Source organism: Mytilus edulis, chromosome 8 (genome assembly GCF_963676685.1).
Source record: "Mytilus edulis chromosome 8, xbMytEdul2.2, whole genome shotgun sequence".
Classification (NCBI taxonomy): domain Eukaryota; kingdom Metazoa; phylum Mollusca; class Bivalvia; order Mytilida; family Mytilidae; genus Mytilus; species Mytilus edulis.
In genome coordinates, this window is record NC_092351.1 from 24,293,975 (window position 1) to 24,354,922 (window position 60,948).

A 60,948-nucleotide genomic window follows, 5' to 3' on the forward strand; every position below is an offset into this window, starting at 1 on the left:
CACAGGCGTGTGTGCATACCTTAATTATAAATAACGAGAACATTGCTAATAAACACAGGGTTTCGCCAAAAACGAAATCAGTTGGAAAAAGTGAAATGGCCAAATCAATTATGACATGATAAAGCATCAGAAACCAAAAGTTCTAATAAAAGACAACTAAACCCAGATTTATGTAAATTGAATAAAACAAAAACATTCAAGTATAATTAGAGTTTATATACTATTTTTTTTTCTTCATTTTACGGTTAATTTAGGAATACACACACAGGCACTGGTCTCAGAATTTATTATATAAAGGTATAAGACGAGTGCCTGTGAATACACATATCCGTTTTTGTGAGAAAATACAAAACTGGAAGAAGGTTTGAAACGGGACACAAATTAAAACTATAATTGCTCCTCAGTGAATAAACCAAATAAAACAGCTAGCAAATAACCCTAACCCTAACCCTAAACCAAATAAAACAGCTAAACAAAGAAAGAAACATACAACATGACATATTTAAGATGGGCAAAAATCTGGGGTTGATATTGCCTATAAATATTCAATATTGTGTTGATGAAAAAACCCAATACATTAAGGAGCTTGGTGGTGAAAAACCCAATTTGATATTAACTTGAGGGGTGAATTGGAATTGATAATGCAATTAAAAAACTTTATCACTCAATTATATAAGAAAATGGTGGGTAAAAACCCCAATTTGTGAATTCTTATCTGGAGCTCTGGTTGCACGATAAGCATTGTTTACATACACTCTACATTTACATGTAATCATGTTATATACACTCTACATTTACATGTAATCATGTTATAGGCGCTTTTTGATTGGATGCAGTGAGTTTCTACTGCAACCAATGAAAATCATTAGCTTGTGTTTCCAAAATTCTATCTCAATCCGCCAAGCGTGGAGAGGAGGGAAGTGGACCCTAACCCTTGGCTAGGGAAGATGAGAAAATTTATAATGAGCACACATGTACATGAAGGTTATCTATTTTATATGAAAAAATAGAGACTGGTCATTTCTTTGGGAAAGCAAATAAACTTGCAAAGCCAGAATCACAACAGATATAGACAACAACAAACAACAAAATTTAAACTAAAACAATCATGTTTTCCAGTGCAATGTATCAGTGTACATTGCTTTCAATTTAGTTCTGCTGTGACTTATTTCTGATAAATATGTTTTATTATGCAAACATAAAACTGTTTGATTTAAAATCATTATTGAAAGTTTTTTTTTTTGATAAATCAATGTTTATCTGATTCTTATTTACCTGTTATGTTGGTGCAAATGAATATGTTTTGTGGCGCAAATGACAGATTTTTTTAGGGCAAATGAAATGTCAATTGGCGCAAAAGCAAAGGACCTTTAAGTGTAAATATAAAACATGAACTTGTAAAAAGAAAATGTATAATTTTACAAATTGATACATTTGTATTTTTCTTCTATTTTGACAGAAAATACAAGCAGCAAATGAATGTATATGCAAGAGAAAACTAATGGGAATACTATGTCGGTCTTGTGGAGGTGTTTTCAGAGGGAGAGTTCGACAAATCTGTGTATATCATCCTACCAGTAGATACTTAATGGACTATGAGGTCTGTCCATCCTGTAAAGCAACACAGTTGACTGAATTCGAAGAGACGATTCCCAGTTCTGATATGGAGTGTGAAAAGGAAAGAAACGCTTGAATTCCATGTTAATCTTTTAAAATTGTGATAAAAACACCCAGTGCCAAAGAAATTGGAAGTGATTGTATACATTGTTTGCTGCGCTGAAGAGATGTTTATGCTTTGACCAGGGGATGTCAACTGAGATATCGATTATTCCATGTATATATTTGATGTTGTTTTTTTATACTAAACTTGATCTTAAAATGCCACTTTTAACCTTTTTATGTTATAAGTAGCTTTCCCAAGTAATTAGCATTGTGAATATACATGTACATTATATATTTTTAAAGGCATACAATACAGTTACAGGGTAGGTTAAATTTTTGATGAAATACATGTACTTATTAATTACTAGATTTCTGTTCATAGGGAAATAACTCATTTTTCAAAAGATTTTTAAAAGACAAATGTATAAGGTTACAAGAGCGCAATTATTCGTAATGCATTTTCCATAGGGTACCACTAGTGTTCCGTTTTTTTTTTCTCGAAGACTACACGAACTAGCGAAAAACAGGTGGCAGTTCCTGTTACTAGAAATGCCAGTGTTGCATTACAACCAAAAAAAAAATGTAGGGTCATGCGGCTCAAATTGCCTTAAAATGCAGTTGAAAAAAATTGTCTACTTTTTCGCTTAATGAAAAAGGCATATTTTTAATGGCTCCGAAGTGCAGAAATTGAAGATATTTTCTATACTTCGAAAAATGTGAATATGATTTTCGGCAATTTTTAAACCTAATTGGATAAGCTTTCGATTAAATGTAATTCCAATCCTGTATCAACCAATCAGAAGCTGTATAGGATTCTATTCTGAGTACCATCTTGGGGTAAAAAACTTGCCGGTTAAATGTAAACAAGTAATTGCGCTCTTGTAACCATAAATGATAAATGACATTTTGGATTTGTTTCATTTTCTTTGGTAAATTGTTTGAAGAATTAATTTGTTAATCTGTAGAAACATGATTTATAAACTAATTTTCTGAATATTATATATTTAAATTTTTGTTGTACTAGTGTTCAAACTCTTATATTTATAGATAATAATTTATTTTTGATAAAGCCATTAAAGGATATATTTCATTTAGAAATAATTCATGGAAGCAATAGATTTGTTGGAAATAAACACATGGCCTGGGCCTAAACGCTAGCAAGGGGAAAAAAATTATGAATATCACAGTCGAGGTCATTTGTAAATTCACTAAAATAATCAGTTTCCACAACTTTTTGTCATTCTTGAAGATATTGATTTGATACTTATTAAATAGTTTTATCATGACAAGTTATAGATAGAGTTAGAATTTTTCGTTTCTGTTCTCTTTAGTTGGCCTCAACCAAATGATATGAAACTTATACAAAATGCTAATTACATGTATCACAAAACACAGATCAAATTTGCATTTTGGTAGCATCACTTTAACCATTTAGACATTTACTTAAAATTTTGGTTTCTTGCACATTTCTATCCTTTGGACAGACATACTGAACTTTTTTGTTTCAAAAGTAAAAAACATGCAGATTTTTGGCAATTGATTTGTAATTTTTGCTTAACAAAAGAATTATCTTAATTTGTGTAACCATTCTTTGAAAATAATTCATTATTATTAAAATTTCATGATATTAGTAAAAAACAGCATTTTTTGCTGCATATTTAAATAATTTTGAGAAAAAAAATTGGAACAAATAATCTCAATACAGTATCAATCCATTTGTAATTTTAAGAAGAGAGAGGGTTGATGTACTTGTTGCAATCTAATGACTAAAATACCTCAAGAAATGCTTTCTCTATTAGTTTGAGGTTGCCAAAAATGATATATCACAATGTAAGCAACGTCATTCCCCCCTCCCCCCTCTAACTGTTTTGTATGCCCTTAAGAGGACCTAATCTTTAATGTTGTTTTAGTTTAATTAGCAAACTCCCATGAAACTGGAACACACTATTGTAATGTATGCTGCACCCAGGGTAGCACTTTTTTAGATAAGAAAAGTGTAGTGTACATGTAGTATTATCCTGATGACAACATTTAAAAGCATGAGCTATTTTATTGTACATTGTTTGTAAATAATTGTCAATATGTCTTTGTAGAGTAGTCTTTGTATAGGATATTTTTGTCAACTTTTAACGCAAGATATTCCTTTGTTAAAAGTTATTTATGAAATGTGCAAAATATGTTGATCAATCAATGTACAGAATAATTGTGTGGTCAAGAAAAATGCCATGTCTGTTTAGGGTTTCCCCAACTTCATATCCCTATTTTAGTGCTAACCTGATATTTTTTATTGGATTTTATGTTTCAGTTAGAATTGTTAAATTCTAAATTGATTTCTTATACAGTTTGTAAAAAATCAATGAAAACAATTTACCTTCCTAATTTTTCTCCATTTTGTTACTCTAAACAGACACATTTTTTTCTTGGCCTGATTATTACATTTGAGTTTGTAGTTCAGTTGGTGCTAAAATCTTAAGATAAGGCTTGTTTAATTATTTTTTTTGTACATGTAGATGTAATTTCAGTAAAATAATTGTTAACAAGTGTTGGGAAATTTTATAAAAGTACTTTATATAGGGTACCAAAGCCTTGATTTTAAATGATAACATATATAGCTACCAGGCTTGCATCTAGGACTTGTGAATGTCAAAATGACCAACACTCCTGGAATTTATGAATTGAACAATTTATTTCAATATTTTATGGTCATTAACAGTTTCAACGGTCATGACAATGGCAGATCTAGTTATTTTCATAAGTGGGGGCTCATGGCCACATACTGTCTAAGGTGAGGGCTGCTCTGGTCATGAGTCTTTAAACTCGCCTTCGAAAATCCTTAGTGAGAACCCTAAACTGTCTGACTACCATTATTCCTGAAGTATGATAGATGGACATGGGAGGTTAATGATCAATTTATCTTTGAATAAACTCTTCTACTTTTGATTTATGAAATAGAGACGGAATTTGCAAGTACATTTTTTTTTTTAGATTTTATCTCGGATATAGTTCTTAAATGATACTCTAGCTTTCCTGGCGGTTAGAATATACCATTCCTCCAAGAACACATGAAGAAATAATCAAATTTGATATCATATTGAATTTTCCTAAAACCATCAAGAAAAATATATGGTAAGGTTTTAAACATAATATTTAATATTAAGATTCCTAAAAAAATTATTAATCGGGTTTGAGGCTACAAACCGGCTAGCATAAAAGTGTATATAGATACAGATACCAAAAAATAGATATGAATTGCTTTCAATTTTATATTCTGTCAGATTAAAGTATTGAGGACCATTGATTGAGATTGGTAAAAGTTTGATACTTGTAATCCCTCTTTATTTTTGTCAGTAAAAACCTATTTGGCCAAATTCTTAGATGCAACCTTAAGCTTTTTACATTATATTACAATTGTATGCATTTATCTTATGCAATTAAATGAGTTATGTTTTGGGGACTACAATAGTTATTTTACTCTGCCATGTCTATAGTTTTACAATCATGATATGGTCAACTCTCGTGGCATTGCTGTATGAAAGTATGACTTCAATGAATCTAACAGAATTTGAGTGTTTGTTTGTAAGCTGGTTTAAAGATAATCGGATGCTAGATTCAAACTTTAGCTTCCCTTGTTTGAATGGTATGAAACTTTAAAAGATGAAAGGGAATGGGGACAATGCATTTTGATTTCACGTTAAGGCGATGGTTAATATATGGAAAAAGTTTTAAAATGGTTTCCAGATGGTTAGCTGAGCTTTCCCATGCTTGATTAGGGGTACATTTATACATATAGTTGATATAGGAAATGAAAAAAAACCTTTGATTTTGGGGATCTGCTGGATAGTTGTTCCATTGACAATCATACAAGATCTCTCCAATTTTGAATTCAACTTGTCTCCCCCCCTTATATCTAACATCTGGATAAGTTTAATTTTAGCTCTCGGGTTCAGACACTGCTGGGAAGAAGTTTGTTCTTGTGTGCTTCAGGCTAGGAAAGTCCTTGAATATGTAAAATTTTGCAAACTTGAACGGAAGTGGAAAAATTCAATTCAGGTGGAGAAGAGCTTACACTACAGTATATCTCTTAGATTTTCTCTACAACATTTGGAAAAGCTGTTCCACTTTTAGACATATTTGTAACAAGTTCAATAACCATACTTGTTAAAAAATCCATGATGGCTCATTTTTTTCAAGCCTGCTACTTTTGTCGCAGAAAGCTCGACATAGGGATAGTGTTCCGGCAGCGGCGGCTTTAGCTTTCTTCTTAAAAGCCTTATATTTTAGAAGGTGGAAGACCTGGATGCTTCATACTTTGTATATAGAGGCCTCATTTTACGAAGTTTCCATCAGTCACATGTCCAATGTCCTTGACCTCATTTTTATGGTTCAGTGACTACTTGAAAAAAAAGTAAAGATTTTTTGTAATGTTAAATTCTCTTTATTATAGAATTTATTATAAGTAATAAGACAACTATATTTGGTATGTGTGTAGCTTACAAGGTCCTCGTGCCCTTCAGACAGTTTTCACTTGACCTCATTTCATCGATCAGTGAACAAGGTTAAGTTTTGATGGTCAAATCCACATATTATACACTATTAGCAATAGGTCTAGTATATAAGGTGTACATGTCCAACTGGCAGGTGTAATCTGACCTTGGCCTCATTTTCATGGTGAAGTTGTTATGGTTAAGTTTTTATACGACCGCAAAAATTTTAATTTTTCGTCGTATATTGCTATCACGTTGGCGTCGTCGTCGTCCGAATACTTTTAGTTTTCGCACTCTAACTTTTGTAAAAGTGAATAGAAATCTATGAAATTTTAACACAAGGTTTATTACCACAAAAGGAAGGTTGGGATTGATTTTGGGGGGCTAGGATGAAAAGTGCTGTAATCTCTGTCCTACCTTTTTAGCTCACCTGGCCCGAAGGGCCAAGTGAGCTTTTCTCACCACTTGGCGTCCGTCGTCCGTCGTCGTCGTCCGTCGTCGTCCGTCGTCGTCGTCGTCGTTAACAATTTACATTTTGAACTTCTTCTAGAGAACCACAGAATGGAATGGAACCAAACATGGCATGAATGTTCCTTATGAGGTGCTGACCAAGTGTTGTTACTTTGTAGCCGATCCATCATCCAAGATGGCCGCCAGCGGGGGACTTAGTTTTAACATAGGACCCTATGGGAAATGCATACAAATGACTTCTTCTAGAGAACCACTGAATGGAATGAAACCAAACATGGCATGAATGTTCCTTATGAGGTACTGACCAAGTGTTGTTACTTTGTTGCCGATCCATCATCCAAGATGGCTGCTAGCCGGGGACTTAGTTTAACATAGGACCCTATGGGAAATGCATACAAATGACTTCTTTTAGAGAACCACTGAATGGAATAAAACCAAACATAGCATGAATGTTCCTTATGGGGTGCTGACCAAGTGTTGTTACTTTGTAGCCGATCCATCATCCAAGATGGCCGCCAGCAGGGGACTTAGTTTAACATAGGACCCTATGGGAAATGCATACAAATGACTTCTTTTAGAGAACCACTGAATTGAATGAAACCAAACATGGCATGAATGTTCCTTATGAGGTGCTGACCAAGTGTTGTTACTTTGTTGCCGATCCATCATCCAAGATGGCCGCCAGCAGGGGACTTAGTTTAACATAGGACCCTATGGGAAATGCATACAAATGACTTCCTCTAGAGAACAACTGAATGGAATGAAACCAAACATGGCATGAATGTTCCTTATGAGGTGCTGACCAAGTGTTGTTACTTTGTTGCCGATCCATCATCCAAGATGGCCGCCAGCCGGGAACTTAGTTTAACATAGGACCCTATGGGAAATGCATACAAATGACTTCTTTTAGAGAACCACTGAATGGAATAAAACCAAACATAGCATGAATGTTCCTTATGGGGTGCTGACCAAGTGTTGTTACTTTGTAGCCGATCCATCATCCAAGATGGCCGCCAGCGGGGGACTTAGTTTAATAAAATTAACGGTACCAATTTTCTTGCACCAGATGCGCATTTCGACAATACATGTCTCTTCAGTGATGCTCGTGGCCAAAATATTTGAAATCCAAAGCTTATATAAAAGATGAAGAGCTATAATTCAAAAGGGGACTTAGTTTAACATAGGACCCTATGGGAAATGCATACAAATGACTTCTTCTAGAGAACCACTAAATGGAATGAAACCAAACATAGCATGAATGTTCCTTATGGAGTGCTGACCAAGTGTTATTACTTTGTAGCCAATCCATCATCCAAGATGGCCGCCAGCGGGGGACTTAGTTTAACATAGGACCCTATGGGAAATGCATACAAATGACTTCTTTTAGAGAACCACTGAATGGAATGAAATCAAACATGGCATGAATGTTCCTAATGTGGTGCTGACCAAGTGTTGTTACTTTGTAGCCGATCCATTATCCAAGATGGACGCCAGCGGGGGACTTAGTTTAACATAGGACCCTATGGGAAATGCATACAAATGACTTCTTTTAGAGAACAACTGAATGGAATGAAACCAAACATTGCATGAATGTTCCTTATGCCGTGCTGACCATGTGTTGTTTCTTTGTAGCCCATCCATCATCCAAGATGGCCGCCAGCATGGGACTTAGTTTAACATAGGACCCTATGGGAAATGCATACAAATGACTTCTTTTAGAGAACCACTGAATGGAATGAAATCAAACATGGCATGAATGTTCCTAATGTGGTGCTGACCAAGTGTTGTTACTTTGTTGCCGATCCATCATCCAAGATGGCCGCCAGCTGGGAACTTAGTTTAACATAGGACCCTATGGGAAATGCATACAAATGACTTCTTTTAGAGAACCACTGAATGGAATAAAACCAAACATAGCATGAATGTTCCTTATGGGGTGCTGACCAAGTGTTGTTACTTTGTAGCCGATCCATCATCCAAGATGGCCGCCAGCGGGGGACTTAGTTTAACATAGGACCCTATGGGAAATGCATACAAATGACTTCTTCTAGAGAACCACTAAATGGAATGAAACCAAACATAGCATGAATGTTCCTTATGGAGTGCTGACCAAGTGTTATTACTTTGTAGCCAATCCATCATCCAAGATGGCCGCCAGCGGGGGACTTAGTTTAACATAGGACCCTATGGGAAATGCATACAAATGACTTCTTTTAGAGAACCACTGAATGGAATGAAATCAAACATGGCATGAATGTTCCTAATGTGGTGCTGACCAAGTGTTGTTACTTTGTAGCCGATCCATTATCCAAGATGGACGCCAGCGGGGGACTTAGTTTAACATAGGACCCTATGGGAAATGCATACAAATGACTTCTTCTAGAGAACCACTAAATGGAATGAAACCAAACATAGCATGAATGTTCCTTATGGAGTGCTGACCAAGTGTTGTTACTTTGTAGCCGATCCATCATCCAAGATGGCCGCCAGCGGGGGACTTAGTTTAACATAGGACCCTATGGGAAATGCATACAAATGACTTCTTCTAGAGAACCACTAAATGGAATGAAATCAAACATGGCATGAATGTTCCTAATGTGGTGCTGACCAAGTGTTGTTACTTTGTAGCAGATCCATCATCCAAGATGGCCACCAGCAGGGGACTTAGTTTAACATAGGACCCTATGGGAAATGCATACAAATGACTTCTTTTAGAGAACCACTGAATGGAATAAAACCAAACATGGCATGAATGTTCCTTATGAGATGCTGACCAAGTGTAGCCGATCCGCCATCCAAGATGGCCGCCAGTGGGGGACTTTTGAATGAAATTAAACATGTTCCTTTCCTTATCAATGAGGTTGTGTTGTCACTTTTAGCCAAATTTTATATTTTTTCATATGATTTCAAAAACCCAAGTAGAATCAGGTGAGCGATACAGGCTCTTGAGAGCCTCTAGTTATTTTTCACTCTGTTCGGTCCTGCCTTTTTTTTTTTAGTTTATCCTGACTTTTTTTAACCTAAATTGTCGACCAGACTTTATTTTTTGCAAGCGTCTCATCCTGACTTTTTTGTTTACTTAAAACTCCTGTCCTGCCTATTTTTTCAACAAATTTCATTGTTTTAAGTAAACAAAAAAGTCAGGATGAGACGCTTGCAAAAAATAAAGTCTGGTCGACAATTTAGGTTAAAAAAAGTCAGGATAAACTAAAAAAAAAAAGGCAGGACCGAACAGAGTGAAAAATAAAAAGGTAGGACAGAGATTACAGCACTTTTCATCCTAGCCCCCCATCCCCCCCCCCCCCATAAAAATAAAATGGTAGCTCCCTTATCTTCTAGAGCTGAAATAACGAACGGGAGTATAGTATAGAATAGATGATCGCTTCGTATTCCAATTCATAGATACATGTATATCTTTATGCCCGGTCGATATTACAAGCGCTCTTGTGCAAGTATTACCCTCCTTTTTAGGTCGCCTGTCCCGCAGAGCCAATTGAGCTTTTCTCATCACTTCGCGTCCTCCGTCGTCGTTAACCTTTTACATTTTGAACTTCTTCTAGAGAACCATGGAATGGAACTAGACATGGCATTAATGTTCCTTATTAAGTGCTGACCAAGTGTTGTTACTTTGTAGCCGATACATCATGCAAGATGGCTGCCAGTAGAGGACTTAGTTTAACATACATACAATGGGAAATACATACAAATGTCTGCTTTTATAGAACCTCGAATGGAATGAAAGCAAACAAAAAATAGATGTTCCTTATGAGGTGCTGACTAAGTGTTGTTACGTTGAAGCCGATCCATTATCCAATATGGCCGCCAACGTGGCACTTAGATTAATATAGGACCCTATGGGAAATACATACAAATGTCTTCTTTGAGAGAACCACTGAATGGTCATTGGAATTAAACCAAACATAGCGTTAATGTTTCTTATGAGGTGCAAACCTTGAGTGGTGTTACTTTGTAGCCGATCTATCCCACAAGATGGTTGCACGCGGGGGACTTAGTTTAAAATATGACCCCAAGGGAAATACATACAAATGTCTTCTCTTAGGGAACTACTAAATGGAATGAAACCAAACATAGCATTAATGTTCCTTGTCGGGTGCTGACCAAGTGTTGTTACTTTGTAGCTGATCCATCATCCAAGACGGCCGCCAGAGTTGGACTTAGTTTCACGTAGGATCATAAGGAAAATACATGCATATGTCTTCTTTTAGACAACAACTGAATGTAATGAAACCAAACATAGCGTTAATGTTCCTTGTCAGGTGCTGACCAAGTGTTGTTGCTTTGTAGCTGATCCATCACCCAAGACGGCCGCCAACGGGGAATTTAGTTTAACGTAGGATCCTAAGGAAAATACATACAAATGTCTTCTTTAAAAGAACAACTGAATATAATGAAATCAAACATACCAGACTGTTCTTTATGAGGTGCTGACCAAGTGTTCTTACTTTGTAGCTGATCCATTATCCATGCTGGCCGCTAGCCGGGACTTAGTTTAACATAGGACCCTACGGGAAATACATACAAATGTCTTCTTTTAGAGAACCATTGATTGGAATAAAACCAAACATAGCATTAATGTTCCTTATGAGGTGTTGCTGATTTACTGTTCAAGATGGCCACCGGGATTAATGATTAAATTACAGGGTCAATATTAAACCAAATTAGGCCTCAAACATGATTTAAGTATCTGTTAAGATTTTTATCTTTTTTATATGATTTCAAAACACCAAGCAGAGTCAGATGAGCGACACAGGCTCATGACAGCCTCTAGTTATTTTGTCAAATTGGGTGTTTCGAAAAATAACATTTCCAACCGCCACCCCCCAAAAAAAGAGGATAGTTTTTTTTAGCTGCTGTCAGACTTTTGAAGTATACAACATATGCCTGAATTCCGAATGGACGTGCCTGTTTTATTCAACAACCCAACAATAGAAAACCAGCGGACATATACGAATATGTTTTAGTTCAGTAGCCATATAGGAATGTTAGTTCAGTAACTAAAACAAAAAAAGTCATTGCAAAAAAAGTAAACATCTGACTAACAATTATCTTTTATTTTGATAAACAATATCAAAAAACAGCTTTATCACAGTTAGTGTAAATTATAAATAATAATACTAAATTTGATATGTCACCACAAATAAATATCCTTATATTAAAAAGCAATAAATAAATATAGATTTTAAAGATTGAACACCTATAAGTGTCGGTATTGTAATTAAAAAATTAACATCTTTCATTACATTGTTAATACAACCTTCACAGTAAATTAAAAGAAACTACTATAGCTTTATCACCAATTGTCAATATAAGTGAGATTGAAATTAGAAATAATATACAATCTAATTAAAATATTGATCTCTGATTATGTTATACTTCATATGTAGTATATAACGTAATCAGAGATCGATATTTTAATTAGATTGAAATAATATATGGTTTTGATATAATATTTATATAAAGATGTTTGTTTCAATGTTTAAGTAAATCAAGATGAACATCAGCCGACCTCCCAGTTTCATTATCTTTTCCTTCCACGATTAATTCTGTATCACCAAATGTCAAAGAGACTATGACTTGTCGATCCATTCCTTTAGACGTATCTGGCATTTCTACTCTAATTTTCCCTATTTCTTCACAACCTTTATCAGTAGTATATGTCGGATTTCTCTCGTTTGTTTGGTAAAGATTGAGAGTCATTTCTGTCATGTTTGGGCGAAGTGGGAAGACATCGTGGGTAACTGTCTCACCCAGCATGAATTCCGACCCAGCTTCACAAAGAATGTGGAAAATATCTTTACAGTAGGGAACTCCACCTTCCATCATTTTCTTTTCTTCAGGGTCAGTCTCTTTCATGAAGTATCTTAGGTTTCGTAACCCAATTGTCTTACTAGCAACTCGACAAGAAACGATTCTCGGATGGTGTCCGTAAAGAACAGCACCTTTTAAAACAACTAATCCGGCTTCAGGTGGAATGACAATGTTTTTGGTTGGAAAAGCTTTTTTCACGCATAATTGCATAATCGTTGATTCAGCAAAACCGCCAACCATGATGATATCTTGCACCATATTAGCACCAGCAAGTTCTAGAACTGTTCTACAATGTTCAGTTATACTTTGAATGCACGCAGAGAAGAAATTACCCATCACTTCTTTTGGAAACTTAAGCTTATCTTTCTTCATTTCTGTATTGGTATTCGCGAATAAACTGATGTTAGCTTCTGAAGCTGTCTTTTTCATTGCTTTGGTGTAGCGGTCTCGGAGGTCCATTGGTATACCTAACGTAAAACGGCCATGTCCATCGGTACCAAGTTTACGTTTGACCATTTCGATGCTTCTTTCAAGGTCAAGATAGTCGGAGGTAGACTCGGCTTTAAATTCACCAAGGATTTTCGGAGTGAATATTTTCTCTAGGAATTTGTATATCTCTTCGTTGACATATAATCCTCCCCATGCCCCACCACTAGCCTTTGTAACTTCTTTTAATGTTCTGTCTGGCATTACTTCTCTGACGGTAACATCGACAGTTCCTCCTGCAATAGATATCCATTCACAAGTTACGTTTCGAATAGTGCTAAAATTGCGAATGAAAATGGGGGAATGTGTGCATAATTTAGTAAATAAGGTGTACATTGATATAAGAAAATATGATATGATTGCCAATGAGACAACTCTCCGTCCTAGTCACAATTTGTAAAAGTTATAACCATGATAAGTCAAAGTACGGTCTTTAACATGGCTTACACCGAACAGCAAGCTATACTGAACATCAGATTCCTGACTATGGCAGGTGCAAACAAATGCAGCGGGTTTAAACGTTAATTTAAAATAGGTACCAACCTTTATACATGATCATACATATTGTCTAATTGTCTGTATTATTTGGCTATTTACACTAGTCAGGCGCATTGAATTCTTCGGATGTTCTTAATAAATACAAGTACACACCCGTGATATCGCGGGTCCGTGACTGACTTAAAGTATATAACTATGCCTAAGCCTTATTTTAGTAATTGGTATTGTCATCTGATAAAGTCATGTCGATTATAAGATACACAGTTTTGTTTTTTTTGCTTTCAAATCTTTCTGTTTGAACCCGTCGACCTGGAACTTATCAATTATTGGTAATATTAATTATTTGGAAAACAAAAGGTCCTGGCTATCCAGGAATGGAGTATTTTTTAATCAACAGCATTGTCCTATATTAGTTATCTTAGAAAGTTTTGCTGATTGCTGAATAAAACTACAATAGGGAACAATTTGACAATAATAGAATTTAGTAGTGTCAGCCCTTTGATTATGACCCGTGTATATAGCAAAATCCTAAATGCACCGTTTGGTGGTGCGCCTGTCAAATGCGGAACGTACAGATAAGGTAATAGCTAACAGATGAATATACTATTGGTATCGGTATCGGATTTGACCCGGAACTTGTTAATTATTGGCTATATTAATTATGTGGAAAACAAAAGGGTCTGGAGTGGTGTAATTTTTAATCTACACCATTGTCCTATATTAGTTCTATATAGAGTTAAATTCTTTGATTTGTCGTTTTTACCCGATGACGGCTGACAAATTGGACCTCGTAATTTTAGTATTATAGATGAATGTTTAATGACCTTTTTGGACGAGCACACTATGTAACTAATAATAAATATTAAGGTAGTTCATTGGTTTAAAAAAAAATAATTACAGAATTTTCTTATACTTTGCCAAAATTAAGATTTTTCTATGTTAAAAAGTATGGATCACAGCGCTATTTTGCAAGGTACGAGTCGGTTTAAAATTGCCAAAATTTGTTTAGATTGTTCATGGAAAAACACATTTTTGTGCATTCAAAGAAATCTATGAAACAGAATTTTGAAAAAAAAATATAAGAAGATAGGTTTTATAATATATTTAAAGAAAATAAAAAGAAAAAATAGTGTCACCGTCCGAACTTGTTTTCTAGCTACAAGTAAAAAATGAAAATGTCAGTATAAAGTTGTACTTAAAGAGTTATTTCCCCTTAAATGGCTTATTTGAAAAAAATAACTCTATAAGCACAAATATTTGGTATTTGTTAATTTTCTTTTCGATATTGCAATAAATATCTGAGTTTTCTTTATATAAATAAACAGTGTATCCAATACATTGCAAATCTGTCTCCAAATTTGCAGATTTGGGCAAAGATCTAGACCGATTATTTACTGTGCAATTAAAGATGGCGGTATACCCCTACACTACCTTAAAATATATGTGTGGGCTTTATGCAATTGCATGCAGCATATTTCTAAGCAAATGGATATCAAAACTTTTACTTCTTATTAAAGTGTGGGATGAAGAGTTTTTTACAATTTGTAAAATAAAGATACGAGTTCCTATCATGGGATAAAAAATAAGGCGACGTGATATGATTTTCGATGAGACAGGGGTTATCATATTTGAATCAAAGAAGAAAAGTCTATTAGATTTGGAGCTATTTACTTCTCTTTTCAGAATTGATTTTGTTAATTGACACCATTTAAAAAAAACCACATGTAATTTTGCAATGTTGTTTCAAAATTTCTTAGTATTCACAGAAATTATAATAGAACATGCAGAAGAACATTTTTATTTAATGGAATAATAAAAAAAAAAATAAGTATAGATATGTTTTTTAAGTTCATCATGTAAAAATTTAAACGTTTCAAAACTTTTCGAATTTTGACCCTCTCAGTAAAATGAATTCAAAAATTAATTATAAATTTATTGTTTGGTGTTTGCTTTACGTCGTGAATTCAACGAAAACAAGCCCAACCTCCCTCTAAATGATGTTAATTGTTGTACCTCCTAAGTCAAGCACCATGTATCTTGTCCCTGGGTCATATGGTGACAGGGTAGGACCTTCATCTTGGGCTCGTTGAACATTTACATTCATATGTTTAATGAACACTGAAGCAGCCTCTGGTTCTAAAGCTAAAGTTAGCTGTTCGGTTGGTATTCCTGCCTGAAATGAAATTTTCTATAACAGTCAATTGTACATTCTAAATATATTGTGACAGTTTTTTAGCTCACCTGGCCCATAGGGCTAAGTGAGCTTTTCTCATCACTCGGCGTCCGTCGTCGTCCTGCGTCGTCGTCCGTCGTCGTTAACTTTTACAAAAATCTTCTCCTCTGAAACTACTGGGCCAAATTTTACTAAACTTGGCCACAATCATCATTAGGGTATCTAGTTTAAAAAATGTGTCCGGTGACCCGTCCAACAAACCAAGATCGCCGCCATGGCTAAAAATAGAACAAATGTAGTTTTTGGCTTATAACTCAAAAACCAAAGCATTTAGAGCAAATCGGACATGGGGGTAAAATTGTTTATCAGGTCAAGATCTATCAGCCCTGAAATTTTCAGATGAATCGGACAACCTGTTGTTGGGTTGCTGCCCCTGAATTGGTAATTTTAAGGAAATTTTGCCGTTTTCTGTTATTATCTTGAATATTATTTTAGATAGAGATAAACTGTAAACAGCAATAATGTACAGCAAAATAAGACCTAAAAATAAGTCAACATGACCAAAATGGTCAATTGACACCCTAAGGAGTTATTGTCCTTTATAGTCAATTTTTAACAATTTTCATAAAATTTGTAAATTTTTACTAACATTTTTTACTGAAACTACTGGGCCAAGTTTATTATAGGTAGAGATAATTGTAAGCAGTAAGAATGTTCAGTAAAGTAAGATGTACAAACACATCATCATCACCAAAACACAATTTTGTCATGAATCCATCTTCTTCCTTTGTTTAATATTCACATAGACCAAGGTGAGCGACACAGGCTCTTTAGAGCCTCTAGTTTAAAGATGAATTTTGTCCTTAATCAGGACATTTATGTAAGCATGTATACTAATCTTAGATTCATGATGTTTTATATTAGTTGTTATTGGCTTTGAACTAGCTGTCAGTAACTGCGACTATTCTAAGATCTGCACTTAGTGTCTTTTTGTTGTTGGGATTTACAAGTACCCGGCCACGTCCACATGTTTTTGTGATATGTATTTCTATTTGTAACCCTCTGATGAGTTAGACTTTTCAACTGCTTTTTATAGTTCGTTCTTATGTCTTACTGTTAAACCACTGTCCTAGGTTATGGATAAGGTTGGGATTCCGCTTACATGTTTAATCCCTACACATTCTATATGTATGTTTCTGTCCCAAGTTAGGAACTTGTAATTCAGTGGTTGTCGTTTGATGCTGTGTTACAAATCTGTTTTTAATAATTTTTTATACATTTATTAGGCCGTTAGTTTTCTCGTTTGAATGTTAAACAAGTATGATTTTGGGTACTTTTATAGCTGACTATGCTAAAGGTTGAAGACCGTACGGTGTATCGTTAATTTCTATGTCATTTGGTCTCTTGTTGAGAGTTGTCTCATTTGCAATCATACCACATCTTCTTCTTTTTTTTATAAGTATCTGCTATGATTTGCAGTTTTTCAGGTATTGACGACACTGGAGAGAATACATTGCAGACATATCAGACTGGAAAGCACAAATAATTCAATTCAAGCAACAAACTAACCATCTGATAACTTTATGTTATCAAAAACAATGTTTTATACGTCGCTATAATCATTTGAAAACTATTATCAATATCCTTAGTTTTCACACATTGATCAATATGTATGATATGTGATGTTCAGTTGTTGTCGTTTGTTGGTGTGGTTCATAATTGTTTCTCATTTCTCTCTTTTTTTTAATATAGATTAGACCGTTGGTTTTCCTGTTTGAGTGCTTTTTACACAAGTCATATGGAGCCCATTATAGCTTGCTTTTCGGTGCTAGCCTTGGTAACGTGTTGAAGGCCGTATTTTGACCTATACTGTTTTACTTTTTTACAAATTGCGACTCGGATGAGGGTGTCCCATTTGCACACTCATACCACATCTTCTTATATCTATATAGCTATAATTTGAAATTTCCAATATACAAAATAGGAAGTATTCTGTAGTATATCCAGAGATCGTCCGTGACTTATGTATTCTATCAACTTACAAGTTTAGCTGCTTCCCTCATAAATTGTTTGGCAGTGAAATCCCATATTGCTGGTACAGTCAATACCCAACCAAGTTCCTTTTCCATGACCGCTGTTTCCAATACTCCTCTATTCCGAAGTTCATCAAGTACTAGTCCTTTGATGTACGATATCGAGTGCTTGAAAACTTCCAGTGCTGGGAGCTCAAGTCCCTGGTCGGTTCGTAATGATATGGTGCGATTAATTTTCTGTAAAATAAGATGTTTTGGTAGTATCATAATATTTCGTTCGTGTCGGTGTCAAAGAAAAAAGTCGCACATATCTGTGGAAAATGTGACATTGATTGAAATTCAAAGTTGCTTATATTTTTGAATCCATGATGATGTTTGAAACACATCATGTTTACCTTAATAATTTGATTTGTTCGTATTTGTGTTTCTGTTCTTTTATATTTAAAACAATTAAAAAAATTATTGAGCTATTTAGGTTCCAACTCCCTCTGGAAGAACTGACCTTATGGATTTTGGCATAATCTTTTTCTTTTTTTAATCCATTTTGTCGTGTAGTTTTTAAAGCATTTTTCTATTAACGTATTCATACAAATTTGACCTTCACATTTGTGGGTTTGAGCACTCCTAATAAAGTTTACTCCAGAAAAGAGGTTCTAAACTATATAAACTAACGTGCACGAACATTCTTGATAGATCCACACTTTTAACCTAGCTCTTATGGTTTTCGAGATAAGTAAACCTAGCCATGCTAACATTATCTTTTTATTATCAATTCTAAATTTCAGCCTTGCTCCTAAAGTTTTCTACCAAAGAACTGCCAAAAGAATATAATATCAATATTCAGGGGCAATCAGTCGACAAAGATTTGTAAGATTTGTCTGTTTTGTTTTAACGTGTTTTGTTTTAAGGTAGTTCTTGTCATGTTGACTATTTCAATCATTTAATTGGCAGGTTTTTCTTTCATTGCTATAGTTTAAGAGATACTAGCCCAAAACTGCAGTTCTACCCCATGTTCTATTTTTAATCATGATAGTTGGTATTACTTTTTAGTAATCTAGTTGATCTAAACAAAAATTACAGACTCAGTTTCAAGTAGACTCATATATATATATATATATATATACAACTCGTCTAAACATCAACCCAACAATGTTAGATCTGTAAATTTGCTTTCGCAAATTTTTGGTTCTTCCCTACATATATATATATATGTTAGCGGCAATAAGTGAAATTAGGCATTAAGCTTAAATCCTAGGCAATAAGCTAACGCCTAGGCATTAAGTTGTTGCCTGAAATTTTCAGGCATTAAGTTTATTACCTGAAATCTTATGATGATTATTCATCCTATTGCCGAACATTATTTTAGGCAATAAGTGAAATCTGGAATTAATTCATATTTGGTGATTTATTCTTGATATAAAGGAGTTACTTAATTTATTTCTAATATAACATGTGTAAATATACATTCATTTGACAGATCTTCAAATTTAGAAAGTTTATTTAATAATTTTAGCAGTTAAAAATCAAAATTTACACATACTTTTTTCATATTTTTGTGATATTACAAAACATTAAAAAGATTTTAAAAAGTGATTGTTATAATCCAATTAAACAAGGGGGAAATTCTATAAAATAATTTTAATATTTATTTGAAATTTTTTTCACTTCACTATAGTCGAGCTGATTTAAACTGGTCAAAAGTAGACAAAATTAAAATGTGATTTTTTTTGCTCACACCATTTTTCAATTATTTTTATAGGATAAGTAAGTTTTCTTTATTAACAGTTTCACAACTTGTGATAACAAAATTATTTGAACACAAATTTTAATAAAGTTTTCATATTTTTAGATTATTATTTTAATATAGATAACATATCTTATTAGTGATTTTATTTCCAGTCTCTTGTGGAGTGTTGTGACACTTCCATTTCAGCTCCCTCAAAGCATGATTTTACTGATTATATGTAAACTATTTGCAGTTAGTTTGTTCAATTCTAATATAAAACGTAGTTATATTTTTTACTTATGTTTTGTTTCATATAGTTTACAATGTACAAATTATTATAATTTAAAACTAATATTTATTTTCTAATAATTAGTCGGTTTTTAAATTAAAGTTGTTGGTAAAATTTGATACAATATTATTTTTTTTCAATTGCTATTTTTTACGTCAATACGCGGTTAGGACATCCTAGCTAAGATAATCCTCAGATAGCTTCAATGTGCATGCTGAGACATGTCGTAAGTCGGTCCTAATTTTATCATAATTTCTGTCCTAGGAATATCTTATAGGATCGATCTTAGGACAGTTTCGATAAACAGGCCCCAGTTCTCATAATGTCATTATTTTACAAATATATTGTTATTTAAATGAATAAATGTCTTTTATTTACTCGCATTTATGTTTTAGGCATTAAGCTTAATGCCTGCACATATTTTTCAGGATTTAAGCTTAAATCCTAGGATTTAAGACTAATGCCTAACATCATTTAGGCAATAGACTTACTGCCTAGGCGTTAGCTTATTGCCTAGGATTTAAGCTTAATGCCTAATTTCACTTATTGCCGTTAACATATATATATATATACAGAAGCAGACACAATTTGATTACGCGTTTAAAATATCAAAATAGATTATTTGTAAAAAAAATCTTACGAGTAAAAAGAAGGGTAAAAAGTCGCCAAGTACATAAAAGGAGAAATGTGACGGAATGATTATTGATTAATTAAAAATAGAAGGTTGCTAGAATAATTTGGCCAAATCTAAGGTCAATCTGGTTTTAGAATGTAATTATAAATAATATAGCTGATGTGAAAATGATTTCAAATTGTTATTATTTTTATACCTCATGATAGAGTGTCATCTTGAAATGTTTGAAGTAATACCATCCAATATGTTCATCTTCTTGAGCAAGGTCACTGTATTTATCCTCGGCATCATAACCAAAACTGTGAAATGTTTTATCTGGATTCAGAAGGAGGACGGTTGGTGTCTTCTCCGAAACTAAAGCTGGACCCCCACCAGAAGAACCCCAATGTTTAGTCCATATTCTCAACGGCTCTGACTTATAAGTATCTCGCATAGAATACCCAAATCCTGTGTATGTTGTACCGAAATCAATGGCCGCTACCATCAACTTACTAGGAATCTGTTTGTCATGGGCAGCTGCCATTTCCCCTAGTTTTTCCTAAAATTTAGTGTCCGTTACTTCACTGCTCCAGCCATTCTGAAACATTTCAAGAACATCGATTCAGACTTAAGATTTATATAAGGTGATTTGTTGACGTTTTTTCGATATTCTTTTTTTTTTGCATTAGCGTTGTCAGTTTATCTTCGATTTATTAGTTTTGACTGCACGTTGTCGTAAATTGTGTTCTGAGAAAATCAGATTCGTGCATTTTCAATATTTTTCATTAACAAACACTGTAACTGTATATCATATGACGCATGTGATATTCGGACTGTTTTAATCTAATGTTTAAAGTATAACAATCAATAAAGGAAGCAGAGCATTTTACTGAACACTGCTTTCCAAAAACAAACTTGAAACGTCAAGTATACACTTATGAATAACATTTTCAGTCTATAACCATGAACGCTTACTCCTTTATTTAAAATTAGATTGTTTCCCATATTAACACAAACGAAAACAGGGATCTCCGGATATTCACAAAAATATATCTAATCTTTAAGTATGGCTTAATTATTATACATTCTGACAACAACATCTGCTACTTATAATATGTAAAATATGCGTTTTTCTTTCTGTAATTTTTATGCAGGTTTCACAAAACACAAATAACAATCGCCGAATTTGTTCATGAATGCGTTATATGGTATTCCAATGAAATTATATGTTTAAAGGGGTAAGATTATAGGCTAAACCGGATTCTTTGATTTAGCTTATCATGCTCATGGATGTCTAATATAGAATTTACTTACTTTTCTAATCATATAAAATTTTACTTATTTTTCTAATCATCTAATCATTGTTTAACTGCTATTTGTTTTTGGGAAGCTTAAATAATGTTTTTTTCTGTTGCAATTGCCCTACCATTGTCAAATTTGAAATATTATACCAACTTGGATCGGTAAGGGCATTTTTTTTATGCACGCAGTTGTTGTAACATCTTAACTGTCATCACCTTTGGAATTTTAGAGTTGTGCCAGTTCATATCACAAATAATTATTTTCATTTTGGCATATATTTGCAGTCTATGCGCCGTGTTTGGAAATTTTTAAAATTTCACCAGCGTCTCAGTCTGATGTTCGTTTTATCTGAGATTGTGATAGTGTGATAATTAGAATAGATTGAAATGATTCATTTTACATCGTGGTATTACTGTAGAAGGATATATGTTATCCGAAATATCTAACATTTGTTCATTTTATTGTTATTTTGTGTTGTACCCTTTTTGAATAGTTATATATACTAGTATATAGCTATATATTCCGATCCATTGACGTGGTTCGACAGCAACTTGATTATTATTTAGATGGATTTAATCAATTTTTCATTTGTAACTAATGGATAGATATCGGATTGATTCATTGGATTCCAACTGAAAATATCAAAGTATACACATTAGCAGTAGGAATGATATTATATCAATCTTTTTGCGTGTCAAATTGATTTCACGAATTGCATGGCATTCGTAGCGTATATATTATTGTCGATTTTTTTTCTTCATATACTGGTTTTTGATGGCACACTTCCTTTTTATTCGTGTTATTATGACTTATTCTACATGTTCTATCATGTAATTATAGGAATGGTAATAAAATATATAATTGTAAATGACTGATACTTACAACTTCGCCATCGTTACAATTACCTTCCTTATTGTGAACTAGGGGAGATAACCAAAACAGTGTTTACTGATTAAACTATCAGTTTATAATAAACATTGATCAATATGTTTTTATAGTTAGGCACAGTTTTATTCATTGTAGACAATCCAAGAGAAGATATTTTAGTTCTACAAGTGGAGTCAGAAGTGTGCCCTTTTTATGCCTCATTTATCTGGACTGTACGTCCGTTCGTCCGTCCGTTCTTCCGTCTGTTCCGCTTCAGGTTAAATGTTGGTCAAGGTAGTATTTATTGAAGTTGAAGTCCAATCAACGTGAAACTGAGTACACATGTTCCCTATGATATGATCTGTCTAATTTTAATGCCAAATTAGTGTTTTGACCCCAATTTCCCAGTCCGCTGAACATAGAAAATGATAGCCTACGGTGCTTGTGGAGCATCCTATGGACACATTTTGGTTTTATTATATTTTTAATCTTAATTCATTCCGTTATATATTTACTACCCCCCCCCCCCCCAACCCACCCACCCACCCCAAAAAAAAAGCTTAAAGAAAGAAAGAAAAACAAACCAAATAACAATATGAGATACTCGATGAGATAATTTTATTTTATCATTGTATCATATTTATTTTGTTCAGTACAATGGACTACTATATATCTGATTAGAGTAATTTATCATGTTTTATTCATGTATAGTAGTCATTGTCTGATAACTATATACACTTTTTTTTTTATAACATTACGCCAACCTTTGCCTATTTAAAGGCTCATCTTATCCAGTAAATAATATGGATACATGTAAAAGTGTCCCCTAAATCGTCCAACAAGCAGTCGAAATATATTGTATTGCTCAAAAATAAGAATTTGTAACCATACCAAACGGTAAATATTTTGAGTGAGGACATAATAAGTTCAAACTGAAGGTAACTTACTTGACTGTCTAGTAACTAATTTTTGTGACAGTACGCGTGTTCAGTAAAGTTGGTAATTTGTGTGACAGTACTTTTGTTCTTTCTATGGAGTAATTTGTGTGGAGTAACTTGTGGTCTATGTAGTGAGTAATTTGTGTAACTGTACTTGTGTTCTGTATCGTCAGTAATATTAGTGACAGTCTTTGTGTTCTGTCTAGTAAGTAATTTGTGTGACAGTCTTTGTGTTCTGTCGAGTATGTAGTTTGTGTGACAGTGTTTGTGTTCTGTCGAGTATGTAGTTTGTGTGACAGTGTTTGTGTTCTGTCGAGTATGTAGTTTGTGTGACGGTCATCGTGTTATGTTTAGTGAATAATTTGTGTGACATTGCTCGTGTTCTATCTAATTAGTGATTTGTGTGACATTGGTCGTGTTCTATCTAATTAGTGATTTGTGTGACATTGCTCGTTTTCTTTCTAGTGGGTAATTTTTGTGATCGTACTTGTATTCTGTAGAGTAAATAATTCACGTTACATGTAGTACTCGTTCTCGTGTTCTGTCTTTTTTTTCTAGTGGACATGAAGATTATGTGAAGTAATGAATACACCATAAATAGGTGATGCAAGTATATTGCTTCAAAAATATTCTCTGTTTAAAAAAAGAAATCATAACGTCTAAAAATAGTTTTGTATTGGAAATTATTTGTTGTTAGATGTAATTTTATTTGCGAGTAATTTTTTAAAGTAGAAATTAAAAAAAAAACAGCTTTGAAATCGAACAAAGATATTAAAAAAAGGATCTCGTTCATTATTTTGCTTCCATTTCAAATCTGTCTAAATGTATGAAAAAAAATAAAATGCATTAATGCAATAAACGCTGAAATTGGCAGTTGAACATTTCTAAGATAAATTTCAGTTTGATTTGTGATGCGCATATCGTAGTACCGTGGATTTTACAATGATCTGCTTACCCTTCCTCCTCCACTTGAGATCACCTCCAGTTTTTGGTGGGGTTCTTGTTGCTTAGTCTTTATGCTGTGTCTTGTGTACTATTATTTGTCTGTGTGTCTTTTTCATTTCTAGCCATGGCGTTGTCAATTTGTTTTCGATCTATAAGTTTGACTGTCCTTCTGGTATCGTTCGCCCCTCTTCTTGAACTTTGGAAGGAAAATCAAAGCATACACACAGTCGTATGCAAAACACATTATGCCTTATTTTTCAAATACTTTTCTTTAAAAAGCTAATATAGCAATCTATTAAAAATTAAATACTTTGACAGAAAATCTCCCGATGATTATAATCGGTGTCGTTTTTTTTTTTAAACGACAAAACTTTTCAACTATATATAATACATATTGTATAAGCTATAATGCCGAATTTAAATTATTAAACTGAAGTTATCTCCCCTATCACATGTATCATAACAAGGAAGTATTATACGTATTTTGAGACACCGAAACTGTGCTATTTATTCATTATTTAACAGGAAAAATGAGTAAGTACAGTTCAGAGATACAATTTTCTTATTATAAAATGAAACAAATTATACATATTTGCATGGATTTGTCAGTTTAATCCACTCAGAAATTTGTGTGCTCTATATCGACCTATATAATCACATTTAAGAATATTAACTTTATTTGAATTGTAGGGCAGGCCCTATGTTCACTGATTCAAAATTCAGGGAATGTTTCAAACCGAAAGTTACTGTTCAATACAAACTATTATTTGAATGCCTATGAGGATCATAGATCACCAAGTTTAAATGATTTCGACTATTTGGGTCGACTTTACCTGATGAATTAAATCCCACTCGCTGCTCCCAAGATTGTTAATAACACAGCAGCATAATAAACAATTTATTCATTTTATTATGAACATACATCAACATTTTCAATGCAAAACTTTATTTTATATATTTAAAATGTTCTCGAAGTATTTAAATAAAGATTTGTGATAATTTAAAATTCAAAAATATCTCTTCTTTTTTTGGTATAATGATGAGCATCTTAATTGGGTTATACTTGTTTTAAGTTTCCTCAGTCCATATAAATAATAATAATAATAATAAGAACATTTATTATTCAAATCAAATATTGGTGGGCAGCATGATACAATACGTCATGATTTGTAACAGAAAACATTTTTTTTATAACATTGAAATGAAACATTGAAAGTTAAAAATCTTTATTCTATATAAATCACATACATTTAATTCCAGGCAGGACCAGAACAATAAAATCATTATAATTATCATTGTTATTACATATATTTATTTACATTTCGTCTAACATCTAGACATTGAATAATATAGTTCCCTAAATATTTAAGTACAGACAAATTTGCATTAGTAATTAACCAAACAATTGTTGCCTCATTTGAGAGATATGAAAAATTATGACAAATACTGCTTATCTAAAAACATCTCCCTATCATCTTTGTATGCTAGAAAACTAGGAATAAAATGTAGTTCATCTTCAACCAGAAGGAGAGTTCATTTATTACAACACCTTTGGTCTCTTTCTATATAAAAAGTTTAATACTTGTCTCTCCATTTTGAGATCACTGATTCTGATTTACATATGGCACTTCTCAATTGAAAATTGTTTAAAGATAGATACATTTCTTTTGAAAAAAAAGCCAAGTTTTAATCAGGGCCGCAACTGGGTCTCCAATACAGAGGATGCAGGGGTCTGGGCCGCCGACTGAGGCACCCAGGTAGTAGAGAAACAGGGAGGCGAAGCCCCCGGCCGAAAATTAATTGTAATATTTAGGTTCGAAATATGTCTTGTAACCCCAATTTTGTATCTTATTGATAATTTTTGTTTCATATTTACTCTATGAAGAAATACATTAGGCAACAAGAGTGGGCTGATAAATAATTGCCTCGAATTTGATTCCATCAAAACATGAATCCATTTGCAGAAGGCAGGGGCGTAGCTAGGTAATTTTGATGTGTACGCAATGCCGGAGAAGGTAGTCATACGGCCGGGGGTATGGGGGCCGCTGAAGGCTCCCAGATGCTCTGGGGTAAATGGTGCAAAATCCTGCATTCTCGCAATTTCCGAGGACTTAAAATGTCCTCACAGAAATCTTACTTTCAGGAGAAACAAGTCCACTTTGGAAATAAATAATCAGAGAAAAACAAAGAAACCCGTACTGTTGGGCTTAACAATTTGTTTTTTTCTTTTCTTATGTGTAGTGGGTTAAAATGGCTTGATTAGGTATATTTTATTTGTTACCTAATCATGCTGAACCCACTTTACATTAGAAAACAAACTAATTTCTAAGCCAACACTGTGCAACTTAAATGGTATTTTTCTTATTGAGATAATACATAAATAAAAATTCGAATTAGACACATATCTTTATGTTTTATTTTAGGAGTGAACAAGCAGTGTTTTTCAGCTTTTTTTTTTCTCTCAAAGTTAATTATGAAAAATCAATGCCCATTTCCTTTCTTTTTTCTACTAAAGATGTCCAAAACCGTGTCTGTTTTAATTTTATTTTCTTAGTATATGTTCAAAAGACCAAGTCCAGATAAACGATTCGTTTTCATTGTATTTCTCAACTAGGTCTTCACCGTTTTGCCCGCGTTGCCGTCGAGACCGGCATACATGCAAATACATTAAGTATCTGAAAGATTCCCGGGTATCCTTGGTTTATAACATTTAACGTTTCCTGCAGCTTGTTATGAATGTTATAAAAATATCCAGTCCATTTTGTTAACCATCTCCGAATTTCGATCTTGAAATTCGTCTTTTGTAACATGGTCATCATCTGCATTTCATTAAAGATTATGTCCTCAACAGCTAAAGTAAGTTGGTCAATGTTTTTTGGGATTAACTTTTGTGCGACATAATGTGGCTCTGCTGTCAGAAGTCTTGTATTCAACTCTGCTATCAAATGATCGACGAAAGGTAGATACATGTTCAGTTTCATTAGAATGAATTGATGTCCATGGTCTCTTAAGAATGTCATATTTTATTCCATCAGTTATTTTGGAATCTTCAGAAAAGATGTCAGGGTAAGGAGGCATAGAAGACGTGACAATTGTATTTTGACACCCGGATGACTAAGCTATTTTAAATTGTTTGTATCAGCAACAGAATCACGATGCTGATTTCGTAAATGAAAAGGGAAGACTAGTATTCGGAACGGAATATAGCTACAAAGTGATCATTAACATATATATATTTTTTTTTTATTAACTTCATTACTTTAGTTAAATTCTTACTAGATTTACCATATTTTTATTTTTGTGAGATTTTCGATGTGTACGCAACTGCGTTTTTGCGTACGGGTTGCTACGCGCCTGGAAGGGCATGTTTAAAAGTAGAAAAAGCGGAACAAGTGTAAGCGGTTAACGCTGCAATAAAAACAACACAGCATTCAATATTATTAACGGGTCGATCCCGTTTTAATTGACTACTAGCATTTTGGTTTAAAAGTATGTATTTTGTGCTCTGTTTTAATGTAAATGCACAAAGAATTATATTGATACAGAGGTATGTTTTTCCATAGAAATGTAGAAGTATCGATGTCAGATGAGAACCCAAAGACAACACCAGCCAGAGGTGTATCACAAATATCTGATGGTAAGTAGACTTTTAAGACATGATACACAACAACATGTGGGGGTTTCTATTGCTTTGTTTTAAAAGTATAAGCAGATACATTGTAGGCAACACATATATTGATATTTTCCTTTTCTTTAAAAAGAATCTATTGATATTATATAAATGTCACGCTTTACATACACACGAATTTTGCATTGTAATAATCACGAGGTATTCTTTAAAAGAAATTGGCAGTTGTATTCATGTTAAATGAACCATTACTTTTTACATTTAAATATGTGTTAAATTACTTTGTTTACGTTTAATCTATATGTATTTATTTACGGTTATTTGTTTGGTTGATTAAAGTTTATAATATACATGATATATATATAAATATATGTCTTCCATAAGTCTTCATTTTCTAAATGTTCATGTGGCACATGTGTAAGAGATAAATTTGTCCTGGTAAAATATGTCTGGGCGGACACATAGAACTAGTAGAAAAAGTCTATGGTTACAAAATTTACTAGTATTTTTTGTCCGATGTTAGTAATTTATGTCCTCAGACTAATTTTCCTAGGAATTCTAGTCCATGTCATTAATATTCCTAGGTAAAAATGTCCATGTCCTCTTTATAGGAAAAGTATTAATGAATCAAATCATTTACCTTTAAACAATGGAAACTTATGAGTTTTGTATTTATATTTTTAATAAAATGTATGTCCCAGACTAATTTTCCTAGGAAATCATGTCCATGTCATTAATTTTCCTAGGTAAAAATGTCCATGCTCTTTATTTTGAAAGGTAAATAAAAATGTTATGTTTTGATATTGTTATAAAGGGCTGTGTATCAATTCTTTTAATAAAGTTTATGTTCCCATACTAATTCTCCTAGGTAAATTTATACATGTCCTGTATTTTAAAAGGAACGTTTTAATGAAACAAATTATTTACATGGAAATGCAATTTTTATGTTTTAAAATATTGTTCTGTTCAAGAGCTCGGGGATTAAAAATTCAATGAAATGAATGTCCCTAGACTAATTTTCCTAGGAAATCATGTCCATGTCAATAATATTGCTAGGTAAAATGCCAGATCTTTATTTTGAAAGATAATTATAAATGTTATGTTTCAATATTCAGTTTTAGAGTTGTGTTATATTATTTTAATACAATTGATGTCCTCAGACTAATTTTCCTAGGAAAATTATGTCCATGTCAATAATATTCCTAGGTAAAATCGTCCATGAACTTTATTTTAAAAGATCAATATGAATTTTATGTTTCAATTTTCGGTTATACAGTTTTGTATTAATATTTTATTAAAATCTATGTCCCCAGAATTATTTTCCTAGGTCATCATGTCCATGTCATTAACATTCCTAGGTTATAACGTCACTTTCCTTTATTTTAAAAATTTTTAAAAAATAATGAAACTTTCAAATCTAAACTTAAAATATGATTCTGTTTTTATTTTCAATAATTGTTAAAATATGATAAAATTATTAGTATGTAACGTCTTAGGACAATTTTTTCTAGGAAAATAAGTGCCAGACATATTTTGCTACCTATGGACTTATTTTCCTATTTTCCTTATTATAGAAATTTGTAGAAATGAGATGAGGTGGTGTAGAAAAATCGTAAAAACGTAAGCAACGAGGAAAACTTTCAAATAATATATTTAAGCAAATGGATTAAGAAAAAGAGTAAAATAACAAAAAATACCGAACTCCGGGGAATTTTTAATACAGAAAGTCTGTAATCAAAATGCAAAATCAAAAGCCCAAACACATTAAACGAATGCAGATAACAACTGTCCTGTCAGACTTGGTACAGACGTTTTTTTAAGAAGAAAATGGTGGGTCAAACCTGTTTTAAAGCTAGCTAAACCTCTCACTTGTATGACAGTCGCATGAAACTCCATTATATTGACAACGATGTGTAAACAAATAGGTAAACTTGTCAAAAATAGGGGTACAGTAGTCAACATTGTGTTATAACTTTAATTAATATGAAATTAAAAAAAAATATGTAACAAATAACCTCAAAAAGGCATACATACAAAGCACATTAGTAAAAATGAGAGACAAAAGTACACAAATTCACAAATTCACAATAACACATGACGGTATGTATAAGTACAGAGACACATCATATGTAACAAAGAAACACAAAAAGGCATATAGACAAAGCCCATAACATAAATGAAAAACAAAACTCATTTACCGGTACATATAAATATATATGTTAAGTCGTTGTTTTTATGTCATTCCAATGGAAAAGGATGCAACCATCTATCTTAAAGAGGGCCGAAAGATACCAGAGGAACAGCCAAACTCATAAATCGAAAATAAACTGACAACACCATGGCTAAAGATGAAAAAGACAAACAGAAAAAAACAATAGTAAACATGATACAACATAGAAAACTAAAGAATAAACAACACGAACCCCACCAAAAACTAGGGATGATCTCAGGTGATCCGGAAGGGTAAGCAGATCCTGCTCCACACGTGACACCCATCGTGTTGCTTATCTGATAACAAATCCGGTAAATGGTCTAATTTGGTAGGTCACATTCATGAAAGGGAAGGGGATTGTAGTTACGACGTAAGAAACATATCCGATATCATTTGTGAAACGGTTATTCCATAACGGTCAACCAACTCGTGATGGCGTCCGTAAAATTTACGAAGTGATGATTTCAACTTCACCATTTGGAACTCTTGATTTAATAGCTTCCTTGTGAGCAACAACCCTCTATCAAGAAAATCATGATAGGCAACGCAAGCACGGGAATATCGTATCAATTGGGAGATATATACACCGTATGCAGATGCTGCTGCAATGTTGCTACTTAGAAATTTAAAAGTTATAATTGGAAAGCTGAAATCATCTCTTTTGTCGTTAAGTTTTGTTTTCAACCGACCCTCATTGTCAATTTCTAGATGTAAGTCAAGATATGAGGCAGACTTAACTGTATCTGTTGAATCCTTTATCTCTAGTTCGATGGGATAGATGCGTTCTACATAGTCACCAAATTTTGAATTGTTTAGTGAAAGAACATCATCTATATGGCGGAAAGTAGAGTTTAAAGGATATTGCTAACTTCTTATCGTTCTTCCTAAGAAGTTCCTGTATGAAGTCAGCCTCATATTAATAAAGAAACAAGTCGGCAAGTAGAGGGACACAATTTGTTCCCATTGGAATACCGACAGTCTGTTGAAAAACACGTCCTCCGAACGTAACAACTATGTTGTCAATCAAGAAATCAAGAATCTTGTTAATGACATACCAAAGTAACTCATATAGCAAAATGTTAGCCTCCCAGCCGATAAGTGAAACAAATCAAGATGCACGAAACAGTGCTATAATCTATGGTCATCTTACACACTTAACCAGGTAATATTGAACACTTTGTTTCATAAGACAATAGTCCTTTTCCCCATCGCGTCGATGGTCTCGTGGAAGCGTGCGGCCTTCGTTGTGTGGTCTATCGCCATTCGGGAATAACCTGTCTTTATAAAATTGTCATTGGCTATTTATCCCCTTAAAACCAAAACTAGTATTAAGAAATGAGGAAAAGACGGATAGGCCTTGAGACAGAATATTGTCTTTTGGTGGACTGTTGAAGTAGCGTGTCAAAAAATCTGGTTCGGCGTATCGGTGTAATATAAATCAGTGTTCATCAGTGATTCATATCAAAATACAATATCCTCTTCCTAATTATTTGAATTTGACACTTGAAGTTAAACCGCCATTTATCCCAATCATCATCTTCATGTTTTCCCGAAAGATTATGCTAACTCGTTTTTAAATATGGGGGTCTGGTATGACTATAAAAAAGAAAACTATTCATCAAAGATCAAATGATAATTCGAAACCGACAGGTATAGGTCCCGAAATGCTTTATACAACTGGCAACAGAAGCATAATTGAAGAGAAAGATCTAAAACATACATAAAAAATGATGACAAGGCAGTTCATTTTTCTCTCTCTTAAAAACAAGTGTAAACACATTTATAAAAAGAAAGCAATGGTTATTCGTCCGGCTAGCGGGAAAAATAGAAAAAAAATGTCTATTGGTCTGACCATCCGGAAGAGTATCTGCTATCTCGTATTATGCTATTAATCCGGCAAAACATGACCAATAACAATGAATATATGTTTGGTTAAGTGGTTATTGTAGCATTCAATGGAGAATTAAGTGGGAAATAATTTCCTTAAATGCAAAAAATTAAAATAACACGTTTGATGATTTCTTGCGTCCGAAGCGCTTTTCTGGATTTACCTTCATCAGGAACGCTCAAAGCCAAACATTTGAAACATTTCGAAGATGTATAAGTACCGAAACCGTTGAAGAGCTATATGTCACAAATACCTAAAATAAATAGCCAAATTCGTCTAAAGCCAACTTTGCCTGAGGGAGGTGAAACCTTAGTTTCTTAATAATTTCAAAATTTATAAACGGAAAATTTAAGTAAAGTTTTTTAAATCCTGTCAGTACCAAAGTACTGACTACTGAGTTGATGATACCATCGGGGACTGATAGTCCACTAGCAGAGGTATGGACCCAGTGATGTAAAAACTTGAAAATAACACGTTTGATAATTTCTTGCGTCCAAAGCGCTTTTCTGGATTTACCTTCTTCAGGAAATGAAAGTCTTAAAAAATATATTTACATAAAACATTGTGCACATGATCAGAGAAGAAACAACAAGTGCAATTGAGTCATATAACAGATCATTAAAGAAAAGAGGCAGACAAAAAGGCTATTATATTATACTACTGTTGCCTGAAGTTATCACCACCGGACCAAAATCTCTGCTGTTGAACAATCTGTCCCCAAGCTTTCTACCAGTTGGGTAGCATAACAGCATGAAAACTAGTAGGCGGTATACTACTGTTGCCTTTTTATTTTATCACCACCGGTCCGGAATCTCTGCTGGTGGACAATTTTTCCCTAAGGGCAATCTGTCCCCAAGCTTTCTACCAGTCCGGTAGCCTAACAGCATGAACACTAGTATTGGATATTCTACTGTTGCCTTTATTATAAGACCTTCATAAATTCATAAATATTTTTATGTTTATGTGCTGTGTCCTATCTTTATCTGGTAATATATTTTAATAGTTTTCGATATAGCATGTATCCTTACATTATCTGAATGACAAACATTTTGACGATAGTATATCTGAGGTTTAAGATTTATTGAAATACAATGTAGGTCAAATATTTTTTGTTTTAAACTAACACTTATCCATTATACGCACAAAATAGATGTGACCACGAAATATTACTACAACCACAAGTATTGAGATCATATTTATAAAAGAAGGAGGTATGATAAGACCGCCTTTTTGGTCTGGTGTATTTGAAAATAAAACATAGATATAAATCTACTAAACAAAGACATAAAGACAAAATTCTGATAGCCATCAATGTTTAAGTTATTGAATTTCGTTCTACAGACTGGCATTAGGATTCAAACTTCTTAAATTTAGTGCAAACATCAAACAGTGGCAACATTACTTTATTTTGAGATCTTGTCATTAGTATTTCGACATGAACAATGGCTTTAACCCAAAATATTTTTGGGACAAAATATACTAAATGTTAATGAGTGTAACATACTTTTTGGTAAAGCTGTTGCTCATATATCATATATATTTTGACCACTATGCGAGAATGATAATTTCAGGTTAAACTTTGTGTACCTTACTTTCGATACAATTATGGTAATTCATTGTGTTTATCATATCACTAAAATGACCTGTTTTATTTAATTTGTTAATTTTGTTTCAATTGCAGAATCGGGTTATTTCAGTTTCCCTCCTTCTCCAGGTATGCTTCAGGTTTCTGTAATATTCAAAGGTACGTATGGTACAATTTAGTTCAATTTACATATAGGTTCTACTTGAGTCTTTGATGATTACTGTATTCACCAACTCTAGCTTTTAACAATGCACAGCAATCTCAGTACAACGTTATCGTTCGGTTCGCACTTCCAAACGCCCTACAACAACCCGGCATTATGTTACTACGATTTTTTTCTTCAAATTTAACTATCAAGAGCGGATACACATTGCACTCGAGGCAAAGAGGGTAAAGCGAAATTATCTGTATATCTTATTATCAAATAGAAATACTAATTTGTTATGGCAGGATATTACAGTAGTGTAAATGGTCAAATATATTTAAAGTAAAACGGGTTAACGGTTAATAAAACTAATTTATGGTTTGATAAAAAGTTACATGTAGTTTCGTAATTCATTATCCCCTGGTTTGATAAAGTTGTCATGTAGTTTCGTTATTCATTATCCCCTGGTTTGATAAAGTTGTCATTCACTCAACCACACGTCAGTTGTTATAAACAGGGGAGGTATGATGGGAGAGTCTGCAAAAAAAAAAACAACAAAAAACCCAACAACACGTTTTTTATATATTCGTAAGATACCAATGCTTTATAATGCCTCTTTCCAGCAAATACTAAAAGCAATTACTGATACATCTGGCCTATGTGAAGCTTATGTTCTTGTCATTGTCCAGCGTACATGATATTTTATTTGTACTATACTACCTCATTTGATAACATGGCAAACCGGATTGGAAATCAAATAAACATTCTGGAATCAAAGGAGCTATACAGTTATCCACACCACCCGAACAGTGGATGACGAACAGTTTTACAACCACACCACACATTTTCTTTCAGTCTTTCATACTGCAAGAATTTGTGATCTAAATTAACATTTTCTTTATGGCTTGTTTGATCTCGGTCAGTGTACGATTCCAGAATTTTAAAAAATCACATTTGTTTACAAATTCATCAGTGTTGTTTTGAAAATGTATCAGATGAGAAATTGTATAAACAATACAGAATTAAAGAACACCAATCGTATATAATAAAGAAATCAAAAGAAGACAAACTTTCGAGTTTATTTATCAAATGAAAGATTTTTTTGTCGAAAGAACAACACATCCTTGCTGATCAGATTATTACACAAATTTTATTTACTTATAATATCAGTTTTTTCAAATATTAATGACTCAAGTTTCTCGAAGAAATTAATAGTAGTAATTCGCATCTGGTGCTATCAGTTGATACCGTTAACATTACTGTGATATTTAATTTACACTTGTGCACCAAAAGAAAAAGAAAGATGATGCATATGGGAAGAATCACTCAGCACACGAACGTATGAAAGGGTTGACTAACTAAACAATCAATCGAAGATTCATTGAAGAGAAGGATACTTATTACCTATTTTATTTTGAATCCACACTACGTTCTATCAAATGAAGGCAAATTGTGTTACATGGGTTTTAGAGCATTTCATAGAATGCAACCGGTTTCTAGTCCTAATCAGTAGAAAATACTGGTTTGTGTTTATAGTTGAAAATTCTTATTGGTAACAAGATTGTCAAGACAAGTAGGCAGTCGATTAGTAGGACAATCTTTTATATCTCGACCCACATACATCGAAGTATTTAATACCAAAGTAGATTCTTAATTCGTATTCTTTAAGAAAACAATTTTAGCCAGCTGGGTACTACCCGCCATGTCATGAGGTAATATTTAGATGGCATTTTAAAACCTTTTCAGGTCTGAGGATAACCACTAAACCATCTGTTTGTCTTGTAACAATTGTTTTCATTTGACTGAAATAAAACTATGACTTTAAAGAACATCTAGACATATTTTAGTAATTTCAGTTTGGTTGGCCTATATGAATTAAAAAGGAGATAACATTTGGATTTCATGTGAGAATAAGCAGGTGTGGTGATATTACCAATGAGACAAATATCAACCAAAATTCAAATGAAGTGGCCGTACGTCCTTCATCAATGAGAAAAACCAATACCGTGCAATCGGCTATAAAAGGTCCCGACATGACAAATATGAAACAATTCAAGTGAAAACTAACAGCCTAATATATAACAAAACGATTGATAAAAAATACTGGTATGACAGACAAGAACCAACGACAATCACCGAACTTCCGATTTCTCACTTGTTGCACTTATGTAACGTAGCATGGTTAAATATGTTTGTAGTCACAACAATTTCCCCACTGACCTGGACCAGTGATGTAAAAGTACAACACAAGAACAAAATATTAAACCAGTTGAAAAAGGGTGCCACATTCTGTATACATTTTTATGCCCAATTTATGGGTATTATGTTTTCTGGTTTGTGCGTCCGCTCGTTCGTTCGTCTGTCCCGCTTGCGGTTAAAGTTTTTGGTCGAGGTAGTTTTTGATGAAGTTGAAGTTCAATCAACTTGAAACTTATTTCACATGTTCCCTTAGATATGATCTTTCTAATATTAATGCCAAATTAGAGTTTTTACCAAATTTCCACGGTCCACTAAACATAGAAAATGATAGTGCGGATGAGGAATCCGTGTACTATGGACAAATTCTTGTTTGTACATAAATTAGGCCGTTAGTTTTTTCGTTTAAATTGTTCTACATTGTCATTTCGGGGTCTTGTATAGTTGATTATGCGGTATGGGCTTTGCTCGTTGTTGAAGGCCAGACCGAAACTTAAAGTTGTTAATTTTGTGTCATTTTGTCTCTTGTGGAGAGTTTTCTCATTGGCAATCATACCACATCTTCTTTTTTATATTAACTCATCAGATCGACACAAAGCAAAAAAAAAAAAAAAAGCAAAAAAAAAACAAACATGTAACAAAACCACAGACATTTACAGTATATTTATAGATTCGCAAACAAAACAAAAAGACACAAAGTACAGACCTGAGAGTACTTGGAGTTACTAACAGCTAGTTAAAGACAATAAAAAGTAATAAAAAAATGATGTATCTAAGACAAAAATATATCAATTAGAACACATCCAACTTTCAATGAATTTAGTGTATGTACGTCAGTCATAACCTAAGAGAAAAACCTTATGCATTGTGAAAATACAGGTATCGACACAAAGTTGTACTGTAAATGTGCATATGTGTATACCAACACTAAAAAAATGGGTTTTTTATTTACTGATAACAAAAAAACGCATACAAATGAAAACAATATTATAAGATCAAATAACAGTGTTGAATTGCTTACCTTCTAGAATAAGTTTATTTAAAGGATTGATATGTTAGCCGGATCGTATCTTCAAATTCTATGCTCGATAAACGACGACGCAGTATAGAATAGGATGCGCTACTAAGTTTGAAATAAGTTATTACAGTTACAGCCGAACTTGCAATTAAATCTTTGTATATTTAAAAGAATTTGAAAATGTTTTAAGTAATTTGTGGTTACATTTTCCCAGACTTAATAAATTACTAGACTTATATAGATTATGCTCGTTGAAACCCATCACGTCACTGCATACACGGTCATAGCGAACGAGATGTGATATACTATACCTCAAGACGGTGCCAAAGGAATATCACCGTCCAAAAAATCTTGTAAAAGGCAATACCAATCTTGAATATCAGAACAAACGTTAAATATAAAATTAATGCATTGTTGACGTATTTTCCTCTATATTTGCGACTTTTAAACAAAGAATATTTAAAAAGAGTCTCCTTTATAACCATTTCCGAAAATTTGAAAATATTACTATCTTTTAAAATAAAGTATTGCTTCTAGATAACTTTTTACGTGAACGAAACAATAATTTTTTTTATAAAGTGTTTACCATGCATATCTCGTATCATTTTGTGTGAAAGTTTTCCAGTTATTTTAAGAAAATGGTGCATTGTCAAAGGACGATGAACATTGACAGACGACTAAGTGATTATGAGAAATTTAATAACATTTATTTGAAACCACTATACAACAGTTTCTCAAACTGAATGTACTGATCATTCTAAATAATAGTTTCTTTCACATGGTATATTTGTTTGTCGTTGCAGGCGTATGTAAAAGAAAAATACATCAAAACTTTGGCTTTATCAAAGAACAAATAAATCCGGAAATTGTTATTGAAGAGGTCCAATCAGATCCGCAGGAAATATTTTCTTCCCAGAAGTTGTCTGAATTGAGAGCTATTACAAAGAATCCTAAAAAGACTGACCTTCTAGTGAAACATATACTTCGAAGAGGAGAAGGTCCTTGTAAATGTTTTCTTAAATGCTTGCAGAATGACAATATACAAGCTCACTTCATTCTAGAACAACTAAGATTTTTGCCAGGTAGGTTTAAAGTAGAGATAATTGAAACATCAGTGTTTGATATAATATTACATTTAAAGCAAAGTAAAAAAAAACCAACAACTAAATTTTGGTTCAGAATTTTAATCAGATTGATGGATAGCGTCATACTTCTAAGATGCACGGTCTTCCTTATTATGCCCTCACAAATACTGTAAACCAACTTATTTTTACGAGCGTTTTGATTTTTAGCGACTTTCGAGAGTAGAAATTAAATATCCCCGAAGTGAACTATAAAGGGTAACACACGAAATAAAGTATCCGGAAAAAATGACTTGGTTTACATTAATATATAATTAGTGACTACTGATTATGTCACTATTGTGCTTTGTTCTGAGCTTAACAGCTTGTTTTTTTCATTTTAACAGATAAATCTGTTCCAACAACATCTGCATACAACATTGACATAAAGGACCTCCAGGAAAATTTTGATTGCATCATAGAAGAATTAGAAACAACTGATGTTATAGATCCACTTCTGGAATACTACGTCATTTCTTTAGATGACCACGACGATCTCTTGTACCTAAAAAAGACAAGAAAAGAGAGAAATTCTCAGTTGATACATACCCTAATTGGGAAGAAATCAGACAGCTGGATTCCAGGATTTGTATTTGTATTAGATCATACTAAGCACAGTGGACTATTATCAATAATACAGCATAAAGGAAAAAGGGTACTTCCGAGTAAGTTTGAACAAAATCAATCATTCGTCCTTTCAAATTTGTGCAATGTTTTTTTTTCAAGTATAAGAAAACTATATATAAGTGTTACCACTCTTGCGTTGTTTTCGAAATGGGATTGATATGTCAAATTCAAAACAATTTTTTGTATGCTTCCTGTTAGTTTATTTTGGAATATTTTGAGGTATAAAGTCTCGAAAATACAATTCATTTTAATCATTTCTTCTGTCACAGCAACTTCTAAAGACATGTACAAATAGAATTTTGAAGGTAATATATAATGAATGCAACACCTTTAAACCTGCAGTATGTGCTCCATTTAAATAGATGTTGTTTCTGTATGTACTATCAATTAATATTTTTTTTAAAAAGAATGTAATAAACATGATGTTCATAACATGTTGTTAATTTATCAAATTGATATTTGAAAATGATTGAAAACAGTGATTTTCATAAAAAATCAAGTGGTTTTGTTTTGCACATTAAATAAGCTTGATTGACATATTTTTAATTACTTAGTATATCAATCTTTGAAATGTTTGTTTCAGTTTTTACAGAAGGAGTTCTATTCAATTCCGCAGCATATGAAATGAGTATCAAAGTTAATGGTTTAAATGCTAATGCAATAGAGTTTAAGCTAGCTAGAAATGCAGAAATCGACAATTTATGTCGAAAGTTTGCTAAATTAGCAGTTAGCAACGTAAGGCGAGGATCAGTCTTGCTTATGGTGCACCCAATATCTCCAGATACATGGCGAAAATCATCTGATACAGAAAAGAAGAAGCTTTTAGAGGAATTCGTACATCAGCTTTTAGAAAGTCCGGAAGTGACGAAGCTTATACAAAAAGAGATAAATGTGACTATAGATGTCAATGAAATAAAAAACGTATTTGGCGACCCTCTTTGGAGAGGTAGGTGTAAATGGAAAATGATTTGCAAAACATTTTTGAAGTAAAATAGTGTATTTGCTTTTCAACTTTGTACTTGTTTTGGCTTTCTAACTATTTTGATCTGAGTGAAGACGACATGCTCGGCTGGCTTATAAAATTAAAAGCCTTGTACCTTTGATAACTTTTATGTTTAAGTGTATATATTTTGGTAACGTTTATGTTTAAGTGTATATATTTTGGTAACGTTTATGTTTAAGTGTATATATTGAGTTCTTGAAACTTACCAGTCAATTTTGACAATCTTGTCTAAAAGTAACGATATCATGCAACGTCATAGTCCCAGATCTGCATTTCGACATAATTATAGATCCTTATAATAATGTCTCTTCAGTGATGCTCGAAGCTAAGATATTTGATAACCATGAAAACAATTCAAACATTAAAGAGCTGATAAAAAAAAAAAAAACAACAACAGTAAAACAAAAACCGGACAAGAATTTTGAGCTATGGTTTGGAAAATACAATCCCTACTTTTACATTGATTTACATAATTTTATTACCGCATATTTATATAAAACAGTATCCATATGTTCATGCCAGCGAACGAGTATGGCCCACTTGGCTGGTAATATTTGGTATAAATAATCGACCCGTAGATTTATCGACCTAGTGATAGTCATAACACTTATGGTATTAATTTCACTACAACACAAACAGACGTCGATAGATAATTTCTCCTCAAGCACTTTGAAACTTGAAAATAATTATACAAACGTACAAGGAGCCAATAAAATTTTAAAGGGTAAAGTACGTATACTGTACCCGGACTGGAAATCAACATCAAATATTTTTTTGTTCAAAACGATTTAAATATTTTATTACACAAAATTTCAATCAAACAATATGAATAAATTCATGCAAGTTAATTGACACTGTATTATGTTCATTTAGTTTCTTTCTACACCCTACGGCACAAGCTTCATTTCAATTTAAAATCCATATATATGCATTTTGTAAAAAAACAAATATATATATTTTTTTTAAATCAACCATCACTTCTCCTTTCTTTTTGATAAGAGAAACTGTATTCTAATTGCTGGAATATTGTACATCATAATTTATCTTTTAACTTATTTTTATGCACTCCCAAACTGGTTGAAGTATTGCTATGTTTAGATAATCAAATTTAATTAACTAGTCAAAACAGTCGCTAATGTTAATATTAAACGTTTTTTTATCCATTAGTTAAAAAATCGTCAGAAATGTCACTGGCAAAGCAGCAACTTGAGGACAACTGGACATTTTTAACAGAGGAACTTGAAATAAGAAAAGTGATGGAATACTTAGTTGGAGAAGAAGTTATGTCTGACAGGGAAACACAAAAAATATTGCAAACGTCTGGAAGGAAAGACAGAACAAACAATTTTCTCCGTTATTTTAAAGATAACCTAGCTGATTCGAACATGAAAGATTTGATTGATGCTCTTGTGAAAACAGGTCAAACCAAAATTGCTATGAAACTAAAAACTGAATCAGTTTGCATAGGTATGTACACTATTTAATAGGAACACTCTGAAGTTAAATATAAAAGCATAGTATTTCATAACGTGATTTGTCAATTCTTTTCTACGGATTAGTTCGTAAATATTATATTTTTACAGTCCAGGTTTAAAATAAGAACTACTTTTAAAAATACAGATGCAGTAACTTACAGTAAAAATGTTTATCGTGAAGTGTTTTAATTGCAGGTTCGTTTCATTAGTTTCATTTTATGTATATATGTTTTTTAACTTTCAAGTATTTGAAATCTTTTTTTTTCACTACTGTTCTTTTGTGTACTCTTACGATGGTGATAATACACTGTCTAAAATAGAACAAAGTCTTGTAACAATTGTCTTAAAACAAATTAAACAGAAAAAAAATAAAATGGTGCTGTTATGTCGAAATAAATGTAAAAAGGGTTATTTTAAGCCTAAATAATAACACTGTGTTTAACAATGATTTAAGGAGCAGCAATGTTTATCCAACTTTCTTTGACATCCCAATACTGAGTACCTTTAAGCAATGCTTATTAGGAATTGAATACTCCTTTTATAAAATTATAAAATTATAAAATTATTGGGGTGAAAAATCGTTGACCAAAGTACATTTTGTCTTAAGAGCGGAAGCGATTCCTTCTTAAGATATGCGCAAGTTTAACGGTTTAACAAACCTATAAAATTCATTAAAGTAGCAGTCAATACATATATTCACATTTTTTTGCTATGGTTAGGAAACAGGATTTACATCAAGTTTTTCTTTTTTTACCTCGTGTTATCATTAATGTTAATTTTAATTTTTTTTAATTTGCAAGAATGACCCGAGATTGTTGTTAGCCAATCAAGAAAACATATTATTTTGAAACAGTATGTAATGAAACATTCATTAATGAAGGGTATTTGATACAGATTACTTTGGAACCAATCAATAAAATAAACCAGTTGAAGTTGATAGTGGTTAAGATGTATAAAATACATTTTGTGCTTTTCAACTATACATGTATAAGGGTGTTGTGATTTTTTTTTATGATTGGAATATATTGTACATTCCCTTAAAATCTATCCATTATCAAAGAATGATAAATAGTGTGCAGAATTTTGATATATTTCTGCTTCGGACTATCTTTTGTATCAATAAGTCAAATATACAATTTATATTTAAATACAGATTGTCTGAGAGAAACGTATAATGCAGAAAAGAACTATAATACAATTCTGGATGAAATGGTCAGTTCAATGATGCTACAAACAGTTGCGAAATTTGACGATGAAAAGATTCCTCACCACATCAAGAATATTTTAACACCCGAATGCGGCAAATCAAGAAGGGATCGAGCTCATCTGTTTATGCAATACGTTTTGGTGAATGACGACGTTCTACGATCATTTGAAAATGTTTTCGAAGCGACTAACTCTATTGATTTGGATAACTACAAATGCACTACCCACAAACCAGGTACTTCAAAAAGTAAGAAATATCAATACTATCGTACATTCGAACTCATGAATTTCTTGGTATTGTTAAGAAGCAAATGGTCAGCGCAAAGAATAGAATGTACTTGGACTAAATTTGAAACAAATGCTAATAATTATTCATAAGGAAAACAAGAAGATTATAATTTGATTGAATAAAACTTCTATATTGATCATTGCATAGATATCTTGCAGTAAATAACTGAATATTTATAAGCAGTCCACTGTGCTAAAAATACGAGCTGAAAACCCGATTAATTTATGTAACTTTTATTGTAATTAGTAAAATGATTATGATTGATAGAAACAATTTTGAAGGAATTTATGAAAAAAGTACTTAAAAATCGAACTAAAAAAAACCAAAAACAGTGATTTCTAAAACACATAATTAATTGTACATAAGTAAGTACAAAAAGTTCTGGACTTTAATCGTGCGTCTGAAAACGCTTTTACTGGATTTATCATCAGCAAAAAGACTGGAAGCCACATATTGAAACCATAGATGGTAAATATCGGCGTATTTCTGTAAAGGAACATAAAACCACTACTAACCGTGTATTAAAAAAGGATCACTCGTACTTACCCTATATGAAATGAACACGGTCTCCACACGTTTTTAAGCAATGCAATTCATAGGAATGTAAAGGGAGAGAGATAAATAAATCATATTTTACAAAAGAGAAGTTGCGTCATTACAAAAAGAGACAGATAGTGTTATGCATATTATAATATATATGAGGCCAGGTTTGCCTATAGGAGTTTGAAAATTTGAAAATTGTTCTATCTTTAAAATTTGACCAGATCGGTTTAAAAGTAAACTTGGCCAGATTTATGATCTTCTAAAATACAGTTATTGACAGTTGATATATTTTTGTTAATATTGGAAATACAGTATTCCCCATTGACATGTTTTTATTTACAGGTGCATCATACTTCCAATCGAATTTGGTTGAAGATACTAATAGAATTCATTGTTCGTTTACAGTCCGAATGGAAGCTAATGGTAAGATATTTATTGTTTGAATAGCTAAGTTTTATCGGTCTATTAAGTGTAGTGCGTGATTTTGATATTTTGACCTAAACTGGACATCTGTTTCGTAACAGTTAAAAAAAATCCAAACTATTATTAAACCCTACACTCAGTTAACACAAACTTCAATTTTGAAAATAAATGATTGTAATGCATTTCTACTGGTAATGTTTGAAGCATATAAGTAATCACATTATGTTTCAGCCTTTTGTTATTTCACATTCGGGTAATAATTTTAATGTGTTATTATTTTGGCTCAAATCAAATGAACGTTTCCTGTCATGTTTGCCAATTGTAATTGCACTGAATTGCGGGACTTCTTTTACTTGATTTTTTCGTGAACTTCAAATGTCTTGATCTGAAAATAACCAAGGCATACATAAAATTGAGAATGGAAATGGGGAATGTGTCAAAGAGACAAAACAACCCGACCATAGAACAGACACCATCAGAAGGTCACCAACAGGTCTTCAATGTAGCGAGAAATCCCCGCACCCGGAGGCGTCCTTCAGCTGGCCCCTAAACAAATATATATACTAGCTCAGTGATATTGAACGCCATACTAAACTCCAAATTGTACACAAGAAACTAAAATTAAAAATAGTACAAGTCTAAAAAAGGTCAGCAGCATCTGACTAGGGACAGGCGCAAAAATGCAGCGGGGTTAAACATGTTTATGATATCTCAACCCTTCCCCTATACATCTCTAGCCAATGTAGAAAAGTAAACGCATAACAATACACACATTAAAATTCAGTTCAAGAGAAGTCCGAGTTCAACTTGAATGTTTGCCGAAGGTTAAATATAGTGACCATATTATTTTGTTAAAACATCAAGATGTACTTTGAATTCACTGTATTTGCTGATTTAATCTGACAAACTATTAAAATAGAGTGCATGAGTCATTAAAAATAATGTTTATTTAAACACAACACACTAACTATCTACACTGACTCCTACTAAAAAATGCAGACACACAAACAAAGACAAACAATAACGAATTATTTCGATTCTAATAGGACAAATACGGCAATTGTTTTGGATCGAAGAGCTGTAAGTGAAGGCATTATTTGCTGTTCCAATAAATAAACGCACTAATAAATTAACGTAAAAGAATGGAACAAACTGAATAAGTGACATGCTTAAACTATTTACAATAATTATTAAGATAGGTTTGGATGAATCTATATATGACAATTGTACGTATATGTCTTATAAATATATAAAAAATGGCTTATATAAACATCATCATTTGTTTACGTTTCTTTGTTTGTGATGATTTTCGATTTCACAAGCGTGTATTTCCCCGTAAAATGCTTTTGTCTAGTAGCCCATTCATAAAAAGGCATATGACGTGGGAGTACGATCGGTACAGCCCAAACACTATATATTCATATTTTGCCACGGGTGTGTACTCCAAGCGTTTGAAGGACGTCATGTTATAATAGATAATAATTTATTTTTATTATTTATTATTTTTCATAACATTTAAAGCTGTGGACACTCATTGAAAATCTGCATTAGTTTGTGACAAATGATGGAAAAATATATTTGGAAGTGTAAATTACAATTTTATTATAATTTGGAATTAGAGATACATTGTATTAGAATCTATCTAATTCTAGAAATCTATTAATAATGAATCATATCTTATTTTAGAGTACTATGTTAAACCATATTTCTGTTCAAAGGGAAATAACTCAAACTTACTCCATGAATCAGTTATTCATGTGTGTTATGAAGATAGATGTTACAGTTGACAGTTTTATGGGGTATTTTATGATTGATTTGTTTCCCCCAGTTTTAGTGTGTAAACCGGATTTGTTTTCTCTCAATCGATTTATGACTATCGAACAGCGATATACATGTACTACTGTTGCCTTTATTTATTGTGTGTGATAATGTTTTATTTTTACATAATCCTGCATGGGGTTCAGATTTGCAAATATCATTTTGAGACGAAACGCGCGTCTGGCGTAGTTATAAAATTTTAATCCTGGTATCTATGATGAGTTTATTTGCAACCACTGGGTTGATGCCACTGCTGGTGGAGATTTTTTTCTTCGAGGGTATCACAAGCCCAGTAGTCAGCACTTCTGTGTTGACTTCAGTTATCATTGATATGTTCATAAATAAGATATTCATTCACAATCACAATTCAGAGCTGTTTCAAGTTTAAATGTTTGTCAATACTTTCTCTACTGTTTAGGATTTTACCTCTGCAGGAAAATCGGGTTTCCGTCACTCGACAGCCTCTTGTCACTTGTTTCGTTGATTGATAGCTTTTGATTTTTATGCCCCATTTATGGGCATTATGTTTTCTGGTCTGTGCGTCCTTTCGTCCGTCTGAGCGTTCGTCTGTCCTGCTTCATAATCAGGTTTAAGGTTTTCGTCAAGGAGTTTTTGATGAAGTTAAAGTCTAATCAACTTGAAACTTAGTACACATGTTCCTTATGATATGATATTTCTAATTTTAATGCCAAATTATAGACCCCCCCCCATTTTCACGGTCCACTGAACATAGAAAATGATAGAGCAAGTTTCAGGTTAAAGTTTTTGGTGAAGGTAGTTTTTGATGAAGGTGAAGTTCAATCAACTTGAAACTTAGTACAAAAGTCATGTTCCTTTTGATTTGATCTTTCTAATTTTAATGCCAAATTAGAGATTTCCCCCCATTTTCACGGTCCATTGAACATAGAAAATGATAGAACGGACGGGCATCCGTGTACTAGGGACACATTTTTGTTTCACTTTTTATGGACTTCATCTTTTTGAATATGCTTAAGATTTCAGAATTTTTGTTATATTTTTTTTTATATCTATATGTAGGATCACTAAGTATGTCATCGTCGTTTACTGAAGAAGAAGTTGTAAGAGAGGTTGTAGAGGAAGACGTAAAAAAAGTTGTTGAAAAGCCATCTACAGAGAAGCCACTTAAACATGGACTTCCAAGTGGACCTTACATAAAAGATCTAAAAGGTATTTAACATATTATTTTCGAACTTCGAAAATTATAAAATGTCATATGACTTTCATACGAATGAGAGGTTAAGCTAGCTATAACACTAGGTTTAATCCGCCATTGTCATCACAAGGAATTGCCTGTATCAAGTCAGGAATATGACAGTTGATTTTCTATTGGCTTGAATTGTTTGAAATTTTTATTCTTTAATTTGTTAAAACACTTTCCATTTTGAGTTTTTCAGTATTTTTGGTTTTTTTTGCTTTTAAAAATCGTCAACAACACTTTTTTAAAACATTGGATGTATCTATATTTGTCAAAATAATCAAATCTTTAATGTATATTATTGAGACTACATCTTCCCTCAAACATATCACAAAACTAAATTCTCTGTGAAAATTAGAAGTAAGTTTTTAAAAAGTATAACTGATTACCTTGGGAGATTTATAACAATGATCACGTTGCTAACTTAAACAAAAGAGAATCTGATAAGTTATTTTATCGGTAATTTGTACATTTTTCCTTTGATGTGTACTCGCCGATAATGTTAGTATCAGTGGACTGGCCGTGATATAAAAATTATTAGGTTAGTACGCAAATGACATGCGCGAATGCAACGCGTAAGGATCTTCTTTCCCCTTTCAATCACAAAATTGCGCGTATTTTTTTTTCTCGCAGAAACGCACGATATTTTTTTCGAATAAAACACTTGACATCTTTTGAAACGATTGGTGTGAAAATGTGAACAGAAAATGCATGAAAAAAAGACTTTAAAAAAAAAGAATAATTGATATATGAAGTACAACTAACATACCGTCCATGTTTCCAGTCCGAGTTTTTATTCATACAATACCAATACATAGCCTGGTGCTGTTCCAAGTAGTTTTCTTTTTCTTTTTCTTGAGAAGTATTTGTCCTACCTGTTCAGTCACTATAAAGTGTTACAATTCATATTTAAACGCAACACATGAATAGTGACCAAAAAGGTACTGCTATCGCATCAGAGAAGCTAGGGAAAAAATGAAATTAACGCATTTTCGACATTTTTGTGGGACCACCATATACACAATTTGAAAAGATGTGGTTTCATTGTCAATTTAAAGACAGATATTCATAGAACAAAGAACAAAAAAGTGAACTTATTCATATGCGGATCGAGGATAAATTTTAAAAAGGGGGTAACCGGGTGCAACAAACTATATAAAGGTCTGCTTTGACCAGAATTGTAGCCTTTATAATGGGTGACTGTGACCACAGTCGCCTGAAGATTTCATAATTAGGGTTAGCGAAAAAATGGGGGAAATAAAATATTTTTTGTTGTATTATATTATTCTATTATTCAGATAATTTAAAAATTATAGTCAGCTTACAGTGCCTCCTGAAATGTCTTCTCACAGTGCTTTCTTAAAATTATTTGAAATCAATGTGATCGTTTTCATGATGAACACTGAACGGATAATGACAAGATAAATGTAGTTTTATCCACTAAACTAAGTTTAATATAATTATAACGTGTCGTTGAACTTAAAAAAATGATGATCGATGAAAAATCTGCTGATTCATATCGTATCATTCTAATGTTCTGACTTACTATGCTCGATCTATGCTGATGCTTTGTGAAAAATAAAGAAATTTGACTTACCGGTATGCTACCATATTTGCCATTGTTAGAGTCATGTCCAAGCAGAATATTAATGAACCCCATGCAATAATTCCGTTTCAACACTTTGCGCAAGAGAACGCAATGTTTACTGCACTGTGACGTAATGCAGCCTGTGACGTCAAGTGTGATTCGCCGTGATTCGACGCGAAAAAGAAGTTCGTTTGTTCAGTATTTTCTCTATTATTGTAGTGATTTTTTTTTTAAATTACCGATAAACAGAATAAAGGACTTTTTGTTTTTGATACTGACTTCATCACAGATATTTTATTGTGATAAAGTCAGTATCAAAAACAAAAAAGTCCTTTATTCTATATTTAATAAAAACCTGGTTTCAAAATATATTTATATCATCGTGCTTTGTATGATTGTAGAACATCATAAAATGAATACACAATAGGTTATTGCTAAAATGGGATTAACATTTGGATTCATTGTGTATTCACAATGCAGAATACTAATACACTTTGTATATTGTAGACCGTTCTCCTGTGGTTGCTGCTATTGACTTTGGAACGACATATTCTGGATTTGCATTTTCTCATAAACGAAAAAATGCAAAAATCATTACAAAACAGTGGCAGTCTACGAGTGGGACTGGTCTAGAATCTTTCAAGACACCAACAAGTATCCTGTTGGACCCAGAAAATAAATTTTGTGCCTTTGGATATGAAGCAGAAGAAAAATACGATAACTTGAGCAGTACTGGTGATCATGGAAGATGGCACTTTTTCAAACATTTCAAAATGGAACTGCACTCTTCAGAGGTGATGTGTTAATAAATACTTTCTAAAAGTGAAAATATTATTCTGTTCTGCTTGTACGTCACCAAATTAGATTTTGGAAAATCAATATCTTCTAAAATAATAGTACACCTTAAAATCTCCCTATGCATATTCATGATTTTCTTGATAGAGGGCTGTTGCTCACAAGGAAGCTATTGAATGAAGAGTTCCAAATGGTGAAGTTGAAATCATCTCTTCGCAAATTTTACTGACGCCATCACGAGTTGGTTGATCGTTATGGAATAACCGTTTCACAAATGATAGTTTTTGCTCTTCAACTCGTTTTTGAATTGGCTTTTCGATTGTTTTCTTTCGAATGTAACCAATGAGTCTAAAGCAGGCAAAACGCGTATGTGGCGTAGCAAAGTATAAACCTAGTAACTTTGATGAGCTTTGAAAATCACTGGGTCAATGCAACTGCCGGTGGACGCTTGATCCCCGAGTGTATTATCCACCGAGTAGGTTTAACTACATAAAACATCAACTAAGGATGTGCAAAAATTAGGTTTTTTGTACTCTCAACCGCTATGACATTTCTATATGAGAAACATAACTAATCATGAAACCATTGTGATCAAGCAACCATTAAGGGAATCAATAGCCCAGTAGTCGGCACTTCTTTGTTGACATCCAACTTTAAAGATACGGTCATATTCTGTTTATAAAAAGTAAATTATTTGAAACACCAAGGATTTCCAACCCCATCATAGATGACTTGTCAAAATTTTTCTGTTTTTTTAAATTTTTAATCTTCAATAACATCGTACATGGATTTGATTTGCCTTTTCAATTGTTTTGATTCGAGAATCATTGATGTGTCCTTTATAGAGGAAACGATTGACCTGCATAGCAAAAAATATAAACCTTGTAACATTGTTGAGTTTTCACCAATCAAAAAGAATAGTAACTCAAATAATGTAAATATAGTGAATTTTTTTTGCAATTCGTGTTTAATGTTGATAATACATAATTAAGCTGCTAATGTTTTTGATACGCAGTTTAGCTTTATATAATAATGTTTTTAACAAAATGGTATAGGTACATTATTCAAATAACATGAAGTTATCAATGATGGTGAATGCTTTTTTAACTCTTTACATTCCGATTATTATAGATTTTGAAAAGAGAGACAATTATTGAAGATGTACTTGGAAATACGATGGCTGCTTTCGACATATTTACTCATTCCATACGCTATCTAAAACAACAAGCAGAACATTTGATGCGTGAACAAGGAATTGATGTCGGTAAAGAAAACATATCATGGGTCATTACTGTTCCTGCTATCTGGACTGATGCAGCTAAGCAATTTATGAGGGAGGCTGCAGAGAAGGTAAAATGCGATGGGATTTATTCTTAAATGTTCCCATTTATAACTTGTTCTATGAAGAAATGAATAGGTTTTCTTATTTGTCGATTTCAATCTCAATCATCTATATCATGTTTAAAATCCATTTATTTATGTAAGATCATTTAAAGTTTTCATTTCCAAATACCATGTAACGATAAAATTGAATATGGTAATGGGGAATGCGTCAAAGAGACAATAACCCGACTAAAGAACATAAACAAACAGAAGGCCATCAATGGATCTACAACACAGCGAGAAAATTGCACACCCTGAAGAAGGCTTCAGCTGGCCTCAGGCTCTAAACAAAAATGCCTACTAGCTCAGTGAAAATATGATAATAGATATTTATATTAATAGAGATGTTTAAACAAGAATTTCGAATGAATGTATGAGGTTACTAGTATTGCAGCTTTCATTAATAGTTGGAAGTATAGTGAACTGTTATCTGTTTTTGAACTGTAAATGTAGAGAAGATCATTAGTTGAAGCTAACGGGTAGATTTTATAGACAAAACAATACATTTCATCAATCATCATCAATTATCGAGCATAATAATTCAGTTTCATATCTTTGTGATATTTGTTCCACCAGGCTTCGATTCCTGCTGATAAACTGACACTTGCATTAGAACCAGAAGTCGCTAGTATTTACATTGGAGCACAAAATTTGGAAAAGAGCAAAGGTGGTTCCGAATTAGTGAAAAGTGCTCCTGGTTCAAGATTTATGGTTGTTGATATAGGAGGTATACATTAAAATGTCAAATATTTACATAAAGTTAGAATGATAAACTAGAAAGTTGCACCGTCTGAGATTCAACATAAAGAGTTCTCAACTCAGCTAAAAGATAAAGTTATGTGAAATATTCATTTGCATTGATATCCAAATTGATTTAACAAATATATACAATAAGCTTCCATAATATGTGTATTTGAAGTGTAAATTTGATTATAAACGAATTATTGTTTCCTATTGCACTTGTTGTCAGTGTCATGCTTCGATTGATATATCAAAATCATATTATATCCGGAACGTAAAGGTAAACTGTGACAAAGATATACTTTCAATAGTCACAAAATTCATTATGCGTGCATATATCTGTTAAAAGATACAGTTTACCTTAAAAAATACCTTCACACTAACTTCCTTGAAAGCAGTAACAACTACGTTTGTATCGGTCCCAGACTTCTTAAATGTTGAAGGGTCGCTCATGCCACAGTCTACATGATTCTCCCCATTAAATAAGTTTTTGCTCTGTCACTATTTATATCAGTAAGTTAAAGTATGTTAGAAAAAAAGGCTAAATAATACTTGCACTTCCAAACTTTTATTTGCAATAATGTATTCTTATTTGACTACTTACCATTGTCAAATATAATATGATCTAGTGAAAAAGTTCACTTAAACTAAAAGAGAACATTTATCTAGAGGTTTTAGTCATCCTTTACAAATGCACTATACAGTTATCACATAATATAAAATTTATTAGTTTGTTATTAATTGAGTTATATCATATTTTACAGGTGGTACGGTGGATATAACAGTAATGGAGACGGTCACTGAACAGAAATTTAAACAAATTAGTTTGTCCTCTGGCGGACCACATGGCGGTAAAAAAGTAAATGAAAACATCATTCAATATCTTACATCTTTAGTAGGAGAAAACGTCATGGATGCATTTCGCCTGAAAAGTACATACGATTATCAGCAATTATCTAAGGATATAGAACTCTCTAAAAGAAACTGGAAAACTGGAGAGTTCTTAAAATTGAGTTTGCCTATGACATTAGTTGAAAGTTTTGCAAGTAAAAATAAAACAAATCTTTCGGAACACTTAAAATCTAAGCATGGCAAGGAAGCTATACTGAAGGGTCACAATAAATTAAGAATTTCCAATAAAAAAGTCGAAAGTTTTATGTTATCTGTAATTTCAGAAATAATTGTTCAAGTAGAGGAGACTCTTAAAAACGTAGATATCATTTCATATATGGTCATAGTTGGGGGCTTTGCTGAAAATACTTTACTTAAAAAAGAGTTCAATAAGACATTTTCAGGAAATACAATCATAGTTCCAAATGAAGCGGGACTTGCTGTACTGAAAGGGGCCGTTTTATATGGACATGATCCGTCGTGTGTTGTTACGAGAAAGTGTGATAGAACATACGGAACGTTAGTGTATAGAGCTTTTTTGGCCGACGATTTACCAGCAAAATGGATGAGACATGGAGGTTCGTTCCTCTGTAAAGACGCTTTCAATAAACTTGTCGAAATTGGGGAAAGCATAACATTAAACGAGAAAAGATCAACAGTGATGCAACCATTACGAGCAGACATGTCAAAGATGTCTGTAAAACTATACGGATCAACCGATCCAAACCCACGCTATGTGACAGATAAGTCTTGTACCTATTTAGGCAAGATTTTAATTGACATACCAGAACAGTATCGAAGCTGTGATGAGGATGTTATTGTATCGATGACGTTTGGTCAAACAGAAATTGTTGTTGAAGGAAAATCACAGCATAGTGAACATGTTGTCACTACAAAACTTGATTTTCTTGTCTGACTTTTCGGACATGATTTATATTTACGTTGAATGTTTACATTGCCCTCCCATTTGATCTGATCTCGCGTAAAAAGTTATTCATAATCTTTTTCTACATTATAAATTTATAAAAAAAGGTTTAACTGTTATTTTTATTTAACTACTTCTTATTTGAAAGATTCAGTTTTTCGTTTTACTGTGTGCTCCGTTTCACTTCTCCGTTCTAATGTCTTTTTAAATATCATATTTGATTTAAAGGTCTAAGCCAAACCAAACTTGACCACAAAAAATCTTATCCTTTTCATTTAAATAATACATCCGACGTTCATGAAAAAAAACACCCTCTCATTCCTCCTTTACTTAACTTAAATCTGATACATTCATGAACCTTGTCTGCCATCGGTTCCGAAACAAATATTACTTAACGATAAATTGCAAGGACACAATACAATAGTGTTTTTGACAATAGGGATTTTATGGTCTACTTTAAGAATTTTGTTTATAACTAACTTATTCAACCAACTGCAGTAACAATACATATTAGATCATTTAACACTAAACATTACAATAAAATGTCTAACTGCAGAGCGTTGGTTAAATATACAATATATCTTATGTAATATAGAATGGACCTAGAAGATTTTAATAATGACCTCTGCTGGCATTAAGAATGACATTCAATCAGTGAATAAAATATCCAGAAATTGCAAACGACATTTTTCTAAACAATTTTTTAAACCACTTTGTAAATACTGATGCATTCCTATCCTATCTAGCAGGTCTGGTATTCATATATTGTTATTGGGTATTAGCGAAATTGTGCAATACATGTAAGATTTATGTACCAAATGTACAATCGTTATACATACAAGTCATGAATTTAAGCCTTCCTTAAATATGCCAATCATTTTTATCTAATATATAGAAATTTGTACATTTAATATATATAATGTTTTGTACAGTCTTATTTTGTAATTCAATGATTTACTAGCTGTAGAATTTTATAAAAATGAAACATATATTGCTCATAGATGGAATAATTTCTTATGACCAGAACTGTATGTCAATGTGATAACTTTATGTGAAAATGTATTATTTTTTATTGATAAACCAGTTCCTGTTGTACAACTTTCGTTTTGTTAAATGTGTTCTATACTTGTGCTACATAATTTCAAATACATCACGTATAGAGACAAACTATTTTGAATTACCTAGCAATCGTTGTTGGTGTGATCGTACTTTTCATTTGAAGAGCATAAACTTTGACTTTCTATTTGGGAGAAACAAACTTGTTATCTAGATGACCAAGAATAGGACTTTATACCATTGCAAGATCGCTACCCTTCGGGAAATGCAAGATTCAAGATTGTACAAATGGAAGCCTTCTGTGTGATAGCTCAATTTAATTTGGAGCTTACATCTTTTAAGCGGCACATTTTATCGTTTTTTTGTGTGTGGCTTTTCACTCTAATGTAAGTGTGCTGTTTGGAAAGCATCTGTTGGCTATGCAAACTTGTTAACACTTCTTTGGAATCTATGAGGTAATGTCTTTGAATCAAAACTACTTGTATTTAGCATGACCCTTGAACAAATTATTTTTTATTAATAACACAACAGAAATTGGAAAAAATTGGTAATCAAACTAGACACACAACATAGTTGTGGTCGAGCTTTGTTTTTATAAAATCTGTCACTTGTCTTTTTCTAAATATTAAAATTGAGGCGAAAGATACGAAAGGGATATTCAAACTAAGTCGAAATAAACAAGTAACATCATGGATAAAAATGAAAGACCAACAACAATACACAACATAGAAAACTATTCACTGAGCTATAGGCGAACCCAATCAAAATCTTTGGATGATTTCTTTTAGATTCGAGGCTTGAATATTAAAACAACTTAAATTAAAAAATAACAAATTTTCAATACAATGAGTAACAATGTACTGTAATGTGGTATAAGATTCAGAATCAACAAGTAGTTAACTTTAGGGGCCAGCTGATCATGAGGCCAACTTTGGGTGTGGGATTTATTTTTTCTTGCTGCGTTGAAGATCCATTGGTGGCCTTCGGCTGTCATCGGCTCTTTGGTCGGGTTGTTGTCTCTAAGACATATTCCCCATTTCTATTCTCAATTTTAATTTAAAGCTTATTCCAGTCGTAGAAACAAGACAGAAACAGGCATGCGATATTGATTTTTGCCATGTGAGAAACATGTCAGTCGTAGAAAAGTCTGAATTTTCTGGCTCCTTCAACTCGATAGGGAATGTAGAAGATTTCTATCATAAAAGTCGCTATTAAGAAAATAAGTTAATGATGGTCGGAATAGATAGACAAAACACACCATAATATTTAAAAGAAAATCGAATTTTAAGACTATGTGACATTTTAATGTCATGAATGCTATGAATCATCATTTGGTTAAAAATAATAAGACAAAAAATCTGATATGAAGTTTGCTAGACCATATTTTTTTTGACAAGAATAAGCTTGAGGTTAAAATTTCAACACATTTTATACTATGTTAAGTTTATCATGGGCGTATTTTTATTTGCGTGTGTGTTTTTCTTCCTTTCTGTATGGTTTTAACAAATTAACTTGACGTATAACGAATTTAACAGATGATTCCATATTTTAAATTTTTGGATACGCCTATATACTATTTCATTATAAAATGTATCGAGTTAGCTTTTACCTACAACTCATCCCGGGGTTTTACTCTAATGCATGGATTTCCAATACCAGCATCCAAAATGAAAGGTTAATCTGCATTTATATAATGAAGATGAGAGCAACAAAACAAAAGGTATGTCAAAAGTCTATATATATATATTTTGCCAGCATTCGAAATGGGTTCAATTTTGAACTTTATAAAGCCATATCACCGTAATGTAATTAGGATGAAAATGACATTTCCATTTTTCTGGTATTATCCGCCAACACATTATAAAAATATTCTGCATGCCCGAAAAAGCTCGAAGTAAAAGTTAATTTTATAAAACAACCTACACAAAAATGAATAATGAAATTATATAGAATTTGTTCAGGAGAATCTGTTATCCATAGAGATGTAATGAATCAGCTGGCCCCCAATCTATTTAAAATATTGATCTCTGATTACATTATACTACTCATGTGTAGTATAACGTAATCGGAGATCAATATGTTGCTTAGATTGGCTGGCCCTTAAACAATAATGTGTACTAGTTCATCAGCCACGTGAAATTGGATGTAATCTTTAATTCCAAAACAAATATTAAATAAACCAAAACAGTAAAAAAAAAAAAAAAAAACAACATACAAGACAAACAAAGGTCAGAGACTCCTAACTTTGGACAAACAAAGGTCAGAGACTCCTGACTTTGGACAGGCGCAAAAATGCAATAAGGTTTAATTTAACATGTTTAGTGATCTTTAGTGAGATATCAACCCTCCCCTATACCTCTAGCCAATGTAGAAAGTACGCACAGTAAAAATTAGTTTAAAAAAGTCCGAATCCGATGTCAGAATAGGTAAAAAAGTAAACTATCCAAAATGAAAATGATACAAACTTAACAAAAGACTACTAGGACAAGATCCAGACCAGCTCATTTGAAAGATTATGACTTGTTATCGTCATATGAAATCCAGCAACAAAAGCTTTAAAAAATTTTCTCAGAATATGGTGAAATTTTGTAGAAAGTAACACAAAAAGATCGATATCAATAATTTCTGCCACAGCATATTATGCACATTTTAAATGTTAGTTCGCTTAACTACCGGATCATATGATTTACTCCGGATTGCATTTAAAATTTAAACGGAAATTCCCATTTCTATTTATAGGAACTGTGTAACCAGTTATGGTGGAAACGAAAGGCTCTCAGGAAAGGCTAGACAAATTTTCATTGTGATTTTGTAACATGAAAGGTAAATATTTTTCAAAGCAGATACGCAACTTGAAATACAAATTTAAACCTTTTATAAAAGCTTATTAATTTGCACCAAACTGAAAGTAAAAGTATCCCTATTTACATGCAAATGCATTATCACAGGCACTTGTTTCTATCCAAGGGAAGACCCACTACCAACGTATTGATTGAAGACCCACTATCAACTTATTGATAGTGGGTCTTCTCATGGATAGAAACAAGTGCCTGTGTGCAATATCCAGGTTTGCATATATAATTATAGTATGAACATCAAGCAAGGAGAAAACAACCCAACGAAAAAAAAATAACTACATGTATCGTTTCAATTTTGCTGGTTTCTTTCATTTTAATCATAGTTTGAGTATTTTTGACACTATATTAGCTTAAGGTTACTGGTACTTTCTGGTCGAATTTATTCATTTTCAATGATTTTGCACAGTCCATTGAGAACATGTAATATTTGCCACAGGTCTTTAAGTAAAAAACAACAATCAATCAATCAATCAAATTGCATGTGAGATTCCTTTAATAGTTTTCATATATTAAAAAAAGTGTTATATAAATGAAATCTCTTAAAGCTCTGACTTCATTAATGAAATAAATAACACAGAGAATAACACAGAATTCATATTTACAATAGACGGTCTCTTGTATAACAATGATACTCTCGATTTTAGCAATCAAAGGTATATTAAAACTCAAATGATAAAACATAATTTATCAATATGTGATAGGTTGCTTGTTATTTTTATTTGGTACTCGGTGAAAAGAATTAACTATTCAAACATTGATTCTTTACTTTTTTTTCCAGATGGACACTCAAGTTTCGTTCCAGAACGATATAGTCGATCCGAAGTCTAATCTACCTATGCCACATCTGTCTTTTCTCATCAACTTTTTGTTACCAAAGCGGCTGATTGGTCGAAAAAGAACGGAGCGCCAACTTGAATATTTCAAAAATGTTGTTGATGAAGATCCCGATGTTGACAAAGAATTCTTCAAACTTATTTTGGTTGGGAGTGTAGCAGAAGGTTACAATATCCCTGATGTCATGTTAAGATCAAATCCGTTCAAGGTTGAAACTCACGCTGATGCCGACATTTTACTTGCGATACCTGCTATGCTGATTTCTGTAGACAGATCAGAAGAAATTGAGAAACTCCGTTTGGTTGTAAATGACGTTCATCCTGGATATGCCCGTATAGAAGTAACGCAGCCGAAAGAAGACGATGATTCATTCGTATTCTTGAAAAGAGAAAACAAATTTTACTTGAGTGGAACGAAAATGAGGTCAAAAATATTAGCATCACTTCCGGCAGATCTGGAACCACATGGTCCTGCGATTTCAACCCCTGTTCCGACAGCTTCTGCATGGCAGGATATTATGAAACAAATCAAAACAGATAAAATGTCTGAACTACATTCACATGATTATGTTTATGCGTTGCCTTGCAATAAATGGCCAGATTGTGCAAAATCTTGGATTGATCGACAGGAAAGAGGGGATTGGTTGGACAATAAAACAATTAACCAAGTGGTGGAGTTGGGCGTTCATGTAGTAGCAGTTCCACATAGGAAAAGTGAACTTCCAGATTTAGAATGGAGAATATCGTTTGCTGTAACAGAAAGATATTTAGCTCAGAAGATCGTAACCGACGAACAAAGGCAGTGCTATATTTTCCTTAAAATAATTCATTTTCAAACATTGAAAAAATTAGACCTGTTGTCGTCTTATCATTTGAAAACAGTGTTTCTGCACTCATGTGAGAAACTTCCAATAAATGCCTGGGTTGAGAACTGTGGTGGATGTCTTTTATTTATGATAGACATGCTTGTAGAATGTTTGAATAAGAAATCGATACCTAACTTCTTCATTCCAGAAAATAATCTCATTGACCATTTTACCGAGGAACAAGCAAAAGAAGTTCTTGATGTTTTGAAATCCATACGCGAGAACCCATTGCATCCTGTTTTACAGTTTACGGACAGTAAAGTGATGGGCTTACAAAGTTTGTCTACTCCATTTAGAGAGCTTGTGTCTCCAGTATTGGAAGATGCCGTAGATTTTCTCGTCCATCGCAACCTCCAACAATCTGTAACAGCCGGGTTTTTATCGGCCTTATTTAAAATGGTGTATGTTTTAGTCATTGAAAGAAAGCCAGAAGAAGCTGTTCTGTATATTATTGATGTTTATCCTATAATAAACAAATTCAGCCCTGGTGCCATCAGTGTAGCTCAAATTGTCGATTCTATTGGTATGAACTTCGTATCTGATATTCAATTGACAGTGAATCTTCTAGAAGAAGTTTTGAAATTTTCCGATGAACATCCAGATGTTTTACTGCTAAGGGGAAATTTAGCCTGCATGTTCCATGCGTTAGCATACCAGCACCAACCTGACACAGATGAACATATGTTAGCACTTGTACAAGCCGAGACGCTTTTTAATACTGTGGTGGACGTGGAAGATATATATTCTGCGACAGCTGTAGACTTCAGCTGTCTTTTAATACGACAGGGTCGGTTTGACGAGGCGGCAGAAAAACTTGACCGTTTCATCGCTGAAGAATTGAAACACCCTAGAAGTACACATTGCTTTTATAAAAAAGAAATTACCGTGCTTGACCAAACGCTTCAAAAGGAAGCAAACGTCCACGGCAAGTTGTCAGTTAATTCTCTTTCCATGGCATATTATCTTTTAGTAAAATGTATTATAAAGGATGACCTTTCTTCAGCTGACCCGGAAGTATATCATAAAATATTGCAGTACTTCAGTCGGCATTGTCATCTTATCAACGAGTCTTCATCGTTTTCACTTCTTGGTTATACAAATATTCTAGTTGAGGACTGGCAAGCGGCATGTACAGCTTTTGAGATGGCAATGGAAACGTGTGACGGGTCTGTTCGACTGGTTAAGGATAATATTGCGTTCTGTAAGACAAAACTTCACCAGAGTAAAGACAATTAAAACAAAAACATTACAACGTAAACGTTATAATTGATATATTGAATAAAAATCCTACTCAGTCTGACACTTCTTTTTGAAATATTTAATTCATGTTTACAATGGAAAAATACATTTACTTTTTACTCCATTAAAAGAGGGACGAAAGATACCAAAGGGACAGTCAAACTCATAAATCTCAAACAAACTGACAACGCCATGGCTAAAAATGAAAAAGACAAACAGAAAAACAATAGTACACATGACACAACATAGAAAACTAAAGAATAAACAACACAAACCCCACCAAAAACTAGGGATGATAGGGGTGATCTCACGTCCTCCGGAAGGGTAAGCAGATCCTGCTCCACATGTTGCACCCGTCGTGTTGCTTATGTGATTACAAATCCGGTAAATAGTCTAATTCGGTAGGTCACATTCATGAAAGGGAAGTGGATTGTAGTTACGACGTAAAGAACATATCCGATATCATTTGTGAAACGGTTATTCCATAACGGTCAACCAACTCGTGATGGCGTCCGTAAAATTTACGAAGGGATGATTTCAACTTCACCATTTGGAACTCTTGGTTTAATAGCTTCCTTGTGAGCAGTAATCCTCTATCAAGAAAATCATGATAGGAAATGCAAGCACGGGAATATCGTATCAATTGGGAGATATTTACCCCGTATGCAGGTGCTGCTGGAATGTTGCTACTTAGAAATGGAAAGTTCACAGTTGGAAAGCTGAAATCATCTCTTTTGTCGTAAAGTTTTGTTTTCAACCGACCCTCATTGTCAATTTCTAGATGTAAGTCAAGATATGAAGCCGACTTAACTGTATCTGTAGTATCTTTTATCTCCAATTCGATGGGATATATGCTTTCCACATAGTCACCAAATTTTGAATTGTTTAGTGAAAGAACGTCATCTATATGGCGGAAAGTAGAGTTAAAGGATATTGCGAACTTCTTATTTTTCTTCCTAAGAAGTTCCTGCATGAAGTCAGCCTCGTAATAATAAAGAAACAAGTCGGCAAGTAGAGGGGCACAGTTTGTTCCCATTGGGATGCCGACAGTCTGTTGAAAAACA

General features: G+C 32.9%; 3 protein-coding genes across 4 annotated transcripts; 2 read left to right on the forward strand and 1 right to left on the reverse strand.

The window, feature by feature from the left end:
* Nucleotides 1-11,670: 11,670 nt before the first annotated feature.
* LOC139485128 (heat shock 70 kDa protein 12A-like) lies at nucleotides 11,671-22,501 on the reverse strand. Its single transcript, XM_071269277.1, has 5 exons — nucleotides 22,449-22,501; nucleotides 20,482-20,862; nucleotides 17,646-17,873; nucleotides 15,444-15,603; nucleotides 11,671-13,168 (listed from the first exon to the last, which is right to left on the reverse strand). Exons 2-5 carry the CDS (start codon nucleotides 20,806-20,808, stop codon nucleotides 12,108-12,110), a joined length of 1,776 nt encoding a protein of 591 aa, XP_071125378.1. The 5' UTR covers nucleotides 20,809-20,862; nucleotides 22,449-22,501; the 3' UTR covers nucleotides 11,671-12,107.
* A 2,260-nt stretch (nucleotides 22,502-24,761) lies between these two features.
* On the forward strand, nucleotides 24,762-54,130 carry LOC139485129 (uncharacterized). 2 transcript variants are annotated; one of them, XM_071269279.1, is made up of 14 exons: nucleotides 24,762-24,850; nucleotides 27,880-27,953; nucleotides 33,726-33,788; nucleotides 37,792-38,070; nucleotides 38,457-38,774; nucleotides 39,320-39,682; nucleotides 40,907-41,206; nucleotides 42,368-42,667; nucleotides 43,595-43,675; nucleotides 46,532-46,681; nucleotides 48,805-49,091; nucleotides 50,224-50,442; nucleotides 51,052-51,202; nucleotides 51,981-54,130. In XM_071269279.1, the coding sequence occupies exons 2-14, from the start codon at nucleotides 27,896-27,898 to the stop codon at nucleotides 53,021-53,023; spliced, it is 3,612 nt and encodes a 1,203-aa protein (XP_071125380.1). In that variant the 5' UTR covers nucleotides 24,762-24,850; nucleotides 27,880-27,895; the 3' UTR covers nucleotides 53,024-54,130. The 2 variants fall into 2 exon arrangements, with proteins under 2 accessions (XP_071125380.1, XP_071125381.1); XM_071269280.1 differs by having other exon boundaries at nucleotides 42,368-42,655.
* Nucleotides 54,131-56,803: 2,673 nt separating this feature from the next.
* On the forward strand, nucleotides 56,804-59,937 carry LOC139485143 (uncharacterized). The gene is made up of 2 exons (XM_071269361.1): nucleotides 56,804-56,911; nucleotides 57,725-59,937. Exon 2 carries the CDS (start codon nucleotides 57,725-57,727, stop codon nucleotides 59,879-59,881), a length of 2,157 nt encoding a protein of 718 aa, XP_071125462.1. The 5' UTR covers nucleotides 56,804-56,911; the 3' UTR covers nucleotides 59,882-59,937.
* Nucleotides 59,938-60,948: the final 1,011 nt, after the last annotated feature.

Bases quoted from the DNA above. Each gene is read 5' to 3' on its own strand.
- LOC139485128 (XM_071269277.1), bottom strand. From the start codon at position 20,808: ATGGCAGCTGCCCATGACAAACAGATTCCTAGTAAGTTGATGGTAGCG. The intron at 15,604-17,645 runs GTAAGTTGATAG...ATTTCATTTCAG, and splicing joins TGAGGGAAGCAGCTAAACTT to GCAGGAATACCAACCGAACA. The intron at 13,169-15,443 runs GTACAACAATTA...TATCTATTGCAG, and splicing joins CATGGTGCTTGACTTAGGAG to GAGGAACTGTCGATGTTACC.
- LOC139485129 (XM_071269279.1), top strand. From the start codon at position 27,896: ATGTCAGATGAGAACCCAAAGACAACACCAGCCAGAGGTGTATCACAA. The intron at 43,676-46,531 runs GTAAGATATTTA...ATCTATATGTAG, and splicing joins AGTCCGAATGGAAGCTAATG to GATCACTAAGTATGTCATCG. The intron at 51,203-51,980 runs GTATACATTAAA...CATATTTTACAG, and splicing joins TATGGTTGTTGATATAGGAG to GTGGTACGGTGGATATAACA.
- LOC139485143 (XM_071269361.1), top strand. From the start codon at position 57,725: ATGGACACTCAAGTTTCGTTCCAGAACGATATAGTCGATCCGAAGTCT.